This window comes from Diadema setosum, chromosome 7, assembly GCF_964275005.1.
Source record: "Diadema setosum chromosome 7, eeDiaSeto1, whole genome shotgun sequence".
NCBI lineage: Eukaryota > Metazoa > Echinodermata > Echinoidea > Diadematoida > Diadematidae > Diadema > Diadema setosum.
Genome location: NC_092691.1, coordinates 28136284 through 28198211, shown reverse-complemented (window position 1 = coordinate 28198211; position 61928 = coordinate 28136284). Strand labels below are relative to the sequence as shown.

At 38.1% G+C, this 61928-nt stretch overlaps 2 protein-coding genes and 1 long non-coding RNA gene across 3 annotated transcripts; 2 read left to right on the top strand and 1 right to left on the bottom strand.

The window, feature by feature from the left end:
- Positions 1 to 5666: 5666 nt before the first annotated feature.
- On the top strand, positions 5667 to 20766 carry LOC140230315 (alpha-2,8-sialyltransferase 8B-like). The gene is made up of 4 exons (XM_072310468.1): positions 5667 to 5799; positions 16816 to 16900; positions 17167 to 17715; positions 20472 to 20766. Exons 1-4 carry the CDS (start codon positions 5667 to 5669, stop codon positions 20764 to 20766), a joined length of 1062 nt encoding a protein of 353 aa, XP_072166569.1.
- Positions 20767 to 33510: 12744 nt separating this feature from the next.
- LOC140231257 (peptidyl-prolyl cis-trans isomerase B-like) lies at positions 33511 to 56617 on the top strand. The gene is made up of 5 exons (XM_072311405.1): positions 33511 to 33717; positions 49026 to 49139; positions 50472 to 50565; positions 51921 to 52105; positions 54592 to 56617. Exons 1-5 carry the CDS (start codon positions 33577 to 33579, stop codon positions 54721 to 54723), a joined length of 666 nt encoding a protein of 221 aa, XP_072167506.1. The 5' UTR covers positions 33511 to 33576; the 3' UTR covers positions 54724 to 56617.
- Positions 43025 to 47578, bottom strand: LOC140231259 (uncharacterized). Its single transcript, XR_011901426.1, has 3 exons — positions 47448 to 47578; positions 43948 to 44078; positions 43025 to 43150 (listed from the first exon to the last, which is right to left on the bottom strand). It is a non-coding gene; the product is annotated as an uncharacterized lncRNA (long non-coding RNA).
- Positions 56618 to 61928: the final 5311 nt, after the last annotated feature.

The window sequence follows — 61928 nt, the reverse complement described above, 5'->3', positions numbered from 1 at the left end:
CTACCATCTACTACAGGTAACTGACTCCGCCAATGACGCTGACATGCAGCACACATCAATGGGATTTCTTTAATCCTCTCCCTGGGAGCTGGTTCTCCCTTCACTTCCTGACTATCAAATGAGGTCAACAACAGCCCGCCTGTTTCGTGCCTATGACTACTATCTTGCATAGCATGGGAACAAGTCGGACACGACGCCTGAGCACTCTCAACTTCAGGGGGCGTATCCTTCGTAGGGGATTTATCTGACTGCCTACTCGGACTCTGCTTGCGACCTCTTTGACCTTGCGTACTCACAAGACTAGCCGCTTGAGGCTTCAGTCTACACCTAGAAGCTACATGACCCATCTTATCACAGATAAAGCATGGACCGACTCTACGCCTATTCGTAGGCGGACTCCGACTGGGATTCCCTGTATGACTTTGCCCTCCACTAGATTGATTAGGAGGTCTACTTGCTAGTGGTTTAGCCTTCTTGTCACCCTTACTCAACTTAGCGACACCAAAATGACCACCATGCGCCTGTACATACGTGTCTGCCAGGCTACTCATCTCGGAAAGAGTCTTTGGTTTCCTCTCTTTGAGAAACAATGCCAAAGGGGTTCCCCCTCTATCAAGAAGCTGCTGTCTCAACAACATGTCTACTAGGCCTTCATACGTTCGCTTTGTCTCAGACAATTCTATCCAACGACTCAAGTAATGTTCTAATCGAACTACAAACTGGCTGGGTGTCTCTCCCTGCTCTGGGTTAGAGTACCGAAACTTTTTGCGGAAATCATCGCAGGTAAGTTCAAACCTCCTCAACAATGCCTCTTTTAGAGCATCATAATCATCGGCTTTATCAACTGGAAGCCTACAATACACATCAAGGGCCTTGCCCTGCAACAGTGCACTAAGACTGATTGCCCAACTAGTCCTCGGCCAGGACTGACTTTCTGCGTATTTTTCAAATCGGCTTAAATACGCATCCATATCATCCTTCCCTTCTGAAAAAGGGGGGGGGGGGTTTAGGGGATGGTGCCAACGACGGCTGTTTTCCTGCTCCGTGCTATCCATACTCTCAGAAAGTCTCTGATTGTGTATGCGTGCCAGCTCAAGCTTTTTCTCTAGGATCCTCTCCTCCTGTTTTCTATCTTCCCTATTTGCCTGACGTTCATCTCTTTCTAACTTCTCCCTAGTGTCTACAAATTTTTGAAGGTCCTCCCCTGACATACCCAGTTCCTTTCCAATATCAAACCATTTAGTACCCATGATAAACCCTACAAATTACACTTATACCAGCTAAATTATCAATATCTCAATTTTCCCCTGGGTGTCCCACAATCAGGTGTTAGAAAACTATGTTAACTAACGCAATTGTTAGCAATTCTTGCATAATTTGGTAACTCACCAATGACAGAAGTGGGCTAATTGCTTGCGCTTGTCCTTGCCGCGCGTGCCGGATGCTAGCAGTGATGGTGCACTGGCGTGTCCGTGGTTCCGCTAGGCAAGCTGTACTTGCAAGAGCCCTTCTGCTAACTGCAACTTATGAAATGGTTACAAAAATACGTCAGTACAATGGTCCTTCAATTATACATCAAAACTCAGGTAAAGTTATGATCAAACAATTCCCGGACAATCCCCCAAATTGTCACAGTGTGTTACACGTGACCTAGCTTATTGATTTAGATGAGGCAGTTTGATCACCCGAAATGAAATATAAGAAGAGATAAAGTACCGTTGAAATTATGTGTGCATTTATTAAAGTGTAATCAAGTCTTCAAATCATACGTCCGGTCGTACAATATAATAATCTTCTGAGCTCAGAGCTTAAACATATCTCGCAGATTAAATGACTGTTATCCCATATATCAAATACTAACAACCTTCTAACTCCAAAACTAATAACTCTCAATATGTATCTTCTGACTTATAAACTAACTGAGTAACCCAGTACTATCACACTCCTCACAATATTGACATAATTATGAGACGGCGTGGGCATGTGGCTTGCCACAAAAGATATCCCTGACCATAATGTCGGTCAGCGTTCAGAGTTCAGTTCAATACAAACTTGTGGTTCCGGTTTATCATTTATTGGGAAATGTTGTCATACTGGCTTTGCTTCGCGAATCGGCGTTCTCCATATGCGACGACAGCCTTGCGTCCTTGGAGACGGCGAACGCGAAGCGCTTGGAGAATGTGTCGGGGTGACAACAACGTCCTTCGACCGGTCGACCGCGGTTCAGCGAAGGCGACGGATCCAGCCCCGTGTAACCGGCGTTGCCGTGGAGGGGGTGCGTCTCGAACTCGGCGAGGGAAATCAGGGCAACGGGTCAGGCAGCGGCTGAACAGGAGACACCTGTGGAGTCTCGACCCGGTGATTGTGTGAGCTTATCTGGACGAAGCTCCACTATACCCTTAACAGCCGTCTGGAAAAATATTACAAACAACATCTTACGAGATAACTGTCTTACAATCATTATCCACTTCTGTAATACCTTTACCTTGTTGCCGTCATCAACTCACAAACATAATGAGGGCATTATATATACATTCAAACAGCCTATTTTAGCCATTTATATAAGAAATACAGAAATATCACAAGGGCCTCTCAAATGTATCCTAATCTCAAAATATACAGCAAACCGTTAAATCCACAACATCATCATCACTACAATTCACTACGTGGGGACATAATTCCGCGTATTACACTGTACTCCAGACTTCAGCTATCAAAATTACTCCTTTTCCTTACAATTATCTTCAGTCCTCCTCATATCATACTCGAATACAAACAAAAAACCCTATATCAACGTTCTTGAGTTAACTTAAACTGTATTCATATCACAACTTCAGACAGCAAGGAAGGGCTTCTAAACTGTCCTGGTATCAATAATTATAGAATACGGCTTACCGCCAAAAATATAACGATACAGTAACAATTACTATCTGAGCAAACTCAAACCATTATCCATAGTACAGAATTATAAATAAGACAAACTGAAACTTACAGTTGGGCCTTGGACACCCCAGTTGTGGCATCACTGCTAGACAAGGCTCTGCAGCGTCTGGTCTGTCTGGTGGCAAGACAGGGTGTGGCAGCCTCACTTCTTGTGAGCCTGCCTATACATACGCTGGCTGCTGCAAACTTAACTATGCCGGGAAACAATAGCTGTCAAACACCTGCATGTGGGATGCCTCCAACCCAACTATTTAAATTAGATTTAAATAAACTCCTTACAGACATGACTGTCTTTATCGAGCACTAGCTAATTTATCCTTCAGTGAATTTCTTCCAGATTTGAATACGTTGTAGCTGAGACTTTGGGCTATCTGTAAGGCGCCTCTGATTTTTCATTGGACGTTGGGATTACATCGAAAAACGTGGTTGAAATTGACGCTTAGCTTCAATGTCAGGAGATATGCCTTTCTTTCGGTGACTTTCTTTGCAATAGCTCAAGAAAAACACGCCCTTTCACCCCCACATTTTGTACATGCTTAGTCCATGTCATGCACACCATTTCATAAATAACAATCAATTCATCAGACACCGTCTTTTGTAGGTACATTAGGGTCAAAGGTCATAAATGATTCATCCTGTATCTTCGTAAATACCTGTCCTACCTTTGCCATGTTTTGCACACGTATAGACGGTGTCGCAAGAATCGTTTCACAACGTATCATAACCACTTTTTGCTCAGACGCCATCTTGGGTGTGTAAAGAGGGGTCAAAGGTGTATGGTAGGTGTCCAACCCACCGACCGGGTCCATAACGACCGACCGCGCATTATAATGGCATTGCGCGTACAGAAGGAAAATGTACGCATGGGACTACGCGCAACGGTGTTCGATTCTTCACTGGGCTACGCTACCGAGTAAAATATGGCGAAAACAACTACTAGTTAAGTATTCCCTCTAAATTACCGAAATTTAGCAAAATCGAATAAGATTTATCGTGTAACTACATATAACTAGGCCTACCTTTGCTGACTCGTTGTTAGATGTAGAGTATCCTTCCGTAATAAATTTGACGATTTTGACCGCAAAATTGTCACCGCCGCTTGTACGATCGTGCACACACGTTACACATACACATGACATAAACATTTTGTCGAGTTGATGCAGAAACGAGAAATGAATGTGAAAAAACAAACCGACTCATCTAATTTATTTCAATTACGATGAAAAGTTTCCTAATGAAAATCAAGTCAAATTCATCAAACAGTCCTTCAAAAGTAATATCGAAGGATTCAAAATATATTCAAATATTATTGGGGGAAAAATTACGACTAGAAAAAAACAGCAGCTTGTCGAAAAAACGCGTTTAAGTACGCTTTATACGTATTTTCAATAGAGGGCGGGGTGGTCGGTCGATATGAGCCGGGCAACTGAGTGCGGAAAAAATGACACCCCACGCGTTCGAAGCCGCCATCTAGAGCGCGTACCTCAGATCGCATTTTCAGTGCGCGCTTGTGAATCCGGAGTATTTTCTCCACACGTGAGTAAAATTTCAGGCAAATTGTGAGATTTTTCACGTTTCTATTGATAGAAAAACGTTAGGTGTCCGATATTATGAACACCCAACCATACTTCATTCTGTATCTTCGTTACAGTGTATAAGGAATTTGGTACCAAAGATGACAGATCTGACTCCCTTTTGTAAATGAGAATCCAAACATCACACGGCCAATGTCCCTAAACAAAGATGAAACCTGTTTGGTCATGCCCATTAAGTGTTGGGATCAGGACTCAAATCAATGAGTTTCGAATAGATCGGATCACCTAATTTGTCAGTGTTGACAAATTCCAAGTCTAGTTTAATAGGTAAGCTGAAACTGATTGTGACAAAATGAACTTTTATCCACAATACTCAGAAAATAAATACAATCACATGTATTATGTAAACATGTACGTATTTTATATTTATGTTCATTAAATTCTTTTTACTCCAGAATCTACTGCATTTTCCTGCCCTAGAGGCCCACTAAATCTGGAACACTGCTCAATGTAACCCCTATCTCAGGACACCCCGAGAGGTACTATTGTAAGCTGCCATTACAACACAAGAATGTCATGATAGAGGAAAAAAATATCAGCAAACCTGTCTACTAGACCATGAAAACAATGGCTTTTCATAGTCAGATGAACAGGTCTTTATTCTTTGTCTTCTAATATGTGGGAAGGTGGTTCGCGGGGGGAGGAGTCTACGATTTGTACGAGCAGACAGACGATAATTAGCTCATAGTCAGTTGGGCAAATATAATGATCAAGTTAAGACGACTTGGCGCTTCGATTTGGCGCCGGGGATATTACAAATCCCCTTGCAAATGATGTGAAATAATATGTGGAATAACCATCGTAGAAACATTCCAATACATATAAATATAGGATGAATTTAGTGATGATTATAATCTGCATTTCATAACATAACGTCGAAGACCGAATTAATCATCAACTGATACCCTAACGTCGATCGAAGCTGAAAACACGCCCATTTTAGATTTGGCGTTCTTTTGCAGCCTGAATCATGAATGGTGGACTTCGCCATTTTTCGACCTTCTAATATCGTTCGCCTGCCTCATGAATACAGCTTGGTACTATAGACTTGTGTACAAGTATTCATGACCATGAACGATAAATGGCGTGTAACGCGGCAGTGTTCAGCTCTGAGAGGATAGCGCGAAGATGGCTTCCGTCCGGTACGTGAAAAGGTGTTCTGCTCTGTGCCTATGCATCGTGATCATTTGCCTGAGCGCCCTGACCATGAAGACAACTCGGAAGAACTTCGAAAGAGTTGCAAAATATAGGTCCAACCCTGGTAAGTCGATCATGATAGATTTTCCTAATAAGCTACGGCGTCTCTTTCATAGAGATTTATGATTTCACACAAGGTGTAGTACTCTTCCGTATCGGTACATTTTATAACGCATCTAGCTATGGTTCAGAGAAAACTCTTTAATGATTCGTAGCTCTTTTTTCTCCGAAGAATTAAAATGTGCTTCAAGCCCCAGTTCAATTCAAATCAATTTTTTTTTTTCAATATCACAAATTCTTTCAAGTACAACAATGACAACAAATCAACGTAATACAAAATGTATGAACATTTTAAAGCGGAACAGAAAAATAAGCAAGTCAGTGCAAGTAGGCCTACATAACATATATCAAACTACTTGTTCAAAATTATTGTGTTATTGGAAAAGAGGTCCAAAGTATAAGGACAAGCTTGTGTAGAGATGTGGGCCACTCCATTTAGAAGTAAAGAAGAAAAAAAGGTAAAGAAATGGGAGCACAAAAGCAAACCAGCACACAGGCGCACATGCGGTCGAGGATACAAAGACGTTACAAAACAAACCAGCAAGAGAGATCGGGAAGGGGCAGCTAGAGAAGGAGGGACTAATGGACAGGAAGCAGGTGGTCCTGGGCACATACAAAGCAATTGCCAGACACTATCCACTGGCATGGGCACAGTATCGACAACAACAGAGAACAAGACCAATAACCTATAAAATTAAAAGGCAGAAATTAATTCAAACAGTAGTTGATAAACGAGTAAAGCTAACTCTATTTTTTATTTGAATACAGCAGCAACATTGGTGTGTTTGTGTGTGTGTGTGTGTGTGTGTGTGATTTTTTACGTTCGATTCCAAAAACTTGGTCCAATACAAACAAATGTATACTCTGACCATCTGTGCGAGAATAGTGCAGTGAAGTTCGTCTAGCAGGGTGTATGAACAATGGTACTTCTAAAAAAAATATAAATAAAAAAAAACATATCAAATGCTTTCGCTAACCCACTGTTCCTGCAAGTTAACATAAATTGTCGTAGAGGATTAAAACGTTAGTCTCGAACCTTGAGAAGTTTGCTATCGAGAAACAATGGTCTGTATGATCACCTGATTTTACGTTAAGTGTGATTTTCTGAGCCTTTTTATGGATACAATTTATCAATCAATTATTGTTGTGTATTTCTCCACGCAAGAATACCAAATATATACCGTAACTTAAATCATGGTTATATAAGACTATAACAAAGGGTAAGTAAAGTATGTGTTGGGGCAAACTGCTTCAACTGGATAATGATGCCAATATATATTCCGAACTATAATTTTACAACCATCATTGACATGAGTATGTCCATGATGATTTACTATCTATCTACATAAACAACAAGGAATTTAGTGGATGAGGCGATTTCATATCATCAAACACAACGTTGTCTGGATGAATCGTAAGTGAATTGCTATAAAAAGCATAAACTGAGTCTTTTGCAAGTTGCATCGCTTAACATTTAAACTCATCAGTTTTTAAAAGAATATCTACAAATTTGTAGATCTCAATTCAATTCAATTCAATTCAATTCAATTCAATTAAAAGTTTATTTCATTTTTCGACAAACATATATGTTTCACTTCCTTTGAAAATAGAGAATGGGTAAACAGAGCATTGTGAAATGAAACGAATGAACAATATTTGAGGACCTTCTAGTAATTATACATTGTAGTAAAAAAAAAAAGAAGAAGAAAAGAAGCAGAAGTGGTCGAACGCAACGGCGTAGCCAGGATTTGATCTTGGGGGGGGGGGGGGCGGTTAGGGAGCGAAGAGACCGAGCCCGAGCGAGCGGGGCGAGCGAGGGGGGGGGGGGGGAGGGTGTGGGAGGGGGGTGTCCCCCCTCCCACGGTAAGAACTTTTTGCATTTTGATGTTGTAAATGATGCAATTTGATGCATGTTTTTGCGCGTTTTATCGACCTGAAACAGTCCCACTTGTTTAAGGTAGCAGTATATTTCATTGTAGATTATTATTTAACAATTTGTCTATAAAATGGTATAATCTTAAATACACTTCTTGTATTAATTCTTTTCACTGAATATCATGAACGCGACTGAACCCGAGCGAGCGGAGCGAGCGAGGGGGGAGGGGAGGGTGTGGGAGGGGGGTGTCCCCCCTCCCACGGTACGAACTTTTTGCATTTTGAAGTTGCAAATGGTGCAATTTGATGCATGTTTTTGCTCGTTTTATCGACGTGAAACAGTCCCACTTGTTGAAGGTAGCAGTATATTTTAGTGTAGATTATTATTGAACAATTTGCCTATAAAATGGTATAATTTAAACACACTTCTCAATATTAATTCTTTTCACTGAATATCATGAACGCGACTGAACCCGAGCGAGCGGAGCGAGCGAGGGGGGAGGGGAGGGTGTGGGAGGGGGTGTCCCCCCTCCCACGGTAAGAACTTTTTGCATTTTGATGTTGTAAATGGTGTAATTTGACGCATGTTTTTGCGCGTTTTATCGACGAGAAACAGTCCCACTTGTTTAAGGTAGCAGTATATTTTGATGTAGATTATTATTGAACAATTTGCCTATAAAATGGTACAATTTAAATACACTTCTTGTGTTAATTCTTTTCACTGAATATTATGAACGCGACTGAACCCGAGCGAGCGGAGCGAGCGAAGGGGGAGGGGAGGGTGTGGGAGGGGGGTGTCCCCCTCCCACGGTGAGAACTTTTTGCATTTTGATGTTGCAAATGGTGCAATTTGATGCATGTTTTTGCGTGTTTTAACGAGTTGAAACAGTCCCACTTGTTTAAGGTTGCAGTATATTTTAGTGTAGATTATTATTGAACAATTTGCCTATAAAATGGTATATCATCTAAATAATCTTCTTGTATTAATTCTTACACTGAATATCATGAACGCTGTCTGCAGTTCAGCAATCAAACAGAAAAAGCATGCACACGAGGGTGTAGATAGGGGCATATCCCCTCCCACACGAAGGTGATTTCGCGTTTTCAGACCTGAAATTCAGCGATCTGGTGCAGATTTTTGGTGCAATACTTTTTCATCGAAGTGTTAAAATCACGGAATTTAGCTCTTATTCCGAATGTGCACCATCTGTGTGTCATGTATAAAGTCTAGTGAGGTAGAGCTTAGGGGTAGGGGGATTCCCCCTCCCGCTCGCGGAGCTTTTGCGTTTTTAGAATTGAAATAAAGCGATCTGGGTATAGCCACAGTCTACTTCTATGCATGGTGGAAAGGGGGGGGGGGAGGGAACCTTGAGTTTTCGGAATGTAAGTGATAAGTCTTGTGCACTCAGAATTATTCATTTTTTTTTTTTTTGTAAATCTAAAAAGTGTACTAAGCTAGGGAAAGAGGCAGAGAGGGGGAGGGTTTGGGAGGGGGATACCCCCTCCCAAGCACGAGAGATTTTGCATATTTTGAATTGAAATTCAACGATCTGGTGCACACTTTGAGTGAAATATTCAAAAAAATATCTTATTTGATGAAAGGTTGGAAAGGAGACCCGCTTCATGTGCATGCATACAGTATACATGCATTTTTTTTTCGCCTCCCAAATCCCCGGTCCAAATCTTAGGGGGGGGGGGGGGCGACCGCCCCCATCGCCCCCCCCCCCCCCCCCCGGGGTCGAAGTGAAGTACATGTATAACCTTGCTTAAAGTAAGAACAATAGAGGGACCCACTAAAAAGACAGAGCTTCTATAATATATTTTATGTTAATAGAAAAGATTAGAGTCATCGGTATAAAATGGAAAAAAAGTTTATGTGAAGAACTGTGAAAATCATTGATTCATATGGGGACCAAACAGGCTATACCTTAGGGTACACTACACAAAATAAATGTCACGCCTCGTTGATGCATTGTACACTTCAGAAAAAAGAGAAGTTAAAAAAACAAAAGCATACAAGGTTATGATTATTTGGTGGGCAACAACAAATCCCCGTAAAACATTCAATCCTTTCAATTAAACCTGAAAATTTCACGGAGAAAGAGGGGAAGGAACAGGTAGAAAATTTGAGAAACAATTGAATTAAAGTTCTTTCCAATTGAATAAAAAAAATAAAAAACCGAAAAATCAAATATCAGATACTTGCGGGCACTCTCTACTAGTCAAAAACATTTTGTCGTATAGATCATGCCACCTCATACTAACTTACGATGAAGAGAACATTTCGCTGAAATAGTTTTCATTTTCTGTAGAATTACAGTGTATGTGGAAGTTAATTTATCCATACCAGGAGACTAGTAGCATTCCGATGACAGAAAATAAAATGTCCTTTGTGGCATTACAAAATGCATTGAGAATCATTTGTTTTTGTGTTTTGTTGTTGTTCTTTGTTGTTTTTTGAGAGGGGGGGGGAGGTCTCTTAATAGCCTTGTGGCTGCAGAAGGGAAGATGTCGTCATTCAGAATAATTACATTTCAAGACACCAATATCTACAATGACTAAACATGAAGCAATGTATATAAATCTAAATCCAAATTCTTTTTGGCATACTTCCTTCCACAAGAAAATGTTATTAGCGTTAGCGGTACAGTGTGCATAGTTTACTCATAAAACTAAGAGTGTTCATCCGTTTACATACGCTTACAAAATTGGCAGAAGAGATACGAATAATGTTTCAATCATTAGTGCACACACAACATTGTTACTAATGTTCCTTTTAGTAAATACCGTTACAAAATATTTAGTTTTGCCGACAGTTCTCACCTATTTTGTTACATACAAATCACCATCACTAGCCTTCTCGTAATGGGGTTGAATTTATTTGAATGCTAAAATCACAGCGTGACAACATGTCCCGAAACTGTTAAAGAAGAATGAGCAATAGATTTTTTATACATATGACAAGAACATAATGTAAGAACTAAGAAAAGAGTCGTTCGGAGCTTAACATCTAAATGGCTTATAAAAATCATTGAAACTGACACCATTAGCTTGTGATAGTTACTCAGCAAAATTGAACAATCTAGGGGATAAAAAAAAAATCTTATGTCTAAAAGTAGGCCTAAATGACAAGGTAATCTGTTAAAAAAAGTGTTTTCAGTAAATTGCTGTGGTCGTTTATGATAAAAATATACTGAATGTCTTGTTAACCCTGGGGCCTCTCAGTGATATCTCCATTTATTCTGAAGGATTTCACAGTATGGTTTGAACATTTCGACGACTATGGATGAGGTAAATTAGCCACAACAATGTATAGAATTCTTCAGGCAATCTCAAATAGCACGTATTGTGTTTTAAAACCATTCTCTTGCTTCACTGATTTTACTTGACCGGGTGGAAAGTCAACACGTAAGGGGCGAGAATGAAATTACGTATATTGATGTGTATTGATGTAGATGATAAATAATACGATTGACCTTTTCTGTCGTTCTTATACAACAAAATACCCGGCATTCTCTTGACAATCAGATTTACCCCCCGAGACACTTTATCCCTCATTTTTATATTGCAGCTCTGAAAAGGCAATACCTGAATATCACGATACATTAAACTGCCTTGTACTAGGTGTTACCAAAAAAAAAGAAGAAAATCCCACTTTTAATGCTTAAAGGACAAGTTCACCTTCATTAACATAGGGATTGAGAGAATGTAGCTATATTAGTGGAACACATCATTGAAAGTTTGAGGAAAATTGGACAATCCGTTCAAAAGTTATGATTATTTTTGAAGTTTTTATGCAGTCACCGCTGGATGAGAAGACTACTGCAGTGTATGATGTCACATGCGTACAACAATAATAAGGAAAATATAAAGAGAATTTCACAAAATTTCATCTTTTGAAAAAAAGTACACATTCCCTTGACTCGTTACTGACATATGTTATGGGTAATATTATTCCCATTGCCTTTAGAAGGAGGCAAGTCAAGTGCTCTTTTATTATGTGAAAAAAAGTGAAAATATGTTGAATTTTCTTTACATTTTCTTTATACTGTTGTACTCATATGACATCACGAGCCTTAGTAGTCTCCTCATCCAGCGGTTCCAACACAAAAATGTTAAAAATTCATAACTTTTGCATCGATTGTCCAATTTTCCTCAAACTTTCATTGATGTGCTCTGCTAATATTGATGCATTCTCCCAATCCTTATGTTAATGAAGGTGAACTTGTCCTTTAATAGATCGAAAACTATAATTATATCAGATAAAACTGTAATTGATATGAGTAATAGCTGAATACAGTACAATTTAGTTGGAGGTAATTTTAATATGAAAACCTATATCAGTTTCATGAAATCCACGATTAATATCAAAGTTAGGTTCCAGATTTTGGTCAAATTCTAACCCTCTGTACAAAACCTGAACTTAAAACAGGAACTAATGACGTGTATGTGAGTGTGTACTTACAATGACCCTGAACAATGGACCTGGATACCACCTGTTCAGAGCTCTGCTCCAAGGCACATGCATGCTTTATTAATTATTCATGATGGATTGCCTGGGCACTGCTCGTCTGAATTCCTAGCAAAAGGTAAAATGCATGCACATGAAATAAGTAAGCACATGTTTCCACGTGCTTGCGTACACCACAGTTCAGAATGAATAAAGACTAGCTGTGATGGTGGAATTTCTCATGAATGAATAATGGAGCATTCAAATCTTGGTCATTGTCCAGGACCATTGTCTGGGTGTCAACTACACACTCCCACACACACCAATTGACTTCTGTGCAAAGTTAAAGGGACATTCCAGACGATTTTCATAATTTCACGTCATGTAGTACATAAATCGACAACTCCATGTATAGATTTGTGGAATTTATTGTGGTTCTTGAGCAGAGAAACAATACTTTGAAAAACCTTAAACAAATTACACTGAACAAGGATGATGACATAGGAGGTTCACATATTTCAGAAATGTAGCAGTGTAATTCCGTTACAATACCGCTTGCTTGCAAGTTCACCTGTGTATAATCTATGCATGTCTTCTTCTTTTGTTCTGCTTCCTTGAGCCCCAACTCATGCATTCTTATGGTGACGCTGCCATGTCATCATCCTTTCATTGCAATTTGTTCAAAATTTTGAAAATATTCTTATTCTTCATCCCAATTATTAAAAATTCTGAAACTCTGTCCTCAGTATAACTAATTTATAGCTGTTCAAATGTAAAAATCTGAAACTTATCCGGAGGTCTCCTTTAAAGTTTTGTACAGAAGGTTGAAAATAGAGCAAAATCTGAAACCTAACTGAAAAATTAATGTTTAATTTAATGAAACTGAATTATGCTGTTATTTTGAACTTGCCTTCAACAAAATTGTACACTGTTCAGCTATTGCTCAATGTCGGTGTTATCTGATATATAGCTTTTGAAATAAATAAGGATCAAAAGTGGGAAATGTTTTTTGTAACACCTAGTATTTGTGTAGGCGCTATGTATATAATGATATGTGTATAGTTTACTATTAGCAGATGAAACAAGACCCAGCTGTAGTGCTTAAAATAGTTCTAAAATGTGAGTTAGGGATAGACACAACCAGTGTAAAAAAGTTAATGAGTATAATCAATGCTTAAGTATTGTTAAATATGCAAAATATGATCAAAAATTATAACAAAATTGTTTCCAGACTAAACCGTCTACAGTTATGGTTAAGTGAGAAAAACAGTGATACCTCATTTTAATTTAGACTTATTTAGACACGATGTTTTGTGATACACTGTACAACTGACCTACACATATGCATCAAATGTGATAACTCGAACATTTTTAAAATCACTTCTCCCAGTGGTAAACAGTACCTTTAACGGATTTTCTTCATTACAACCAAGTGTTTGTACCAGGGAGGTGTTAAAGAGATGGAGTGGCAACTCTTCGTAATTCATGCTTGCAAACACAATCATGTTTGGGTTCAAGCAAGGAGGTTCAAGGCGATACAATCTAGCATTCCACTACGCTTTTAAGTCATGCTCGGCACCGCTCTAGTTGCAAGACGAAGTTCGGAGACGAAGAACGCATTTTACCTTTCGTTGAATTACAAGCTTTATTTCACCGTAGAATTTTAAATGAAATACTCAAATTGACTTGAAATAGTTTAAGAAAGAATTCAACATTATAAACATGTATTTCTAGTTTCTTGGTAATGCGGAAATCGAAAAGAAATGAAAATTAGACCCTCTTAAAAACCCAATATTTTTCTATAATGCGCACATTTCCGCATGTTAGTTTTCTATCTTTTAATCTGGGATATTTTGATCTTTCAAATAAAGTACTCCGCTAAAGCGTGCTCCAGCGTGCTTTAAAACTGTTTGCTGTTAAAATTGTCAGTTTTACACTGCATTTTGATTCGCTGCTTCAATTCAAGGTACACAAAATTTTTCAACATCTCACAACAGCCAACATGCATGTCACTTTGTTGCAATTATACAATTGCAATAAACAACAAGTTCAGGCACGTGGAAATTAGGGTATTAAGGCAGATTTCGTACCACGAGCAAAATTAAAATAAAATGGATTACAGTTGTAAGCTTCAAATCCGTGTATGTTATAGAGCATTGCTTTGCAGGTTTACAGTAACTATGTTATCGATATGTATTGTGTCAGCGTGAACAAGAGTTGTCCAAATAATGAACCTGTATTGAATATCAGAGTCCGTATTTACATGATTTTAATCAACTGAATTTCAATTTCAATTTCAATTTCAATTTCAATTTCAATTTTATTTCCATTTCCATTAAATAAACAGAAAATCATTTGAAAAATTAAGCAACGCCCTTTGAGATAACTACGGAATAGAGTCAGGCGGCTGTTTCCAGTTCTCAGCAAACAAAATATGAAGTAAGATTAAAGGCATAATTTACCATTTGCAGATGAAACAAAAACCCAGCGTGAGAGCTTCATAATAGTTCTAAAATGTGAGTTAGGGATAGAAACAACCACTGTAAAGAATTTGAATAAGTATAATGATGTTTAAGTATTGTCAAATAAACAAAATGTGAGCAATAGTTATAATAAAAATGTTTCCAGACAATGTACCAGACTAAACCATCTACAGTGTACAGTTTATTGAAAAAAACAAACAAACATATATCTCCTTATATTTTAGGCTTTATTGCAACAATCTTATTTGATAACAAGTTTTGTGATAAAACTGACTCACACATATGTGACCCTGCACCACAAAACCAACAAAAAGTCGCCAGACATGGATTTTCAGTTAAGGGCAGATTCTGAAAGAGCAGACTCTAAGCTTTAAAATGATGTATAACTCAATTCAAATGGATTCCCCTAACCTAACTAAATAGGGGAAGTGTGGGAGAGCTGAGCCACTGGGAGAGTTGATCCAGGCCACCTCACATCTTCATAGTGACTGACAGTATACAGCTGCTGCCATTTCTTGTTCATGCCTATGATTAACTATATACCAGTGTATGAGGCAGCCACATTGGACGAAGCATGACAAAATAGTCAAAGAAAAAACATTTTTGGTCACCAAAGGTGAATACCCACTTGTCAGATATGTGGTTTTCTCTCACACCTATGGTAGAGGATAATTGTGAATCAGTAATACAGTAGCAGATAGTCTGTATATCACTTGTTTCTTTCAGCAAATTTCAACAGGTTTGGTGCAGTCACTTTCGTAGGCTCTGAGGGTTAGTTTAAATGGCGGCTGTGGGGAGAGTTGAGCCAACGTGTCGAGGGAGAGTTGCGCCATGGCTAAACCCTGCATTCCAGTGGGTCAGCCCTCAAGTGGCTCAACCCTCCCTTCAAGTGGCTCAATGAGTGTCATTTTTTTTTTTTTTTTTGGCCAAAGAAAGGGGTCTGCAATTGGATGAGGTGAGGAATATTGGAAAGGTATGTGGTGTTCTCGCCAAGGGTGAAGCCCTATGGGTGGTTTCTTCTTCCTCACACCAACGGTTGACTTATCATGCAAATCCACTAAGAATACATGTAGAAATCCTGATCATGTGATCGTGGGTGGAACCCAACAACATCCACATTATCCATCCGATGACCCGTAAGTCGAACAGACGCCCCACCCCCTTTGTTACCATTACACCATCCTTCCTTTAGATAGGTTTCCATAGTCATTTTCCTTCATAAGCCTGAACTTCTTAATATGATATGCAGGGCCTATAGCATAATGGCTCAACTCTCCCAACCCCGTGGCTCAACTCTCACCACATCCAGGGAGAGTTGAGCATTTTTGTAAAATATTTTTGTTGAAGTGTCACCCCCAAGTTGTTTGTGCTAGGTGTCTTATTGGGCTATCATATTACTGTATGCCTGACTAGTTGTAGTATATACCAGCGAACGAATAATCCATAAATTATGTATAGTTATTGAAGAGTATCACTAAATGTAAAAAGTGGCTCAACTCTCCCACACTTCCCCTACTGGAAAAAAAGCACACACTCTGGAAAAGACTGTGAACTGAGAAAGGAGGCTCTAAAGTACACGGTTCATTCAAGCGCTTACTCTTTACCAAGCCGCGCTAGCTGTGCCATGAAAGGGACAAAACACAGGACGTAAACCACCTGAGAAACAACAATGAAGGGATTATCAGATTAAGCTGAAATTAAGCATATTCTATGAGCACATTCTGCCCATGATTGATGCTAACTTTCAAAGCAGTAGCGACATCCTGTCAGAAGTTATTAGACTTGAAAGTGAAGAGTGTGAAAGGATTTCAAGACATGCAAAGCTACCTCTAAGTCATACCTAATCATTATACTAAAAACTGCTAAAAACACACTTTCCCATTCATGTTAATATACCAAACTGAAAAATAATGTAGAAGAAGGATAGCTCTTTCAGAAAATAAGAAAAACTCAAGATTGACGTAGTTGAACCATTTCACCTTTTTTTTTTTTGAGTCCTCACTTAAAATCAAGGGTGCGACTTTTTGTTTGTTTTGTGGTGCACGGTCACATATATGCATCAAATGTGATATCTTGAACATTTTTAAATCACTGATCCCAAAGGTAAACATGAACATTAATGTTATCCACATAGTGTAAGCATCACCATAATACTTCTGAATCAAAACTCTCGTGTATAGACCTTTTTGTATTTCAACATACTTTCACTCAGATCGTGGCCTTGTGGCGTCAGTGCAATTACGGACGACGGCAGCAAAAAGGGAACCCGCAAAGCCGAATGAGTATATTGTGACAAGGTAAGACTAATTTCTTGCTTATGATGGTCCTACGTCATGATCTTTATGTTGTCCAAGTAAATAAATCATAAATTATGGATCTAAAAATAGTGTATAAAGCACACATTGACACGTAGCATGCAAGGAAAGGAAAGACTGTGTAAATGCAATGAATATTGCTTGATTGCATCCATCATAATTACTGAATGACGTGCACTGTTTGGAAAGGTAAGCCAAAGATGTGATTTTGCATTTCAGTTTTTCTTGTTTTTCTTGATCTTTTAAAGGGAAAAGATAATGACGAATATTACCCGCGAGAAGACTATCCAGATATTTCTACCTGGAATACGGCCGGATGAAATGAAAATAACGGCGTCTCTAACTCGCTTGAAGCGATACAACCAGACCAGGTCCCTCCCGCTGATAGATTCCTGCGCAATCGTGGGGAATGGCGGCGTTCTATTGGCTAGCAGTTGTGGTGACGTCATCGACAAGGCGAATCTGGTTCTGCGAATGAACCTCGCGCCCGCTGGCGGGGAATATGCTCGTGATGTTGGATCGAAGACTAATCTAACAACGATTAACGGCGAACAGAGTAGAGCAATGTCGGCGTGTGCTAAGGTTGAATACATTAATATGTCGGTCGACAGTTTGCCAGACAATTGTCGAAATTTGCTGAAACTCATGCGGCGTCTGAATAACAGTGTAATTTGGTGCGTCAAAGGTTTTACACTGTTTAAATACATCAGGAAAGGATTGGAGTTCTACAAGAATTATCATGGCCTGAAAACTTCATTGGCCTTCAGTCCCGTTAGTCCAGTTGGTACAGCAGGAAAGTACGTAATGGTTATTTCTTACAGTTACCCGTAATACTTTATATATCTTTCTCTTTTGTTTGTTTATTTGGACATTCAATGTCTCCTCTCAGATCAAATTGGTCGTTAAAACATGCCAATGCGTTGAACAAAAGTACAAAAACAAAAGTGTTTGCTGAAACACATATATGCTGTTCACTTCGTCACGGTCATTAAATACATGCTCTGCCTAGGACTGAGGGTATAATAAACTTCAACTTGAGATGATTGCGTCTGTCCATTTACCCAAGAATTGAATTTTCCTTGGATGCCCGAACTAACCCTTATGGCACAGTCACAGTGTTGTCACATAGCAAAACACACTGTGGTTCACAGTGTGAAACACAGTGTGTGATGTCACACTATGTTACCTGTGAAATTGGGACATGTGGTAATGCTGTGTTATCACTGTATGGAAAATCACAGGGTAGATACTGTGGTAGGTATAACACAGTATGTCAAACTGAGGCATCCCATACTGCGTTATCTACCACAGTCTCTCACACTGTGCTATCTACCACAGCCTTTCACAGTCTCACAGAGTGTTATCTATCATAGTCTTTCACTCTGTGTTCTCAAACACAGTCGGAAAAAAAAATATGGGGCAATCAATAGCCATATATCCCAGAATTTACCTGATAGGCGAGTGATGAATTTCAGGACAAACATGTCCCTACCTATATGACCTGTCCTTCTCCTATAACCTCAAACAACTCATGCGGCCTGGTACCATTCTAGTCCTAAATATATCTATGATAGTCAGCCTATTCCTAGTTAGTCATTGGGTGTATAATTATATAGGCCATGGTTACTAACTATATGAAATATGAAATTACACTTTCATAACAAAATTTATAAAATTGAGAATATTATAACATTATTAGACAATCTTTAATAAATTTCAAAGTTAGTCCCATCATAAATATTCTAAATTTAGAAGTCTTTCATATATTTTCTCACATTTTGATTTTTCTCTGGTTTTGCTGTGTGGTACTCCTGTGTGGTATATTCTGTGTGGTACTGTTGTGCGATACTGTGTGGCTTTCCCTGTGTGGTACTTATATTCTTTTTTATTCCAGTTTGTACTTCTGCGTGATACTCATGTGAGGTACTGTTGTGTGGTACATTGTACTATCACGTGATGGTCCTGTAGTATAGTACATCAAGAAAAAAACAAACAAACAAGAATACCCTGTGTTATTGCTGCGTGGTATTAAGTATTGCTATGTGCTACTGCTGTGCGATATAATATGTGGTTTTGCTGTGTGATACTCCTATGCGGTACTGCTGCTTTGATATTGTCCTTAGTGGTAGTCCTATGGTATATGTGACAAAATACCACAGGAATATCCTGTGGTATTTTCCTGTGGTACTTTCTGTTGTATATTTTTCTGGTTTTGTTGTTTGGTACTTCTATTTGGTATTGCAGTGTGGTACTGCTGTGTGATACTATGTGGTTTTGCTGTGCGGTACTCCTGTGTGGTACTGCTGTGTGGTATTGTCCTGTGATTATGTCCCAAAATACCACAGGAATATCCTGTGTTCCGTTCAAATTGCGCATGAATTCAATGGCAATATTATTATCATGATTTTAATGACGTATCCCATCCCCATTCACTTGTGGGTCGGTCTTTACTGTGACAAATCTGCAACACTACATTTCAACATGATGCAGTGACACGTTCTGTGGTTATTATGTGTTAAGCGGTGGTACATGACGAGTCACCGTGTGACTTTTTGGTGAGAAACCACATAATCTAGAATTTTACACAGTGACAATTCGGCGGACATAATATTCACACATACTGCAATATATGTGACACAATGTGGTTTTGTGTGGCAAGTTGTAACACTGTGATTACTATGTGACTTTCGGTGAAGAATAGACTAGAATTCCACACTGTTGTAACTCTGTGGGCACACAAATTTCAAATATGACAGCATTTGACAGTGTGGTCATCATATGGTAAGCTGTTGTAACTGTGATTTCTATGAGATTAGCACGTGGTAAGTCACATACTAGGGTAGTTTTAAATACCCACTGTGCTCTTACGTGAGCTCATCATTCCCACAGGCTGTTAAATGTAGCACTCTGTGACTATCATGTGGTAACTGCAATGTGGCTAGTAGGAGATAAACCACATACTGCAGTAGTCTCTCGTTTCACACTGTGACATCTCTGTGGAGGCACCATTCCCATAGACTCCAGTATGTGACACTCTGTGGTAACTGCATGCCACCATAATTATGATATGTATGTGGTTAACCAAATAGTCTGAAAATTCATACTATGACAACTCTATGAACACACCATGCCCACATACTGCAGCATATGACACACTGTGACCATTATGTGGTAAGCTGTGGTAACTGTGTATGACTATGTGAGTTGCATGTGGTGAACCACATAGTTTGTTATTTCACACTGTGGCAACACTGTGAACACACTATATTCACACATTTTACACATAGTTAACTATGTGAACACAGTGTGGTAACACTGTGTTTGTTTCATAAGGGAAGAGTGACTTACAAATTGCTCATCGCTTGTTCCACCTATTTTGGAGACTTATGACGTAACCATGTTTTGACATTTAACAGTCAAAATGTATTGTTTGGTCCCAAATTAACACATTTCGTGTTATGCTTGATGTTTTTACGATAATTTTGTCATAGAATTTTGTTCTTCACCTACACAGTTTTGGTTTGTATCTGTTGCTTTGTTTATTCTCTGTCAGGTGGATGACGGTCAAACATGCAACGACAGGTGCAGCGCTCTATCTCGCAGCTACCACGTTTTGCCGACGAATCACGTTGTTCGGCTTCTATCCTCGCTACGTCGACCCCACAAACCGAACCCTTCGCTATCACTATTACGACGACACGCCCAAGAACTACTCAACGAGTCCTCACTCTTTCAACATGGAGTTCGATGTATGGCAGTCCCTCCAAGACGACGGTTACTTACAGGTCATCAACGATTGTGCGGGAAGGTGGGACAAACACGACTACCGCAGCCAGCTAGACACATGACCTTTGCTAGACACATGATTGTATTTTTGTATGTATAACTTGTGTGCATTTAGTATGTATTTTGTATGTTTTTATGCAGGGCGCTTTGTAAATCAGTTTTTTTTTTTAAAACTGACAAGGCTTCTTTTACTGCAAAAGAAAGCGCTTAGAATTGTTTTTAATTTACATACCCGAGAACATACAGATGCTTTGTTTTCTGACCATAAAATATTAAAAGTAAATGATTTGTATGTGTTTCAACTTGGCCAGTTTATGTTTAATTACAACAGTAACTTTTTACCTAAAATATTCCATGATTCATTTCATCGAAATAGTCATGTTCATAACTATCCCACGCGACGATCCGACGAATTTCATCTTCCACTAATGAGAACCGCACATGCCCAAAATACATTTCTTTATACCGGACCCAGACTTTGGAATAATTTAGATAATAGTTAGATTCCCCCAAATTTGTTACATTTAAATACAAACTCAGAAAATATTTACTTTCTACTTATAATCTTAGATAATTTAAATTGTTTTGATTCATGCTTGAGCCTTCACCTGTCCTGATGTCGCAGCACTTGGCGTGTTCTGTGTGCAGACTTCTCTTCTTTCTTCTCTCCTCTTCCTTTCCTGTCTTTTGTTCCTCGTAAACTTGTATTGTTACCGTCTTCTCTCCTCTCGGTACTGTCTCGCGTCTTACAGTGTATACGTGTGGGTAATCGAATGTGTGTACGAACGTGTTGTCCTTGTCATATTTTCCCGGTACGTGTGGTTCAGTGAGCAGTGTCCGGGCACTAGCATTGGTATTCTATATTTTTTCCCAACCGGTGTATCTCAAAATAATTACATGTATATTGTTATAGAATAGTACATAATTTACTCATTATTTGTCTATGCTTTTTAGTGGATCACTATTTTCCATAATCGAATTTATTTTCCGCTCTCCCACAAAGTATTTATACAGTGTTTTCCTAAATATTGTACATGTTATATGTTGTTCTATAATTTGTCTCGTATATATATTACATGAATCTTTTGCAAACGTTTGAACAATATTTCATCACATGTATACTTTGTATTATGTTTTTTTTTTTTTGATTTTCGATGATTGGAAATAAACTATGATTGAATTGAATTGAATTGAAAAAGGCTACCCTGTGAACATAGAACGGAAGAAATAGATAATAGTAATGAATATGACTTCAGATAGATTTTTTTTTTGTAGTTCTTTATTTAAATTTCGTTCAGTGCTACAAACTTAACACTCACACAAAGATAGATTAACATACATAGATACACACAAAGTGATACACCACAGACACAGTCATGCTTGTCAGGTGTGTCCATTAAAGTTAATGAATAGAGTCACACAATCATGTATTATGTATACAATCATGTATATATATTCGTACTTTATATTATATTCCTTAGATGCTTTTTGATTAAGAATTTTACTGTACAAATCAACTGAAGTAAAGTGAACTGAATATTCTAAGGTTGACATTCGTGATCATTATTCATTATGCCATTTTTTCACATCTTACCATCAATTTGCACGTCTGTATTTCACTACATACATTAAAGAAATATCAGATGGAGCTGGCTAGATGCTAACTCTGCCTATAAATCGCATACATATTTGCAATATTTGCAGACATTCAAGATATACAGGAACTGTAATCTTCTAAATATAATTCTAATCTAAATCCTAAATCTCATTATTATTGAGAAATAAAGAAACTTTGGGAAAAAGCTCGAGGAGTCCATTTGCCAAGAGGTAACTAACTCGGTTAAAATTTGACATAGACGAAGAGAATGATGAATCAACGTCCATGTGGAAGGAGATCCATGATTTGCAAGACGTCAATGACGAGGCTGAGCAATACTCTAGACGGAATATCTTCATTGGCATACCCGAGACCCCCGATGAGAATACCGGCACCAAAATCATCCAGTTTTGCAGGAATGACCTCGGAGTCGACATCTGCGAGGAGGACATTGACCGTACTCATCGACTGGGCAAGCCGAGCACGAACAACCCAGCCAGTGGCGTCTCCACCTGAGGCTCATCAACGGAAAACGCTTCACGGACACCTACCCGGAACCTGATTGTGAAATTTGCCAACTACCGCAAACGCGAAAGTGTTTACAGTGCGAGATTTAAGCTCAAGAATGCGAACAACATAGTGTACATCAATTAGAGTCTCACTAAAAAGCGGAAAGATCTGTTCTGGAAGATCAGGAGCAAATACAAGAAAATAACCATTAGAATTTGGACCCAGGATGGACGCATTTGTGTCAAGTTACGTAATGACATGGGACGTGTGATTGTATCAAGGGAAGACGACCTCCCAGGTACTTAAACTGAGCTCAAGAATTTCTGCTCTAACAGGAAATTCTACAATACCCCACAGCCCCTAAAGATACATTGATAGTAATATCTGTGCAATTTTGTGTACGAATTTATATGCCAGTTTAAGCCCGTAATGTTGTGACTATCCAACATACTGACCTTCTCTAAGTTCCCTCTGTTTGCATTTGTATGTGACCTGAGTAGTCAGTAAACTTTTGTATGTATTATATTTATTTTACTTTTTATATAGATCTACCCTACAGTATATTTCAGGTACAATGTAGATGTTAGTGTTTGTTTTTTAATGTAGAGTTGTATTTTTTCTTATTTATGGTTGAATCATTCTTTTGTAACGTCTGTCAGAAACCCGTTAAATGCAATCATAAAGTCCTACTCTGTACAAATTGCGCTCAATGGATACACATAGAAAGTGGATGTGTCTCTTCTAGGCAGTATAATGATACATCTTGTCAGTTTTTTTTTAATTGGGAATGTCCCAGGTGTCTTTTTCAACAAATGCCATTTTGGAACGCTGATATAAATACCAGATCTAAGCAGCTCCAACTGGCTGATTTGTCACAAATGTCATTTGATTATGATTCCTCAAGAATTTCATCTGAATTTCCAAAAAGTAAGGTATTAAAAATTTCGCATATCAATATAAGAAGTTTGAGAAATAAGGTTGATGATTTAAAATTGTTCTTGGAAAATAATCCATATGAAATACTTTCAATCTCAGAGACATGGCTCTGTGAAAGTGTATTTAACTCTCTATTACAAATAGACGGATATTGTTTTGAAAGGAGGGATAGAGATGGAAAAGGTGGAGGAGTTGGTTGTTTCATAAAAGCTAGTATTTCATATGTAAGAAGAAAATGATCTCGAAGACAGTGAGCTAGAAATGATGTGGCTTGAAATAAGACTACAAAATCACAATTCAAAGTTACTTGGCATTGTGTATCGCCAGTCAAACAGGGGAAATACATTTTTTTAATCGCTTTGAAAGAAATTTAGAAAAAGTTAGCGATTTATCAAAATACATTTTGATACATGGTGATTTTAATTGCAATATGTTGACAAAGAATAATTTATTGCGGCAAATTTTTGATTTTTGTGATAACATGCAATTTACTCAATTGATTAAAAACCCTACAAGGATAACGCCCAACAGTAAAACTATCATTGATTTGATTCTTGTTACAAATAATTTAAAATCATTGGAAAGTGGCACATAGTCATTGGGAATTAGTGACCACTCATTGGTTTGCCTTGTCTTAAAAGCCACCAACATCAAGATGTTCAGTGATTACATTTTGTTCATATAGGCATTTTGATGAAGATGCATTCAAGCAAGATCTCGAGACCGTAAAGTGGGATGATCAGTTTGCGAAAAATGAAAACGTAGAACAGATGTGGCATATCTTCAGATGTAGAGTCGAAGAACTGTGATCGTCATGCTCCCTACATCACTGTAAAAAAAAAGTCTAAAGGGTCACCATGGATAACGAACGAGTATTTGAGTATAGCACGTGATCGTGATTATTTTAAGCGTAAATAATGATAAACATAAAAGTTTTGATTAGTGGGAAAAATACAGAAATTTGAGAAATGCAGCAAATGTCCTGAACAATAAACTGAAAGAAATTATTATAAAAACTTATGTAATAAGAATTGTAATATGAAAACATGGAGAGTATTGAAACAATTTATATTATTGCCCCCAAAAGATCTTAGTTCTGAAATTGAAAATTTCTTGAATAATGAAATTATTGAAGAAAAAGAAAAAGTCGCTGAACTTTTCAACAAAGTTTTTAATAATGTACAAAATGAAAATTTAGGTGATACGGACATCTGAAACCTAAATGCAAATGCATTAATGACATTGCATCAGCCTGAAAATGTATTCAAGTTACATCCAGTTTGTTGGACTTAAGTAAGAATTTGTATTAAAGGAACTATCTCATCTTGACACGTCTAAAGCAGTTGGTGTCGATGACATACCTCCAAGGTTACTCAAAATAGCTGCTCCTCATATAGCAGATGCTTTAATAATGCCGTTTAATTGTTCGTTAGAATATGGCTGCTTTCCGAGCGGGTTTAAAATAGCAAAAATAACTCCTATTCATAAAGGAGGAAACCGAATGGAATTAGGTAATTATAGACCCATCTCCGTGCTGCCAGTAATATCCAAAATTCTCGAAAAAGCTGTTCATGCGCAACTATATACTTACTTGAACAAACCAAGGAGGTTCGAGAAATGGAGTCGCAACAGTCTTATTCGCTTTGATCCCATGCTCGAAGCCGCCACTCAAAAATATTTGAAGTGTGTGTCAAACTGGATCTGCCGCTCAGATGCGAAGACAATTGACTCGTGTCTCATTGCATAATCACCAGCCACTTTCCAAGGAATATATGTCTGTCATTTGTGATGGTAATTACTTTTCGCTCTCCCTACTTACAAACGATGGGCGGTAGACAATGGTAAAAGCACGGGGGTGCGCGAATAGAAATTGCTCAAATATTGCTGAAATAGATATCAAAATTACTCGACTGTACGTGTCTGTACGCTAATCTGACATATTAATTTATAAAGAACTATACTTGAAGATGATACCATATTAGTTTCATTTGATGGAAATAAGGAGAAAAGTGATAAAACCGGCTTTCCATGAGGGTAAAATTTCAAACACTCTCACAAAATACAGCTCAGATTTACACTTTTGCACATATTTTCGAACGGAATTGACTTTGACTTTTGTTTTATAATATTATGCTTTATCATTAGGTGAAATTTCATTGCATTTGATATGAGCAGCATATACCCGATATTATGCTAGCGTTAAAAATGAATCTTCAGATTGCTCAGAAAGATGGCGGCTTCAAGCATCGAACATCAAAGGCACAAATGCACGTGTGGAATTCTTTTGTCCATCCATAGAAAACTGACAGCTGATTGAATAATAGCCAGTTGTAACTCCATCTCTCGAACCTCCTTGGTCTTACGATGACTCAAGATACCCTCACTATAGTGACGAGATGTTTTTACGATCACAGCCGAATGCATTTCCTTCATCGTGTTTCCATCTTCGCTCAATGATGGGATAGCTTGGCGCTGTTTTAACGCAATTCTGCTTGCGAGTGATTTGCGAAGAACGCAAATGTCGAAGAAAAAAAAATGACAAAGTTCAACATTCGGAGAAATTTTCCTCGGAATGAAACTGAAAGTCATGTCTTGCGCAGTTTATGCGTAGTTCTCACATCGTAGATGCGAATGTCGGGTGCCCCATTGTTGATCTGCGGCCAGTCATATACACGAAGAACAAGCGACTTTATGTAAACAATGAAAATGCTCCAATAATCGCTGGCTAAATGCTTCCAAGCTGTCTCGAGTTGAAGTCAAGTACGTTCTCTTTTCTTTCTCATTTCTCTTTCATGTTTGACGGTTTGTGCACCCGCGCTTGTTGTGTGCGTGTGTGTGTATGTGTGTGCCAACTTCTTTTCTGAAGAGCTGCTTTTCTGCATGTTCCCATGCATTATCTTAATTTGAAATGATAGGTATTGCATACTCTGAGATGAATTAAGTGTATTGTGCGACTTGTGAATTGTATTCTATATACGAGTTTTTAGAATATTATATTTGTAACTTTTGTTTGATGTTTAGAGATGTATGTTATAATCTTAATTTGTAGAAAGTCTAATAAAAGAAATGAAGTCGTTATAAAATCAGCCTTACCTTGGCCATGCGTGTTTGAACTTTGGCATCGCGTGCTCCGTAAAGTAGGAAGGGCGGCAGGGAGAGTTGTTAGTTGTTTTCAATTTCAGATATATATATATATATATATATATATATATATATATATATATATATTATATATATATATTATACATAATACTGGTCTATTTTTGTGTGTATACGTACATGTGTGTATTTGTGTGTTGGGGTATACAGAGAGGGATAATAGGAGACTCATAACATGGTATCTTGGTTTCGTTATGCACCCCATGTGCACGTGCACCATGAACATAAAATTTTCGAAAGGACACTCATTTTTGTTATATTATAATCTTATATATCATGTATACGCACATTATGTACATTATTGTCCAAGCTAAATCCTCTGCAGCAAACAATGTCCATGCTGTCACGCATCACTCCATAATTTATGCAATGACACAACTCACTAATAATGAATGACTATAGGCTTCATGCCATACTGTTGCCATGACCACGCTAACGTTAAAGTATAATGAATCAGGCTCATTATGCATTTTATTGTTGTGTAAAAACAATCTTATATAGGCAAGTGGCAACTACAGACAGATTTACGACCTTTTTTGAATACATTTTAGTAGGCAAAGAAGACGTGTATGCGTATATATACGTCTGTAGTCTGTAGTCTGAGGTACACGTATTCACAGGCTGCTTGCATTCACTCATCAGACATGTATTATTATTGATGCATTAGTCAACAGATATATTAAGGTACCAGCCAGGATTGTTACAAAGAAAGAGGAAGACGAGAAACAAGAAATAAAAGCAACAACAACAACAACCCCCAAAACAAAAACAAAAAGGAATTATATATATATATATACATTTTATTATTATTGTTATTATCATTATCATTATCGTCATCATTATTATCATTTCATTACTTTTTTTATTATTATCCAGGATACTCACTACCCTGTCCATAAACCTCAGTCACGGTCAAATATGTTCTCGTTTTCTCGTTTATTTATCTCATTTCATTTCATTTATTTCGTTTCCAACAAAAATGCAATTGCAATAAGCAGATGATTAGACAATGCACATAATAACACAGGATCGGTATAACATTACAATCAATGAGAATAGTGTCAATTGAATAGAATACATATTGTGACTTTCATGATAATTTCCGAATCAAAATTACTGGAAGTCTCGAAATGTATTGTTCATCTCTCCTTTTTCACAGAGGAAAAGACACGGTAATACCCAATTATGTTCTCATAAATTATTCAAGCTGATGCATACCATCCCTATACTCGTTATTGGTTATACTCATCGCCATGCATTCTACTCGTTATAATTCATCTCTCTTGTGTATCGTTATTTACCATTATCACTCTTGCGGTTATTTTCAGAACTATTCAGAACACATGGTAAACTATACGGTGATGATGGTGGTTGTGGTGGTGGTTATTATAATATCAAATAACAATTTCAGCGGTATACCTATCATGGAAAGTACATCCTACAATGAGAATAACTGATCATCAGGCGCTCATCTGATTTAGCTTTAGAACAGAAATAAAACATCACAAAAGGTATACCTAACAATGAGTATATCAATTGATTCCACTGGCGTAGCCAGGGGGGGGGGGGGCGATGGGGGCGGTCAATCCCCCCCCCCCCCCCTAAGATTTGGACCGGGGATTTGCGAGGCGGAAAAAAAAAATGCGTGTATACTGTATGCATGCACATGAAGCGGGTCTCCTTTTCAACCTTTCATCAAATAAGATCATAATTTTTTGAATATTTCACTCAAAGTGTGCACCAGATCGTTGAATTTCAGTTCAAAATATGCAAAATCTCTCGTGCTTGGGAGGGGGATACCCCCTCCCAGACCCTCCCCCTCTGTGCCTCTTTCCCTAGCCATAGTACACTTTTTAGATTTACAAAAAATTATGAAAAATTCTGAGTGCACATGACTTATCACTTATATTCCGAAAACTCAATGTTCCCTCATATACAAGGGGAATTTCCCCTTTTTATCGACCCTCTCCTCCCTAAGCCCCCCCCCCCCCAATCATTTTTTAAATGATTTCCCATATATTCCATCAAATATGTGTATACGAGATAACTCAATTTCAACCTTAAAAAAAGGCAAAAGCTCCATCGTACGGGAAGGGTGGAGATAACACTCGCCCACGCCTTCTTCCTGCTCGCCCGCCCCTCCCCTCCCCCCCCCCCCCATGCATGTAGACTGTGGCTACACTTTGAACATAAACAGTTTTCCAAATATGACACAAAATGTGTGCACCAAAACGTTTAATTGCAACCAAAAAATTATATAGAATCTCCTTCCACAGACTTGCTACACTTCTTTTCTGATTGAAAAATTTCCCGATATTCCAACAAAAGTGTACGCCAGATTGTTAAATTTCAGTTCTTAAAGCTTAAAACTGACAAAAAAGGGCTCCCTTGAATATGGAAGAGGTATCTTGCCACCATTCCATTGCTTGTTACCCACTTTAGACCTAGTACATTTTTGGGAATGACAGCTTCCGAATTTTCTACAAAAAGTGTGCTCTAGATCGCTTAATTTCAATTTTTAAAACGCAAAAGCTCCGCCGAGCGGGAGGGGGAATCCCCCTTCCCCTAAGCTCTTCCTCACTAGACTTTGTACATAATACTACAAACATTATGATGCACCTTCGGAATTAGAGCTAAATTCCGTGATTTTGACACTTCGATGAAAAAGTATTGCACCAAAACTTTGCACCAGATCGCTGAATTTAAGGTCTGAAAATGCAAAATCACCTTCGTTTGGGAGGGAAAATGCCCCTCGTGTGCATGCTTTTTCTGTTTGATTGCTGAACAGACAGAGTTCATGATATTCAGTGTAAGAATTAATACAAGACGTTTATTTAAATAATACCATTTTATAGCCTTAATGTTCAATAATAATCGACATGAAAATATATTGCTACCTTAAACAAGTGGGACTGTTTCAAGTCGATAAAACACGCAAAAACACGCAAAAACATGAATCAAATTGCACCATTTGCAACATCAAAATGCAAAAAGTTCTCATTGTGGGAGGGGGAACACCCCCCTCCCACACCCTCCCCTCCCCCTCGCTCGCTCCGCTCGCTCGGGTTCAGTCGCGTTCATGATATTCAGTGAAAAGAATTAATACAAGAAGTGTATTTAAATCATACCATTAATAAGGAAAATTGTGCAATAATAATCTATATCGAAATATACTGCTACCTTAAACAAGTGGGACTACTGAGTATTTCAAGTTGATAAAACAAGCAAAACATGCATCAAATTGCACCATTTACAACATCAAAATGCAAAAAGTTCTCACCGTGGGAGGGGGACACCCCCCCCCCCCCTCCCTCGCTCGCTCCGCTCGCTCGGGTTCAGTCGCGTTCATGATATTCAGTGTAAGAATTAATACAAGACATTTATTTAAATGATACCATATCTAGCCAAATTGTTCAATGATAATCGACATGAAATTATATTGGTACCTTAAACAAGTGGGACTGTTTCAATTCGATAACACGCGCAAAAACATGCATCAAATCGCACCATTTACAACATCAAAATGCAAAAAGTTCTTACCGTGGGAGGGGGACACACCCTCCCACACCCTCCCCTCCCCCTCACTCGCTCCGCTCGCTCAGGTTCAGTCGCGTTCATGATATTCAGTGAAAAGAATTAATACAAGAAGTGTATTTAAATCATACCATTAATAAGGAAAATTGTCCAGTAATAATCTATATCAAAATATACTGCTACCTTAAACAAGTGGGACTATTTCGAGTCGATAAAACAAGCAAAACATGCATCAAATTGCACCATTTACAACATCAAAATGCAAAAAGTTCTCACCGTGGGAGGGGGGACACCCCCTACCACACCCTCCCCCCCCCCCTCCCTCGCTCGCTCCGCTCGCTCGGGTTCAGTCGCGTTCATGATATTCAGTGTAAGAATTAATACAAGACATTTATTTAAATGATACCATATACTGAGTAGTAGCCAAATTGTTCAATGATAATCGACATGAAATTATATTGGTACCTTCAACAAGTGGGACTGTTTCAATTCGATAACACGCGCAAAAACATGCATCAAATCGCACCATTTACAACATCAAAATGCAAAAAGTTCTTACCGTGGGAGGGGGACACACCCTCCCACACCCTCCCCTCCCCCTCACTCGCTCCGCTCGCTCAGGTTCAGTCGCGTTCATGATATTCAGTGAAAAGAATTAATACAAGAAGTGTATTTAAATCATACCATTAATAAGGAAAATTGTCCAGTAATAATCTATATCAAAATATACTGCTACCTTAAACAAGTGGGACTATTTCGAGTCGATAAAACAAGCAAAACATGCATCAAATTGCACCATTTACAACATCAAAATGCAAAAAGTTCTCACCGTGGGAGGGGGGACACCCCCTACCACACCCTCCCCCCCCCCCTCCCTCGCTCGCTCCGCTCGCTCGGGTTCAGTCGCGTTCATGATATTCAGTGTAAGAATTAATACAAGACATTTATTTAAATGATACCATATACTGAGTAGTAGCCAAATTGTTCAATGATAATCGACATGAAATTATATTGGTACCTTCAACAAGTGGGACTGTTTCAATTCGATAACACGCGCAAAAACATGCATCAAATCGCACCATTTACAACATCAAAATGCAAAAAGTTCTTACCGTGGGAGGGGGACACCCCCCTCCCACACCCTCCCCCCCCCCCCCCTCCTCGCTCGCTCCGCTCGCTCGGGCTCGGTCGCTTCGCTCCCTCGAAGATTAACCGCCCCCCCCCCCCAAGATCAACTCCTGGCTACGCCGTTGATTGATTCTATACGACTTTAGTCAGAAAAAGACTGCGTTGGTACTAAAAATTGTATAAACGAAACACTACTAGTATACGATTAATGTATCTCCACTCATCGTTATAATTAGCGTAGATTATAGAAAACGTTTTCGAGACATTAGAACAGCGTAAAATGTAAATTCACACGGAAAATATTATGAATATATCAAGGCTCTGAACTGTAATTTTTGGGGGGTTTGTTTGTTTTTTGGTGTGTGTGTGTGTGTTTTGTTTTGTTTGTTTGTTGTTGTTTTTTTTGCCCGACATTACGATTTAGTGGCCTTTGGCAATCACTGATAATGTCGAGCCCTATTCATGTATTCTACACATACGCGAGCGCGCACACACATACACCCACACACACACACGCATAGTATCCAGCAGAAGTGAAAACACCCCACATGAGCATTTCAAAATTCGAATGTAATTCTTCAAGTTGTTGATTTGAAATAACAAGTCTCACAGAGATTGTAAAAAGGACCTGGCGTGATAGGAATTGAGGCAAAAACTAGTATTCATAACCTTAATTATGAAATATTATGCATATTTCATGAAAACAGTGGCAACAAAAGTGAGTACAACATTGGTATTGAAATATGATCAAATCTGGAGTTTTATGGTCCCAGCATTTGCCGTAATTTTCCTCAGCATTAAAAACATGTTGATATTATATGGCAGTGACCTTGAGTTTGTGTTCCAGACATGTAACTGCTTTTCTGAAAAGTTAGCAAGGGAGTCAGTTGCATGTTCGATGATTTCTCCTGACCACACTAGTCACACCAGCAGTAATGCACAGAGGAATACAAGAATTAAAATGAGTCAAACCCTGACCACTCCAAGAAGTCATCAAACAGACGTGAAACACAGATAAAAGAATGCAGAGGGGCATTATAAGGGGCATTATAATCTATGCCTTTATATATGTGTACATATATCTGCACACACTGAAATAAACTGAGGATAAAATTGCATTTCAATGGGGCAACGAATACTCGAGGTTTGTTTTTAAGAGTTATCAAGGAATAGCCCCACGCAGAGGCTGGAAATGTTTTCCTTTGGTTTCGATAAACTAAGAACAAAGCTACATTTAAAACAGTGTTAAATGTAGGCCTACTCGACCTCGACCAGTTGCAAATTTCAGGATTTAAGCGACACTATAGTTTGAAGTTTGATCCCCCTCCCCGCCACCCGCTTACTTGTAGCCTGGACTTTTCACAAGAACTTTGTAGAGGTCCGTGGTTGGAATATCCAAAAAGGCAGAAGAGGTTGGTTGCGCCCCTGTGACCTTCCGTCTCCGACGATCGTGGATAAATGGTACACGTACACGTGTGAAACATTGGGCCAATCAGGATGCCCACACGTGTCAGTGTCTAATCATACTACCTAGACCTTCAAAAATAAATTTGTTGATAGATAGGTCGGAGAACTTATAAAAAAGAGAGAAGATATTATTAACATTTTATAGGTAGGCCTACGTGGAACTCTGTGCACTGGACACGCCTGTAGATCATACCCCGTTGAAATATGAAAGAACCTGTTTTGACATGTAAATGTATGGTTTTATCCTTTAAATTTCGGAAGTAACTAGGCTTATTGCAAACGCGGGCTTTTCATCCACGCAAATAAGTCACCCAGGCTTCAAGTTTTAATTTTTACTACGCTACGCAGTTTCAGCAACCCTCGCGAGGCGAGGAGAGTGATACAGCCATCAGCATGTTGATACGTGTGCATCGCGTCGCATGTGGATGTGCTGCATGCATGTTCAGCTAGCTAGCTAGCCTTTAGCTGGGATCGACTTCCGTAAAGCCGCATTCACTACAGCTCCCGATCCCAGAGAATTCGACCTTTGCCAGTTTTCTGCATGATAACTATCAACGCAAGAACAATGAAGGCCCTAGCTCTTCTGTCGGTAGCATTAGTAGCTTTAGTCTACTTGCTGATGCCAGCAGATGCCAAAAAGAGTTCAGAATCTTCGAAGAAAGGACCACTGGTCACCGAGAAGGTATTAAAGCATTAAACAAACTGCCGTGTGCAAATACTAGTCGTTTGTTGCGTAGTCCCACATTATGCCATTGATGTGGTAAAATTATTGCAGCTGCTACGTCGTATTAACTGGGCCCTGTAAGTAGTGTAACCCTGTTTCATAAAGCTTGTCGTAAAGTTACAAACCTGCTGAATTATGAAAATTCTGATAAGTATAGCACATCAGAAGTGATCACCAGTCGTAACTTTACGAACAGCTTTCTTAAATTTAATTCCTTTATCAGTATGTCAAACGACCAGCAGCCTCAGGGGCTGCTGATTGCAGTTTACTCAATGCAAACTACTAATTAATGCAAACTAAATTACTAATGCATTCTCCACATCAGAGTGGTTCTACTAAATTGACGCAAGCTAATGCAAACTAATGCAAATTAATGCAAACTAATGCAAACTGATGCAAACTCAATGCAAACTCAATGCAAACTACTAATTAAAAATATGCAAACTAACGCAAGATACTACAAGTAATTAATGCAAACTAATACAAACCGTTAGGGGTGAAAATTTGAGTGAATTACAGCACCGGGACCTGGCTTTTCCTAGGCCACTTTTAGTCGTCTCGAAACAGATAATCAAGTACATTAAATCCATCCTATCAAAAAATGACTAGCATCACGTTTACTTCAGTATAGCAAACATCTCGCCTCAGCAATCAACAATAATTTGGAAAAATCATTTTATTGAAAAATCATCAAATTCATATATTTTGACCAAACAGATGTTTAGATTTTATTTTGCTTTCAAAGTTCAGAAAATATAGAACAGAATGAAGCGCAGAAGCACTGACTGTAATGATCGATCATTGAAGGCTGAAATACAAATGCAAACTCAATGCAAACTCCAAGACACAACGGTATCCTATGTGAAAGCGAAGTACGTTTTGTAATATCGATTACAAATATCGGAAAATGACACCCCGAAATACGAATTAATTCGTAAATGCAAACTCAACGCAAACTCCAAGACACAACGCTATCCTATGTGAAAAACTTTGTGACTTGGAGTTTTCATTAATTAGTATTTCGAGGTGTCATTTTTCTGATATTTGTAATCGATATACGTGTTTTTTACATAGGATAGCGTTGTATACTTGTATCTTAGAGTTTGCGTTGAGTTTGCATTAATTACCTCCGCCAAGGGAGGAGGTTATGTTTTCGTTACCGTTGGTTTGTGTGTTTCCGTGTGAAAAATAACTCAAAAAGTAATTAACGGATTTGGATGAAACTTGTAGGAAAGGTTTAGAATGACACAAGTAACAAACAATTAACTTTTGGTAGTGATCAGAGAATATTTGGGGAATTTATGAAGGTTTTCTGATAGTTTGGTAGGTAGGGTCATTGAACTTGGGAGTTCAGGCTGCGCGTATTTGAGGTTTGCATGCGCGCACTAAAGTGCATGCTCTAGTTTCTGCTAGAGCAAGGCGCGCCTTGCAGCTGAGGGTTTATGACGTAACAAAGGCTTTTATATTGGGAAATCGGGCAACTTTCAGCACACAATGCTATAAGTTCGTATGGGTGGAAATCACGGATATCTCTATCGAAGAACAAGTTCAGTGAAGGAAAATCAGGTGCATGCTTGGCGGAGGTCTGCGCTCTCAGAGTGCTTTTCTAGTTAGTATTGCGGCCGTCAATGATCGATCATTAAAATCCTTATTTCTGTGCTTCATTTTGTTCTACATTTTCTGAATTTTGAAAGCAAAAAGTGGTTGGTCAAAAGATATGAATTTGATGATATTTTTATAAAATATTCTTTTTTTCTGAGTTATTGTTGGCTGTTGAGGTGAGATGCTTGAAGTACTAAAGTAAACGTGATGTTAGTCATTCTTCGATAGGATGGATTTACTTGATCGATGTCTGTTTTGAGATGATTAAGTGGCCTAGGAAAAGCCAGGTCCAGGTGCTGTAATTCACGCTGATTTTCACCGCTAACAGTTTGTATTAGTTTGCATTAATTACTTGTAGTATCTTGCGTTAGTTTGCATATTTTTAATTAGTAGTTTGCATTGAGTTTGCATTGAGTTTGCATCAGTTTGCATTAGTTTGCATTAATTTGCATTAGTTTGCATTAGCTTGCGTCAATTTAGTAGAACCACTCTGATGTGGAGAATGGCGAGAAACGCTTTCATTGTACCATATGGCATTTGGCAGTTTATCGATGGGTTTAGGTAGGTTGGTGCATTTCAGCAGCAAATGCAAACTTGGCACGCCATCGAGTGAGTCAAGCGTGTGAATGTGGCACATAAAGAGTTAAGACTACCCAAGAGATTGCAAATTAATGCTTTGCAACAACAAGATAGTTTAGCCTGCTGCAGTACTGGCAGTAAATTTAGATCTCCATTTTGCTATTATCATGCTCTTCTAAATGGCTTAGTGAGGAGCTACATGTTACTTGTCAATGCACTGCCCACCTCATGCCAGCCCAAACAGACTGCAGACACCATGCACAGAAGTGGCAAACAGTGCTGTGCAGTAACAGGGCTGTGAATAGTAAAACTCACGCCACTGTATGGATTTGCCATAACGTGAAAAACACGCTGGCTAGACCAGTGACCTTGACCTGTACATCCTGTAATTAAATTGAATAACACAGGATTAGTACAGGGAGTGGAGTACATACTCCGTAATCATATTCAAGAAAAAAAAAAAACAATAACAACAAAACCCCAAACAAACATCGATTGCAAGCACTTGTAATATTACTTTTGAATATATAGTGAGTCCAGTACTATATTTTCACCAAACTGCAAAAGAAAGAGTGGAAAGGTGACAAATTCAAATAATTTGAAACCCTATGATGGTGGTAATGATTCACAGCATTTGTATGGCACCATAAACATGTATACATCTGTTTTAAAAACAATCAGCGACTCATATGGGGTGTTATATCAAGTAGAGGTTACCATTTAGAAACTCTTTCAAGAATTCAATTCATTCACCCTACTAAATCTCAATGTAATTAGTAGGCCTACAGGTTCCTCATGTTTCTCATAGAAACCAGGTCCCTACCCTTTAAATTTACACTAAAGTCCAGTTCATATTAAATCAAAATAAAAAAGACTAGAAATGTCGCTTTGGCGACTGGTATGCCTCCGCCATAATGCATGATTTTCCCAATAGGTCTAGATAGTACATGTGGACAATGTGTGATTACATTGTCACAAAATTGGCAAAATATTGAAATGACAAGTTTGTCACAAATGTGTTGAATGTTCACCTTCCTTGACCTAGGTTTAATTGGATGAATAGGAGAGCATGTATCTAGGGATTTAAGGACTTTAACTTGACTTTGACCCATTCATACATTTAGGCATTGAGTAATTTTCAAGGTACAGGTGTGGAGAAAAAGTGCAATTTCTGAATTGAATAGTAAATTGTTACCATTTTCATCTGGCCCTTGACCCTAAAATTCATAAGATAATCACTTTCAGGTAGAACATGCATACATTGTAATATGTACTAAGTTTCAAGATAACTTGAGCCACTTCGAGATATGGAGGAAAAAGTTAGTTCAGCACTTTCACTTGATCTTTGACCTTTTGACCTTTGAGGCAAAAAAAGAAGAAAAAAAAAACTTTCCAGAGAATTTCTATTAGGTTACACATGCATACACCAAGTGTAAAAAAATAATAACCCTGCTGGCATTGCATAAATATGAGGAAAATAGTAAAATTTTGAAGTGTTGCACTTGACCTTTGACCCATGACCTTTGACCCCATGAACCCTTCATTCTCTAGATAATCACTTCCAGTCAGTACATGTATATACTATGTTCCATGAAGATACCTTGAACAATTTTCTAAGGCACGGAGAAAAAAAAAGAAGTTTTGATATTTTTACTTGACCTTTTGACCTTTGACCTTTGACCTCATGACCCAAACTTTCACCAGAGAATTTTAATTGGGTAATACATGTATACACTAAGTTTCAAGAAAATATCTTCAGGCATTCAATAGATATGGCGAAAATAGTGAAATTTCATGTATTTGACCCTGACCTTTTGACCTTTGACCTTTGACCTCATGACGCAAACTTTCACCAGAGAATCTTAATTGGGTAATACATGTATACACTAAGTTTCAAGAAAATATCTTTAGGCATTCAATAGATATGGTGGAAATAGTGAAATTTTATGTATTTGACCTTGACCTTTTGAACATTGACCTTGAGCATGTGCACCCAAAAGTTGATAGGCACAACTTCACCCCCTAATACACATACATGCCAAGTTTCATTAGGATACCTCAACAGGTTTTGATAGTTACCTTGTCCACAAAATTCATTACGGACGGACGGAAGGACGGACGGACGGACGGACGGACGGACGGACGGACGGACAACCCGAAAACATAATGCCTCCGGCACCACTTCGTGGCGGAGGCATAAAAAGGAAAAAAGATTTTTGATTGAGCACCTGATAGAGTCGGGGCACCAGTTTGCTGCAGGGGTCCAGTTTGTGGCACCCCTAGGAATATCTAACCATATCTTCCAAAGTAGAAGGGTATTTTTATGCCTCCGCCACGAAGCGGTGCCGGAGGCATTATGTTTTCGGGTTGTCCGTCCGTCCGTCCGTCCTTCCATCCGTCCGTCCGTCCGTCCTTCTGTCCGTCCGTAATGAATTTTGTGGACAGGGTAACTATCAAAACCTTTTGAGGTATCCTAATGAAACTTGGCATGTATGTGTATTAGGGGGTGAAGTTGTGCCTATCAACTTTTGGGTACACATGCTCAAGTTCAAAGGTCAAAAGGTCAAGGTCAAATGCATAAAATTTCACTATTTCCACCATATCTATGCAATGCCTGAAGATATTTTCTTGAAACTTAGTGTATACATGTATTACCCAATTAAAATTCTCTGGTGAAAGTTTGGGTCATGAGGTCAAAGGTCAAAAGGTCAAGTAAAAATATTAAAACTTCACCTTTTTTCTCTGTACCTTTGAAATTGTTCAAGGTATCTTCATGGAACATAGTATATATACATGTACTGACTGGCAGTGATTATCTAGAGAATTTAGGGTTCATGGGGTCAAAGGTCAGGGGTCAAAGGTTAAGGGCAGCACTTCAAAATTTTACTATTTCCTTCATGTTTATGCAATGCCAGCAGGATTATTTTTTTTTTACACTTGGTGTATGCATGTAAATGTATAGTAAACCTAATAGAGATTCTCTGGAAAGTTTTTTTTTTCTTTTGTTTTTGCCTCAAAGGTCAAAAGGTCAAAGATCAAGTGAAAGTGCTGAACTAATTTTTTTCTCCATATCTCGGAAGTGGCTCAAGTTATCTTGAAACGTACAACATATTTATGCATATTCTGCCTGACAGTGATTATCTTATGAATTTTAGGGTCAAAGGCTAAATGAAAATGGTAACAATTTACTATTCAATACAGAAATTGCACTTTTTCTTCATACCTTGAAAATTACTCAGTGCATAAACGTATGAATATTTCAAAGTCAAGTTAAAATCCTTAAATCCCAAATACATGCTCTCCTATTCATCCAATTAAACCTAGGTCAAGGAAGGTGAACATTCAACACATTTGTGACAAACTTGTCATTTTAATATTTTGCCAATTTTGTGAAGATATAATCACACATTGTCCACATGTACTATCTAGACCTATTAGGAGAATCATGCATTATGGCGGAGGCATACCAGTCGCCATAGCGACATTTCTAGTTTTTTTCTAAATTGTTTTATTTGAAGAGCAACTGAAGAGCTTTCTTTTGATGATGGCCTTCATAATTCTAATTTAAACTGTCTGTGTCACACTGTTTTTAAAAAAGTACAGTGTATGACTTTCTTAACAAAATGTTATGATTTTGTTCTGTTGCTAGGCAACCACCATCATCCCTTGTTTGTATCTTTATACAAAATCTTACTATGAAAGAGGCCTGGCATGGTGAAGATTCCTTGTGTAACTGTGTTAAATATTCTAAAATTCATTTCCTTTGTCAGTTTTGAGGATTGCAACTGTGACCAAAATGTCGGGGATGGGTCCGGTTTGCGGCACCCCTATGGGATATACACACATAGCGCTATTTTACATGTCAAAATGTGTGGAAATTGATGAAATACATGCGATCTTGAAAAACTATGAAATCGTGAAGGATCGAGATAATGAATCCAAATGAAGTGTTCTAACAAGCTGAAAACAAGTTGGACCATCAAAAAATATTTGTTTTTTTGCAAAATTTCAATGTTTGATGAAATCAGGGGATATTTTTGTGTGGGGTGCTGCAAACTGGACCCCCCTGCCGCAAACCGGGTCCTCTTGGTGGTTGCAAATTTTCTGCATAAAATTGATTATTATGACTAGGGTAATTGTCCACCATACAAAATTTTGATGCATTGTCAAGAGGCCTTTGGTACCTCTTCCAATTACAAAAAGAAAAAAAGAAAAAAAAATAATTTCTGTTTCCTGTTTTACGAGAATACTACTAAATACCCTTGAAAAGGCCTTAACCTGCTGCAAACTGGGTCCGCTACTCTAGAGACAATTTTATTGGTGATTACATCATTTTTGCTTGAGCATTGCAGTCAACCGGCAGGCCTCCGAAAAGACGCTTATTTTATTTTCAGCGCGGTCGCGGTGACCTTCACATGACGTCTCGAACCGAAGAAAACATCCCCTTTTCAAACTGCGATATCTCCATGACTAATCAATGCTTTTCAACAATTTCTTTTGCATCTTTATGCTTAAGGACAAAATGTACTAGACATGTAAAAATAAAAATCTTCCTCACTCAGAAAAATATAGTAAATGGAGGATAAAAGTGAGATCAAAATCACAAGATCAAAAATTAAGAAAGGACTGTATATTTCAATATCATTTGCTTCTGAGCCCACTAAAATCATACATCATTCGAAGCGAAATTTATCTACAACTGTGTAGGTTTTCAGAAATACCACTATTTTTTAACCATTGCTTGTAGAAGGGTCAGGATCCAGCAAAATAGCATCCATGTACACATCCAAAAATGCTCAAAATTTGGCGAAGTCGCAGACGACCTTAGTTAGCCAATCACAACCCCGCGCTGTGACATCATTGGCATGGCGATTCTGCTGAATGAACGAGGGCAACTCGAAGCACTCCAAAAACGCTAGAATCGCTTCAAATTCTGTTCATTGTTGCTTTTTTGTGTAACAATTATCAGAATGATATTTTCTGTCTTTTTTTTCTTATATCACTGTCGTAAATGAGAGAAAATGACTCACGTCCACAAAAACTTACATCAGTCCCACATATTGAGAATTGTGCTGTTCAGTTGCACTACCAGGGGGCCATACCTACTGTATAGCTCGGCCTTGGTCGTGTGATCGTGTACATCACGACTTGTTGACAAGATATAAGTGTTGCCATGTAATTGTTGTTTTGATATATCTAGTTAAAATGGGTATCTGATTCTACACAAAAATTAACAGTGGCCAAGATAAAACTTACAGGTTGTAAACCCTGTCAGACTTTTATACTTTTTGTGAATGAATCGTTTGTTATGAGTTATATGGTACCGGTATGCAGAGTCGGTGGGGGAATGGTTAGCATCTTCAGGGAATTTACCGACACATCTGCACAAGAAACATACAACATATCAAATTCGGTAGAAGCATGCATATCACACACACACACACACAAGGGTAACTAATTGTCCTGTAATCGAGTTAATGACGACTACCGTAGTTGAGAAAATACTGAACAAGCATAGCTGTGCTATTCAATGTGTTGATTAAACAAGTTTTCTTCAAATTACACATGTATATAGGAACTGTATTCTGGTTATAATCATTTGTTTGTCTTGAATTTTGACAAGCTTCTTTTTTTGATAGTTGTGATTCTTTGTTATATTGCGTGTTGAATTGTTGTTATTTATTAATAGGCTTCTAAATTTCAACCGCTGATTAGAAAAAAAAATCTATGTAGATCTTTTCATTGAGATTATACTTAAATAAAAATGTGTGACTGTAAATATACACAGCTTTAAATGGGCAAAATATAATCACATCCTTGTCACACTTTATACAATGTACATTTGTGAATAATAACATTTGATGGTACATGTACAGTTTATGAAGGGATAAGCCTATACCAGGTAGTGCTGGCGGTGGAGGTGGTCGAAGTCTTCAGGGAATTTATCAACATACAAACTGATATTCTCATTCTGCATTGGAGACATGCAACACACTTTTTTCCCCAAAAGAAACATGCTCATATAAAACACAAGAAGCAAGTCCTTCCAATCATCACAAAATAACATAGAGACAGCACACATGAATCCCAACATAACTTATGTTTAATAACATATGTGAAAACAAAATCACATACATTGTGCCAATAACTGCTTCTCTTTCAGAAAAAAAAAAAAATCAAATGCAAATACAATGCACCAAAATACTGTATGCACTTATCATTTTGCTTAATCATGCAACACTTAGAAAACTAACAGTTTTTCAAAATCGGTAAACTTTTGTAATGAAATCTTGATAATGTTAATTGCATTTTTAGGAAGCTCAATGTGCATTGTACATGTACAAATTGTACATACATGTATTATATCTAACTTTACTGAAACGGACTTCCGGCTTGTATTTTGTACATTATACAGGCATACCTGTGGGTGCCTATAGAATCTTCTCGAACATAGCAAATGATTAAAAGCAAGAATGTTTATTTTTACAATGGCTTAAACATGAAAAGTGTAACAAACACGTACTTTCTTTCACTGTCTCACATTCCGTTACTGTGTCAGCATCCGTCTCCAGATGAAATATACAGTTGTACTCATACGGGATGTAAACCCCTTGAAGGGGTTGGGTGGCTGAGTTGGAAATCGGGAGGTTTTAGAAGAGGGGCCATTCTTCTTCACCGGCCACTCTTACGTTTTTTCCATTTTTGTTTGTTTGTTAGTTTGCAATTTTTTTTAAGTTTCTTCTTTCACGCTTCCTAAAGGTTGCCTTTTCATGAACAGCCTTTGTATTTGCTGTAATGAACAAAGTAAAATTTTACACAAGTTGATGCAAGAGCAGTTGAACAATTTGGTTGCAACGTATTATCATATGTACCGGTAAACCCGGGTATCTATCGTGCAAACAATCACAGCCCAACCTGGCAAGAATTCCACTCAAAAGGATTTTTGTTGTTGGGTACTTTTCACGTGCTAAGTTATATAACTTCTGAGAAGAATGTCTATCAATATTCCGCACACTTGACGAAAGGCCGTTTGTACCTACATACGCGTAAAAGTGCTGCATCACCTCAACTAGTGTCAATGTCACACAGTTCAATCTTTTCCACTAAATAAGAGATTTTTTGCTCCAGGGTAACAAATACTTGTGCATCATTCCGATCCAGTTCCAGATTCTGTACCATTGAAACACCATAGATGTGAACCTTCAGCCATCTATAAAAGAAATGCAGAAAAGGAAAGAAAATAAACATCATGACTGCACTGTTAAACATCAAAGAAACTCAAGAAAAATATAAAAAAAAAATGTTTCAATGAATCTATAAATGCTATACAAGCAAAGATAAAGAATAAATTTTATATTTCAGGAAAAGATTTTAATGAATTTCATAGTTTTAAATTCCAGTGCAAATGATTGGACCCCTCCCCCCCCCCCCCCCAAAAAAAAAAAACAACAAACAAAAACAAAAACAGAAAAGACAGAAAGAGAGAGATAAATTCTCACAGGATTTTGCTCAATACCCGCCAACACACACACACAACAAATGTCAGAATTATTACCCTTTTGTTTAGTGAGTATCATTCAGGAAAATGATGGGGGGGGGGGGTTGACACCCCCTTTCCCCACTGTTATGCTAATGGTACCAGCCATCTTCAAGTGCTATGGACATTAATGTTGACATGCAAAAAAACAAACAAAACCCTACAAAAGCATAATTATTTTATTTCATTATTTAAGGACATCTCCTTACAGTACTATAGACTTTCTTTTACATACAGTGTGCGTACAAATTGTACATAGGACATTAAAAGATGAACAACACTACTTGTGAAGATCAGGGTGAAAACCCCAGGTGGAGTAGTACACTATACAGCGTTATACATATTATATCTTCATATGACAACCCAGACTACTGCAAGAATCTTCAGAACTGGAGTCTGAAGGAGGGACTTAAATCTGCAGAAGAAAAAAAGGAGGAAAAAAAGAAAGATCAGAACATGAATTTACTTACTCAGTCATTTTGCTTGAAGGAGCTATCCCACAGTGGAGTTTCTGCATTTCTGGGAACCGACTCAGTAAGTGGAATGTGCTACATGATGAAGTTCGAAGCCAGGAACTTTCCTTGAATGTCCAGTATTTTGACTGCAAGGAATTCAGAAAGAAGATGTTAAACAATCAAAATACAATGTATGATAGATTCCAGTTACCATGGTTACTGATCTATTCTCTAATAGTTATATAAATGTACAATGATAGCCTAAAGCTTCGAATTGACGGGTAAATATAGACACCCTAAATTTTTTTAACGCGGACATACTTGTAGTTAGCCTAATTGAAAACCAAGGTCTACATGTACACATTAGCCTGAACAGATGCAATGTGACAACAGTGTACAGCTGTTTGTACATCACAACCTGTGTACAGCCAGGAAAATAAACAAAAATTAATCTGATGAAAAATAAACTCTGAAAACAGTCAATCAATGTGCTACATTTGTACATGTAGGCCCAGCCGTGTGCCTTTACTACAGTTGTACATTCAGTTCTTCTTCTTCTTCTTCTTCTTCTTCTTCTTCTATATGTGGTATATATCACTTTGTAAAAGTTAACGTAAAACAATTTTTGTTTGTTGCGATTGGGATGAAACTATCATTTGGTGAGGTACCAAAAAAAGTTAGACCGACAGTATCTGTCTCTTCACGACAGACTTCTTATCTTACATTGGGACATGTATGGTCAGCTGTGATGAATGTCAGTAATTTATTAAGAATCCCACAGTGAAGAGATGGATACCGATGGTCTAACTCTAAGAAAATGTTACGCCAAGGACCGTACAATTTTTATGATTGAACCACATGTAATTCACGATTAATAACTCTTGGTACTAGTACTACTACTTTATTTTGCTTGATCATGATTCATGGATAATCATAGCACTGTAAGAAATATCACATGTGGGTGGGTACAGAGACTCCAACTCTCCCGTTTTCGACGGGAGATCTCCCGCCGAAAACCCATTTTTGCAAAATCTCCCGTTCTCCCGTTTGAGATTTAATTTCTCCCGCCCTGGCTCTTTGTCTCCCGTTGGAAAGGATTTCTTACATACAGTTAAACTCGCCTAAGTCGACATCGCATATGTCGAATAATCGCGCAAGTCGATAATTTTAAAAAGTCCCGATTTTTCCCCATTGACTTACGTGTATTAATTCACTCATAAGTCGAATTTTTTAAGTCGAATACTCGCTTAAGTCGATGAAAATCCAAGAACACTTTCACGGAAAAACCATTGAATTCATTGTGCCTAAGTCGAATAAGATTTTATTGTGTAATAAATCACTGTCAAAATCACGAGACGCCAGTTTTTGTTTACATACAGTATATACCAAAAGAAACTGCGTAAATAAACATTAACGTTTCATTAAAGCAAGCGGTTTCACCTGAATCGTTAGTAACGCAAACTAACGATCGGGAAAATTAACGTTTGTAGCAACGATGAGTAACGATCCCTAGCGCAAATTAACGATGTTTCGTTAACATTGACGATAGGTAACGCAAGAACTCACGCGAGATTTTGGTTGTGTAACGAGACCTGGTGAAAGGACGACGTATAGCCCCTGCCGAGTGTAGCGATCTATGCCTTATATTTAGCGGAGTCTTTTCGCGAATCGAATCACGATTTCGCGAATGGTTAATTTGCGACCGGGGTCACCAAAAACGCAACCCGGGCCACCAAAAAAAGCCGAATGTTTGCCTTCAGTTTTGGAAATGAAGCGGTAACAATCGGTTCCATAAGATGCTGAATAAATGTCAGATGTTTGCTCTTTTAATTTTGGAAATGAATAACGGTAATATTCGATTCCGTATAATACTAAAATAAATGTCGGATGTTTGCTTATACTTTTGGAATGTCAGAGATTTGATTTTGCGTTCGGAAATGAATAAGGATAAAAAAAAAAAGTATCCGGAAGATGCTGAAATAAATGTCGAATGTTTGCTTTGACGTTCGGAAATGAATAACAATAATAATCAACTTCGTACGATGATGAAATAAATGTCGGATGTTTACTTTTACGTTCGAAAGTAAATAACATTAACATTCAGCTCCGGAAGATGCTAAAGTAAATGTCGAATTATCCCTTTGACGTTCGGAAATGAATAACAATAATAATCAACTTCGTACGACGATGAGGTAAATGTCGGGTGTTTGCTTTTACTTTCGAAAGTAAATAGCAATAACATTCGGCTCCAGAAGATGCTAAAATAAATGTCAGATGATTGTTTTTACGTTCGGAAGTGAATAGCAGTAATATTCTTTTCCATACGATGCGAAATAACTGTCGGATGTTTGCAGAAATAAATAACGGTAACTTTCGGACCGAACGTAGGACCGATTTAGTTTTGCTTGTTTTTTTTTTTTTTTTTTTTTTTTTTTTGTTCGGGCCACCAAAAAATAAAAATCAATCATTTTGGGGCCACCAAAATAAAAGTTATAGTGTGGAGCCCTGGCCTGCATCAATGTGGATAAAGTGTCTTGCTGAAGGGCAAATATCGGGCACACCGCTCCAGCTCTCGGCTCCAGAGTAGACAACATACATGTACATTATACATATGTACGTGTGGTGTAACTTTAAGTCGATTTTTTTCGACTTACGTACAAGTCGAAACTCGCCTAAGTCGATGTGTTTTGCTCAGTCCCGAGAAGATCGACTTATGCGAGTTTAACTGTATTTCTATTGTACGTTGAAAAAAATAAGCCTTAGATAGCACCAGAGAGCATCTAGAACCCTGGGAATTTCGCGCTTCGCACATCAACTTTGAGTCTCCCGTTTGCTAGGGGTTTCAGGCGGGAGAATCTCCCGATCAGAAGGTACTTTGGGTTGGAGTCTCTGTGGGTATATCTTGTACAACTGTAGATCAAACTTCAAAGAAAGGCATGCGCGATGCGCAGATTAATAGTATGAAATAAACAGACGTGCAGACAGACCAAAAACTTTTTTAAAAGTTACCATTTGCATTCTTTATCTTACCGGACTTCCACAAATTTAAACATTTAACTAGGCCCCCTAGACCTACATAAACTTGATGGGTTTTATAATAAGACTCAAGAGTATCGGCTACAACCTACTAAATTTACAACTTTTTTTTTATAAGATCTATCTAAAGGTTACTGACTGTATTCAACAAGCCTTAGGCTTAGATCTGTAGATATTTCATGCAAGTCAGAAACAAACATGCACGAATTACGAGTGCAACCTACAAATTGTAGGTTACTGTTACCAATTACACTTACAGCTAATCTACAAGTGTGTAGAACTTCCGTTCTACGGTGTTTAGACTTTTAATAGACAACTGACAGTGTGTTATCTACACTGACTTTAAGCTAAGATAGTTACAGCTGTATTAGATTTAATAATCCCCCATGGTTCTTTATGTACGGGACTACAGTCGCACAGAATGCACTGCGTCGCACAACTAAAAAATAACGATAAAGTGACGTAATACGGACACGTACCGTAGAGTAACAGTGGAAGCCGGTTTCGGAGTCCGCGTCGTTTCACAAAATTTCCGTCACTTTGAAGACAAATAGCGAAAATGTTTTATTTTTGAGCCCAAACGAGACTGCTATCAAAATGTTCGCTAGAGTTTTGGCTTTCCAACGCTGCAATTGGTGTTACCGTCCAATTTGTAGAAGGGTCAGGATCCAGCAAAGTCTGACACCTTACAAAATGCAGAAAAAAAAAGAAAGCCAGTTTTCTTCCTCACATAAATTGTTTTGGTTTTGATAATATTTTTTTTAAAAAGATGTGCATATTCTGTAAGGTATTATTTCAATATTTGTCTAAAAATAATGCGAGCAGTGTACTTCTAGAAGACATCAGCAATTGATCTCGCAAAGCTTGTTGCCTTCTCTCATAATCTCGTGCACCGAAATCTGCACGCGAGACTTCGCGAGACGAAAAATAAAATGTTCACGTTTTGCACAGTGCGAGCGAACGCTGCCGGTAGACTGATTGTATTAGTAAAACATCTTTTGAAAAAGGTTTTTATACACTGTACAAGAACCAGATGTGCTATTGCATTTTTTTTTTTTTCTGGGGGAGGGTATTGAGTTATTGGTATCACATTGTAAAGCTTGATCTCCTCTCTATTGTGGTGTCAATCTTAGATTCTCTTTACTTTCAGTAAAATGTTCACAGTCATAACCACAAGGGCCATATTTTACCCAATATTTTGAACAATGTTTATAAATCTACCCACTTCTGATTACAAATCTTGTTGTTTCATGAAAATTGACTGTTTCATTTTTTCATGCTCAAATTTTAGAATGCGCCTCTCTGGATCTCAGCTGATAAAATAGAGCTTGAGGAGGAAGAACAGTTCTTGACTTGTTCTTTTGTATCTCTTTGTCCACAATTCAATGTATTTTAAAAGCTGTGACCTGAGAGATTATTCTTAAACATCTGTTGCTTGTAGAGCGTTAATGTTTTGATATTACATGTCTGAAAGATCTTATCAAAATAGTGGAACAATATTCTTAGGATCAAAGCTTGTGAAGACTTAATGAAAGAGTGTTTCATGTTATAATTATGCTAGAGTTGCTACATAACAAATTACCACATAGCAAAAAATTACCCACAAGTTTTTGCCTGCTTACTGGAAGTTATATGAAGAATTGACAATTCTTCATGTCACTTCCAGCATGGACCTATCCAGTGAGCAGGCAAAAACTTTGCTTTATCTGTGTTATGAGCTTATTTGTGTATATCATCTACATTGACTCTGATATTTTTTTTTTTTCACACCGGTGAGAGACAAGTATTTTGTATTCTTAATGCAATTCCACATCTTGTTTAAAGTGCAGTCTTATTAGTCATCACTGAAATTATTTGAATTGATGTGACCAAGGTTGCGGTGTACCACAGGATGAAATGCAAGTTTAGAGAAGTACTCTATTTCTATTTACCACTGTCAATTTACCCCTCCCCCCCCCCACCTCAACACACACACCCAGTAAAAACTAAAAGATTTTGATTCAAAATTTAGACTTATGAAACATCATAATTATTGTATTATATTCATTTTGGAACAGGTTTTCTTCGATGTAGCGATCGGAGATAAGGAAGTGGGAAGGATTGTTATTGGTCTGTTTGGGAAGACAGTACCAAAGACGACAAAGAACTTCGCAGCCCTTGCGACACATGAGGTAAGTTTTGCCAGCCAGGACACTTTAGAGACAATAAGTATAATAATAATAAATGATAACCAAAACAACAACAACAACAATAATAATAATAATAATAATAATTCACATTTATAGAGCGCGTAATAGTTATAATCAATTCTATGCAATTGACTTTAATAACATATAAAAAAAGATGCTACATGTTACAGCTAGGACATGTAGCCTGAGAAACAAGCTACCATAAGAAATTCTTTAACCATTCTGTTGTTATTTTTTTTTAAATCTCTGTAAATTGAAAGCTGACACACAAATAGGCCTCAAGATTTCTTATCTTTTTCAAAGAAACATTACTAACATGGCCATGCTGTGGAAAACAATTGCAACTTCATGCTGATTGCAGATAGTAAGGAAGTGATTGATTTGGTTTGATGTCTGCATACAAAACAAAAAGCTTCAGAATCTACTTAATCTTTAAAGAAGTTGTGGAAACAGTGGGCCTGTGTTATATTGGAAAACAATACTTTATGTGAACCAGTTTTCAGTAATATTGAGATTTTTATTGGTGTATTTTGATTGATTTCACTTTGGGCTACAGTACAATGTACCTCCATACAATGCATGTTTGCTCTTGGGAAGTGTTGCGTTTGTGCTGAAATATGTCTGTGCACATGTCCGACTAGATAATATGAGTAACTCTCTTATCATAGCAAGATCAATAGCTATGGGAAGAGTACCATATGCTTGGACATCTGATCGGATTCACACTCCATGTATTGGCAGGCTGAGACTAGTGTTCCAGTAGGTATGCTCATTGCATTGGTCCACTCATCTTTAATATGCTTTTATGTCTGTCATGGAGGAGGTTTGAAGTCATGATGAATTCTCAGATGGAAGATTCAAGATATATGCAAGATTATAAGACTTTATAAGACGTGACATATTTTTGCATATCACGTAATGCCAAGGCCATTGAAAAAAAAACAAACAAACCCAAAACAACTTATAGAATTAGAAGCAGTTAATCCACTAAAGCATACAGATGCTCTTGTTCCCACTGTTTGCTTGTTTCTTCATTTTGCATTCACGTCCTGATGACAATTGTATGGATCCACAAAAGAAGTTCACCAATTCATAGGAGCCCATATATTTGCATTATGTGTGTCTTTCAGCTTACATGTAGGTAGATGTATTTATGCAGGTGTAAGTGCTGATTCATCTGAGCAGCATGATTGAGTTGCTGTGAGGCCTCCCTTTCCCAATTGAGCACTGACTTCTGATCTGCTGGTATTTCATTTGTGATGCTCTGCCACATTTTATCCTCATTTTTTCCTACTCCTGTTTCAAACTGTACAGAAAGGATTTGGCTACAAAGGAAGCAAGTTCCACCGCGTTATCAAAGACTTCATGATCCAGGGTGGGGACTTCACTCGTGGAGATGGAACTGGAGGTATGTATAAAATTTGCAAATGACAAGGCTTTCTACTTTATATCTACATTGTACTTCCACAGTGTGTTTTGCTCATCAGTTACTGGCTGGAAGCAGATTTTTTTTTTCTTTTTTTTTCTACCACTCACCCAGTGAAGTGTAGTATCATAATTTGATTTATCCAGCTTGTTACATTGACTATTTAGTCAGTGTCATCCACTGAGGCTCGACTGTGTGAAGGAAGTGAGCTCAGAGCTTAGTTTCCGCTTGACACCATGTTTGGACGCCCATCAAGTCAATCCGATGTGTGACAGATCTGTGTTTTGCGGCTTTCATGTGTGTCCAGCCAATGTCCTATGACAGTCTGTCGAGCATCTGATGATTATAAAAGACGGTCATCAGACAGGTATCTCGAGTCCAGGTTCCAGGGCTCTTTTGGCATTGTGAGCCTTGGTACGAGTCTCAAGGGTGTCAGCCAAGATTTCATCAGAACTCATCAGAACACTGCCATTTTGCCATTTGGGGATAAGATGAGCCTCTGTTGGTTGGGGGGGGGGGGGGGGCAAAGCACAACCTTCTTGTGTGCTCCAAATACTTGACAGCAGAGAATGAAGGCTTTGAAAGAAAGGAAAAGGGATGGAGGCATAGCCAACATTCTCCAGCTTCTGATTTTCTGAAGGCTGTAGATATTATCAAGATACAGTTGAACCTCTCTTATCCGGCCTCCCTTTATCCGGATTTCTCTATTATACCGACGCAATCTCGCCATGGTTTTTTTTTTTTTTTTTTTTTTTTTTTTTTGATAATTACGGGAGGAAAGGGGGATTCCCAACTCCTTGAGAACTCCTACACAAACACACATGAATTACATATTGCTTCCAACATTAACATACACCTCTATTTTGGGGTCTGTTACTGAGTGTAACAATGAAAAGGTTGCAGTATACACATTACTACATGTGGTACTACAATGGGCTACATCAGTACATGTGTATGTATATGTACATGTATAAAGCATTGAGTCTCCCGCATCCGGCCGAATCCCTTATCTGGATGAGCCCCGGTCCCGACTTGTCCGGATACGAGAGGTTCAACTGTATACGCATGTCAAACTGAAGTTTGATTAGATGGTATTAAAAGTGTAGCAAGAAATGCAGCGAGATGGTTAGAAATACAACTGTCAAGAGAGAATATCACTTGATATTGGCAAAATATTTCACAAAGGGCTGTTATTTGGAACTATGGAAAATGCATAATCTATATGATCTCATATTAAACTTTCAATTTATATGCATTGTATATATTGAATAACTATTTTATTAAAATATGACAATTACCGATTTTGCCCTATCTGTTCTTCAACTCTCTCTTTGAAGGGAAGAGCATTTATGGGGACAGGTTTGACGACGAAAACTTTAAGCTGAGCCACTACGGACCTGGCTGGCTGAGTATGGCCAATGCTGGCAAGAATACCAATGGATCACAGTTCTTTATTACGACCGTGAAGACATCCTGGCTGGACGGGAAACATGTTGTCTTTGGGAAAGTTCTTGACGGAATGGTGAGATTTCTTTAGTTTAGTATGCAAGCAGTATTTGTAGTAAATGTGGCGGGGAAAAAGAAATACCCTTCCAAGTAAGCTCTTCTGTGTTATTAAAAAAAAAAAAAAAACCACCTTTGATCAATATAATAGAGTAAATCAAAATGGCAGGCTGGCATCATGGTTATTGAAATTGGACCAAAACTGAAAAAGGTATGGCACTTAAAAGGGCCTCTGACCTACAAAGACGTGTTGATTTGTTGTTGATTCATGATACCCTCAACATCACTTTTGCAGTGAAACAAATATCTAAAAACATTCCATATACAGTATTCATCGCATAATCGGGACAGGTTGGGAGTAGCAAACACGGCCCCTTTAAGCGGGGTGCCCGATTTCGCGATGAGCACTCACCATACACTAACGGCATACGACATGTACATTATGTAGTGCACACACACACACACACACACACATGCATACTGACGTACGGCTGTACTGTACATGTACATGAATACACAACCACGCTACCCCTCGGCGCGACCCTCTAGCTGTCCCTGCATTCTCGCAATGATGTAGAGTCATCGCTTCTTCTGTCGCCTCTCTTCAAACACAAAATATGTGGATTAAAAGCTAGCACTTTCTTAAACATTCGTAGAATTCTTATGCGCAGTAGAGTATATCATTATAGTAGTTGCGCAATATAAATGTCCTTTATTATTATTATTACACGTAGGGTGTTCTGTATAAATACATATCCACAACCATGGGAAATGATTACCCAGAACTGATGTGGGAACGTCAATGAAAAGTCCTTCAATCATTCAATCATCACGGCTTGATTGTTTACTTGCCGCGATCACTGCACTGTACATGTGTTATAGCGATCTGGCTCGCCATATATACACATGTACAGAAAAGCAAAGGCGGGCAGCGAGCTGAAATGTACGTGTACTGGATGGACGGAGGTCAAAACACACCAGTCCGAAGCTTGCTTTGTAAGTTTGATGTAAACGACAACTGATAGGGAATCTTTGAAATATTGTTGTGGTATTTTGGTAGATTTTTTGTGTAAAATATCAACAAAATCAAAGATCGCTTGAAGAAAAATTGTCCCGTTTATCAGAGGTCCCCGCCCGATTATCCAGTGAAAATAACGTGCATTGGAAATGTTTCTGGGAAGCGTATGTCATTTAAGCGAGGTTCCCGATTATCAGATGCCCGATTATGCGATGAATACTGTATTTTGAAATAATTTTTCTTCTATTTTTCTTCAGATTACTTGGATATGCCCCCCAAAAAAAAACAAAAAACAAAAACAAAAAACAAAAAAAAGAAAAAAAAAGATTCCAAACCAATATTCTGGTTGTGACCTCATCTGTCAATCATTGCTAAAGTACTAAATGATTAGCAAAAGACATTGGAATGCACCCTCCCTGAGACCGAGCATAACTTGCATGTTCCCTCGCCATGTCTTTTGTAAGCACATTAATATCACAGAAACATGCAAGTTATGCTGACTCGAGAGGAAGGTGCAATTTTTGCTTTCACATATAAATGTAAAACTCCAGTGGTGATGGCACTATTTTATTTTTCACGATAAAATGTACATGTAATACTAACAATATGACAGTGCACAGCATATGCCATATTTGTTACCATGCATCATAAAACCAACAAAAAGTCACACCTCTTGATTTTACGTTAGGACTCAAAAAAGGTGAAATGGGTCAACCAAAATCTTGAGATTTTCATATTTTCCGAAAGAACTTTTTTCTTCCGCACTATTCCTATAGTTTGGAATCAGAAAATGAATGGGAAAGTGTGTTTTCACATATTTTTTTGTTTTTTGTTTTAAACAACCTTTCTTTTTATTTTGGTAAAGTAGCGAGATCAGGTATGTCTTAGATGTCCCTTTTCATTTCTTGACAATCCTTTGCACACCCTTCACTTTCAACTCCAATAACTTTTGAACGGATAATGCTACTGCTTTGAAAGTTGACATTAATTATGGCCAGTCAGCTTAATCTGATAATCCATTCATTGTTGTTGCTCCTGGGGCTTACATCCTGTGTTTTGTCCCATTCGTCACACAGCTAGCATGGTCTGGTTAAGGCTAAATGCTTGAATAGACCTTGTACTTTAGATCCTCTTTTCTCAGTTCGCACTTTTCCAAAGTGCATGCTTTTCTTTCAATAATAGGTTAGGAGAGTCTGTTTGATACAACATTTTAAAGCTTAGAGTCTGTTTTTTAGAATCTACCCTTACCTAAAAGTCCATGTCTGGCGACTTTTTATTGGTTTTGTGATGCAGGGTCACATTTGGTGTTTGTAGACGTACTTGGAGAATAATGCCATATGGCAGAGACATACGGTACCAGTTGGTATAGCATCATTTTTTGTTCTGTTATATGAAGATCCAAAAGAGGCTGGTGTGTTCCCAGCACAACCAGCTGTCCATTTGGCTGATTGCAACGCTCTTTTCTTTCTAACCATAATTTTGTGCAGGATGTTGTACGAAAGATTGAAAATACAAAGGTCTCGGGATCAACACCAGTAGAAGACTGCATCATCAAGGACAGCGGAGTCATCGCAGTAGAGGAACCGTTCAATATCGAAAAGAAGGGAGTGGATGCTTAAGTGTGATGCTGTCAGCAGACCCCTCTATAGACCAACCACTTTCTATTGAATCCATTCCCAAGCTCACTCCTCTCATAATGACACATGGCTTTTGTTTTTGTCACTAGAGTAGATGTAATTTCAGGCAAGTTTTCCCTGTGGTGATATTTTTTCAGAAGGCTGTCACAGTGAACAAAAGAGAATCAATTTGGTCATTGCTTGTTTAGGTTATGGAAATTAACCCACGCACCTTGCAGATGTATTCAAACTTGAGCAGATTACCAATATCACTACGTTATCTCCTTTCGTGCTAGGTCAGGGGTAGGAGGGACATCTTGATGATGGTACTCAAGGAAATAGGTACACACACAAACACACTCCTGTTTTATACAAGCCTCTCTCTATGCGTCATAGCACAGCAGTAGACCTTCTGCTTTGGTTCACTGACCAAACTTGACAGCTTGGATCTGCAATAAGTTGAGAGTCCGATAGAACAGTGGTCGAATAATATTGTTGGACCTCTACTGAGCATATGTGGTTATGTCGTAGTGTTGTTGGGCGTGTGTGATAGGTGCCTGTTGTCCAACATGTGTTGTCGTCATTGTCATTTATAATCACATGTGTTTGTGATACTACACTACTCCAATCTCGTCGTTGTTAGAACTCAGGATTTGTACTACACTTCCACCTTAGCAGAATGCAGTCAATAAAAGCAGCCACGTGCAGCCTCTTGTAGGTAGGATTTTTGTAGACTGCAGGAAAAGGCTCAACTTTTGTGGGTTTTCAAACTCCACTTCATGTGGAATAGTTTTAAGAGTGCGTATGGGGACAAGTAGTGGAATGTATGACATGTAATAACCTAGAAGTTAATTGTTTAGATTGTTTAGCCTTGCATGATAGCCTTGCATGATTGCATGTTCATGAGTTGATGGATATTTGACTTAACCTGGCATGGCAGACATCTGTAGAAGTTAATGTCACTTCCTGTGCCCGAAGTAAGAAAATTTCTGAACTGCCTTTTTCACCCGTCTTTATATGTGCTGCGTGTGTTCACATGATACTGTTGTGTACAACACTTTCAGAGAAAGTGCTAAAATAATCATTGTCCTATGTGCGATACTTGTGAGAGTTTTTTAATTGAACAAACATATTGTGTGTGCTGTTGGTGGATTGATTTCCTTGTGATTATCAGTTTTCTAACTCTGGTGGTTAGTGATTTCCGGGAAATTTTGGAGTACTAGTATTTGTATTGTCCAAACTTGAAACATTGTAGGTGAGAAAAATCCACATGGTGTCAGTAATTTGCTTGGACAGTCTCCATAACAGAGGAGAGGAGGAGAGAACCCAACCCAACTGAAAGAATAATAATTGCCATATGCAGTGTCAGTGAGATCAGTAAACTATTACATTAATGTGTCAGTGTGATGCTCTCCAGTGCCTTCAGGTGTTCTGAATAAGCTGTAGCAAACTTGTATGTCCTTGGAGAATGAACTGTTTATACACTGTACTTGACTTTTTTTTTTTGTTCTTTTTACCACTTACAGAAGTAGAACCATATGTGCAGGAGATAGATAGAAACTAGTGATTTGTTCAGTGCATGTTCAGCAGCATTTCTAGTAACAGAATCTAGAATTCAAGAATAAAATGAAAAAGTAGAAAACCACATGCTGGGATACTCTCCTTGTGGTATTACATACTACAGACTCAGAATTCTGGGGTATCAGCAAGCTGAAGTCATATGTGCTGTAATTGACCTGCTGGAGTGTAGATTTTGTCTGTAATGCATGTGTACACCCAGGACTTTGTCAGATATACAGCAGGGCTCCACACTAACTTTTTTTTGGGTGTCCCAATGGGGCCACCAAAATCATCAATTTCAAATCTTTGGTGGCCCGAGAGAAAAAATTGGTGGCCCCCCCCCCAAAAAAAAAAAAAAAAAAAACAATGAAAAACATTAACTCACTGCATGCATTTATGCATTTCCGGCGCAAAAAGTTACGAATTTATTGACATACTTTTAAAAAAATTTGGTGGCCCAAGGCGGACCACCAAATTTGCCCTTTTTTGAAATTTGGTGGCCCGACTTTCATTTTTGGTGGCCCCGGGCCACCGGGCCACCGTTAAGTGTCGAGCCCAGTATACTGGGACTAAGGAATTTTGATGATAAGTATTCATGTTTGAATTCCTTGTCTCAAGCAAAGTTGTTCGACATCTTTTTGTTTGTAAGAAGTAAACGATAGGTAACAGAAAACATACCAAATATTATTTTTTCTTTTTCCCAGGCTCTTCAATACTAGGTAAGCTGTCTGCTAAATTAAGTTCGATTTTGGGGATTTTTTTTTTTTTTTTTTTTTTTAAGTTAAGAAAGAAAAGGAGGGGAAAAGAGGAGAACTAGGAGTGTACAGGGCCATAGATGTACAATTGTAGTTAGGTAATTCAAATACATTGGGTGTTTGTTCATGATGTGCAATGCCATCTTTGAAAAAATACAGGTGATCATGTAGTTAGAAAGGAATTTATTGCACTCTTTTTGTTGTTGTTAATTTTTTAATAAAGATGTGATGTGTTATGCATCTGTCATTCCACTCATTACTACTTCAGCTGTTTGATTTGATTTGATATTGGGTCCAAAAGCAGAATTCTATGTGGGGGCTCGAGTGGATGACATATTTTGTATTTTGTACACTTTGGTGACATTTTTTTTTTTTTTTTTGCTTCACTAAAACATTATTAAAGACAAAATGGTTTAGAAAATAATCCATCTCAACATTGATGGTCATTTTGTTGTTGCTGAGTAGACATGTAGTATTTACACATGCTTTGAATTTTTTTGTTAGTCTACCCGGTATATCTTGCATCTTTGGATGTGTGTGGGTGTACACAAACACAAATAAATATGTGTATATGTGAATACACAGTAAACCTTGGGTGAGTTGACATTATAAATGTCAGCGAATTGCCCAAATCATTGAAAATAGTAAGTCCCATTTTTTTTTTCTCTCTCTTTTTTTTTTTTTTTTTTTTGGCCAATTTGTTGACTTCAATGTAAGTCGACAGTTTTTTTTCTCCCGTCCCTTGTGTCTTGTGTGTGGACTTTCGCGAGGTTTACTGTGCATTTGCATATAAACATATATACTAGTATGCATATATACATATATATATATATATATATATATATATGTGTGTGTGTGTGTGTGTGTGTGTATATATATATATATATATATATATATATATATATTATATATATAGTGCATGAGGCTGAATGCACTATAACAATATAAGCACCGACAAATTCTGAATTTGCCCCGAAGGCCAGTTATATTCAATGAGGCCGCAGGCCGAATTGAATATAATTGCCTGAGGGCAAATTCAGAATTTGGAGGTGCTTGGTACTTGTTATAGTGCAATAAGATGTCATGCACTATGTGTTATATAAAATAGCATACATACCCAGGCAAGATGAATTGAAAAATACGAAAGCCTAGCTAGATCATTTAAGACTCTACACGTGTCTAGACAAGCAATAATACCAGTTTCTTTGAACCTGTGTAGACAAAATCCTGAAGATCCAAATTCGACTATAGAGTCTAGGGTCTACGTGGTTATATCTAACGATTTCTAGGCCCTACGACAGAATTAGGTCTAGGGGCCCTGGCCTAACGTTATACTACTAGACCTACGTCACTTACGAGCGACAGAGCTAACGTTAGTTAGCACTTGACCCTACAATACAGTAGGTCTACCATGGATCTAGCACTAGCAGTAACACGTTAGACGCCCTAAGTTTACTTACTGCACTGTGGGTCCAGGACCAGGACTAGATGATGTTTTGTAGGATTAGAGATCTACTGGATTTAAACACAAGGCTCGTGCCAGGCATCATTGAAGTCACCATTGCTGCACAAGTGGATTCCGAGAGTGTGTTGTGAATGTCGTGTAGTAAAAGTTCATAGCGTAGCGTGATCAAAGGGCGCTTAGCGTATAGTCTACCGTACACACGCTGCCCATTTCCACGGCGCACTTCCGCGTAGAATGTACGGAGAAAGCGGCACAAATCTTGGGTTGACTTAATTGCTCAATATCCGTCGGATTGATTCCTTTTTCAGAATAGTAGGAGTCCAAAATTCGTAGGGCGTATTTGATGGCATCCTTTATGTCCTTATTGTCTAAGATACTGTTTATATAGATCAGTCTCTGTAAAAATAGCGAACCTGTTCATTTCAGCTTCCATGTTTAAATCTACCGCTGAAAGTCTAGTCCCACACAGATAAGTTGCTGGCATAGCCAGCGAGAATCGAGAATAACGATAATATCGAGCATATCGCGGTTGTGGCGCAATCGCGTCAATGAGGTGCGGGATTCAGTACTCGATGATTAAAATGAGGGAACAAAAACCGATATCAAATCGATAGTGGGTTATCGTCTGCAATCGTTATATTTTGCGTGCACTATAACTTTTGTCATGCACTGCCGGCCTGTATCATAAGAATGTATGCTATTTTATATATATATATATATACATATATATATATATATATATATATATATATAATATTATATATATATATGTATGCATGTGTGTCTGTGGGAAGCTCGTAGGTTTGCAGAACAAAGTTGGTTTTACGCGGTACGGTAACTACACATCGCCTTTTTCTTCGTTGTGTCACTGCTTTTTTTTTCTTGAGACGAGATTCAGAGGTGTTCATTTGTGTATTTCTTATTATGTATGTAGGTCTATATATAATAAATAATATATATATATATATATATATATTTATTTATTTATGTGTGTGTGTGTGTTTATATATTATATATATAGTGCATGAGGCTGAATGCACTATAACAATATAAGCACCGACAAATTCTGAATTTGCCCCGAAGGCCAGTTATATTCAATGAGGCCGCAGGCCGAATTGAATATAATTGCCTGAGGGCAAATTCAGAATTTGGAGGTGCTTGGTACTTGTTATAGTGCAATAAGATGTCATGCACTATGTGTTATATAAAATAGCATACATACCCAGGCAAGATGAATTGAAAAATACGAAAGCCTAGCTAGATCATTTAAGACTCTACACGTGTCTAGACAAGCAATAATACCAGTTTCTTTGAACCTGTGTAGACAAAATCCTGAAGATCCAAATTCGACTATAGAGTCTAGGGTCTACGTGGTTATATCTAACGATTTCTAGGCCCTACGACAGAATTAGGTCTAGGGGCCCTGGCCTAACGTTATACTACTAGACCTACGTCACTTACGAGCGACAGAGCTAACGTTAGTTAGCACTTGACCCTACAATACAGTAGGTCTACCATGGATCTAGCACTAGCAGTAACACGTTAGACGCCCTAAGTTTACTTACTGCACTGTGGGTCCAGGACCAGGACTAGATGATGTTTTGTAGGATTAGAGATCTACTGGATTTAAACACAAGGCTCGTGCCAGGCATCATTGAAGTCACCATTGCTGCACAAGTGGATTCCGAGAGTGTGTTGTGAATGTCGTGTAGTAAAAGTTCATAGCGTAGCGTGATCAAAGGGCGCTTAGCGTATAGTCTACCGTACACACGCTGCCCATTTCCACGGCGCACTTCCGCGTAGAATGTACGGAGAAAGCGGCACAAATCTTGGGTTGACTTAATTGCTCAATATCCGTCGGATTGATTCCTTTTTCAGAATAGTAGGAGTCCAAAATTCGTAGGGCGTATTTGATGGCATCCTTTATGTCCTTATTGTCTAAGATACTGTTTATATAGATCAGTCTCTGTAAAAATAGCGAACCTGTTCATTTCAGCTTCCATGTTTAAATCTACCGCTGAAAGTCTAGTCCCACACAGATAAGTTGCTGGCATAGCCAGCGAGAATCGAGAATAACGATAATATCGAGCATATCGCGGTTGTGGCGCAATCGCGTCAATGAGGTGCGGGATTCAGTACTCGATGATTAAAATGAGGGAACAAAAACCGATATCAAATCGATAGTGGGTTATCGTCTGCAATCGTTATATTTTGCGTGCACTATAACTTTTGTCATGCACTGCCGGCCTGTATCATAAGAATGTATGCTATTTTATATATATATATATATATATATATATATATATATGAAGAGTTTGTTTGCAAAAACCGATAAGTCCATATTTGCCAAATGGAGATATTTGCGATTAAAGGTCACGAAAAATAAAGAGTATAATAACAAAAATTTTGCTTGTTTTGACCATAACTTTAAAAATGTACACTCTTAGAAAAAAAGGTTCTTTTGAGCACCATTAAATGGTTCTCAGCACTGTCACAATAGCGACACCCTTTTAGGTGCTCGTGAGAACCTTTTCTAAATGGTGCTTGTCGGCACCTTTTGCAAAAGGTGCCCATTAGAACCTTTTTCCCGATGAAATGGTGCTCGTGAGTACCATTTAAAAGGTGCCCATGGGCACCTTTTTGACTAAAGATGGGCACCTTTTTGACTCTTTTCAAAAGGTGCTCATGGGAACCATTTCATTGAAAAAGGTTCTAATGGGCACCAATGTTAAAAGGTGCTGACAGGCACCATTTAAAAAAGGTTCTCACAGGCTCCAAAAAAGGTGTCGCTATTGTGACAGCGCTGAGAACCATTTAATGGTGCTCAAAAGAACCTTTTTTTTTTTTTCTTAGAATGTACTATGTGAATTGATGTCTGTGTATTTTTGGTGTGTTTCACATGCAGTGCTGGTAAGGTGCTTCACTGGCACCATTCTTAAAGGTACATTACCTATCTGCATTGAAAAAATGTGCATCACAAACTCATTTGAAATGAAATGAATTCATCTGAATTTCATCTGATCAGTCAAACATACGTTCAAAACATGTATATTAGCAATACATCAGCATATCATACATTATCATTGACACTAGAAAAAAAAAAGAGCAAGGATAACACACCCATGCACACACACTTTCACAAGCATGAATACATGTACATGACATTCACCAATATTTTTTCATGAAACATTACTCAATAACTGAAAACGATAGAAATTTGCTCTTTCACAAATTCGCAGAAATGTATTTATTTACTTTCACTTTTACAATCTAAAGTTGAGGTTTGTATTTGTCATGTTATAATCTGTCAAATATTCTTGACAAAATATTTTCATTTGTTCACTAATTTTTCCCACAATATTTGTCATTTGTGTACCGAGCAGTTCTTGAAACACCATCACACATCTCTGTACAGATGATATGAAATA

What these genes read in the sequence shown, in the direction of transcription:
- LOC140230315 (XM_072310468.1), top strand. Translation starts at nt 5,667, where the DNA reads ATGGCTTCCGTCCGGTACGTGAAAAGGTGTTCTGCTCTGTGCCTATGC. An exon ending in AAAATATAGGTCCAACCCTG is followed by an intron (nt 5,800 to 16,815) that starts GTAAGTCGATCA and finishes ACTTTCACTCAG; the next exon opens with ATCGTGGCCTTGTGGCGTCA. An exon ending in AATGAGTATATTGTGACAAG is followed by an intron (nt 16,901 to 17,166) that starts GTAAGACTAATT and finishes GATCTTTTAAAG; the next exon opens with GGAAAAGATAATGACGAATA.
- LOC140231257 (XM_072311405.1), top strand. Translation starts at nt 33,577, where the DNA reads ATGATAACTATCAACGCAAGAACAATGAAGGCCCTAGCTCTTCTGTCG. An exon ending in TCGTGGAGATGGAACTGGAG is followed by an intron (nt 50,566 to 51,920) that starts GTATGTATAAAA and finishes CTCTCTTTGAAG; the next exon opens with GGAAGAGCATTTATGGGGAC. An exon ending in GGAAAGTTCTTGACGGAATG is followed by an intron (nt 52,106 to 54,591) that starts GTGAGATTTCTT and finishes AATTTTGTGCAG; the next exon opens with GATGTTGTACGAAAGATTGA.